This window comes from Akebia trifoliata, chromosome 14, assembly GCF_017979445.1.
Source record: "Akebia trifoliata isolate Shusen 1 chromosome 14, ASM1797944v1, whole genome shotgun sequence".
NCBI lineage: Eukaryota > Viridiplantae > Streptophyta > Magnoliopsida > Ranunculales > Lardizabalaceae > Akebia > Akebia trifoliata.
In genome coordinates this window covers 32,424,690-32,496,778 of record NC_141388.1, presented here as the reverse complement: position 1 = coordinate 32,496,778, position 72,089 = coordinate 32,424,690, and the positions used below count along the sequence as shown (strand labels likewise).

General features: G+C 33.8%; 5 protein-coding genes across 7 annotated transcripts; all 5 read left to right on the top strand.

Moving 5' to 3' along the window:
• Window positions 1–8,395: 8,395 nt before the first annotated feature.
• LOC147386811 (uncharacterized) lies at window positions 8,396–8,989 on the top strand. Its single transcript, XM_086424622.1, has one exon. It carries the CDS (start codon window positions 8,396–8,398, stop codon window positions 8,987–8,989), a length of 594 nt encoding a protein of 197 aa, XP_086280748.1.
• A 3,962-nt stretch (window positions 8,990–12,951) lies between these two features.
• LOC147386810 (uncharacterized) lies at window positions 12,952–14,814 on the top strand. Its single transcript, XM_086424621.1, has 3 exons — window positions 12,952–13,393; window positions 13,694–14,112; window positions 14,614–14,814. Exons 1-3 carry the CDS (start codon window positions 12,952–12,954, stop codon window positions 14,812–14,814), a joined length of 1,062 nt encoding a protein of 353 aa, XP_086280747.1.
• Window positions 14,815–33,268: 18,454 nt separating this feature from the next.
• LOC147386809 (uncharacterized) lies at window positions 33,269–42,433 on the top strand. Of its 2 annotated transcripts, XR_015172110.1 has the most exons (12): window positions 33,269–33,682; window positions 36,958–38,613; window positions 38,698–39,332; window positions 39,427–39,711; window positions 39,793–40,534; window positions 40,636–40,692; window positions 40,768–40,937; window positions 41,036–41,332; window positions 41,407–41,496; window positions 41,595–41,669; window positions 41,761–42,048; window positions 42,148–42,433. XR_015172110.1 is itself a non-coding variant. In XM_086423806.1 (11 exons), exons 9-11 carry the CDS (start codon window positions 41,610–41,612, stop codon window positions 42,424–42,426), a joined length of 627 nt encoding a protein of 208 aa, XP_086279932.1. In that variant the 5' UTR covers window positions 36,436–38,613; window positions 38,698–39,332; window positions 39,427–39,711; window positions 39,793–40,534; window positions 40,636–40,692; window positions 40,768–40,937; window positions 41,036–41,332; window positions 41,407–41,496; window positions 41,595–41,609; the 3' UTR covers window positions 42,427–42,433. The 2 variants fall into 2 exon arrangements, 1 of the variants encoding a protein (XP_086279932.1); XM_086423806.1 differs by lacking the exon at window positions 33,269–33,682 and having other exon boundaries at window positions 36,436–38,613.
• A 2,031-nt stretch (window positions 42,434–44,464) lies between these two features.
• On the top strand, window positions 44,465–45,058 carry LOC147386808 (uncharacterized). Its single transcript, XM_086424620.1, has one exon. The coding sequence runs from the start codon at window positions 44,465–44,467 to the stop codon at window positions 45,056–45,058; it is 594 nt and encodes a 197-aa protein (XP_086280746.1).
• An 8,909-nt stretch (window positions 45,059–53,967) lies between these two features.
• On the top strand, window positions 53,968–67,416 carry LOC147386807 (zinc finger protein 3-like). Of its 2 annotated transcripts, none has more exons than XM_086424338.1 (2): window positions 53,968–54,195; window positions 66,535–67,416. In XM_086424338.1, exons 1-2 carry the CDS (start codon window positions 54,090–54,092, stop codon window positions 67,101–67,103), a joined length of 675 nt encoding a protein of 224 aa, XP_086280464.1. In that variant the 5' UTR covers window positions 53,968–54,089; the 3' UTR covers window positions 67,104–67,416. The 2 variants fall into 2 exon arrangements, with proteins under 2 accessions (XP_086280464.1, XP_086280463.1); XM_086424337.1 differs by having other exon boundaries at window positions 65,106–67,416.
• Window positions 67,417–72,089: the final 4,673 nt, after the last annotated feature.

The window sequence follows — 72,089 nt, the reverse complement described above, 5'->3', positions numbered from 1 at the left end:
ATTGGTTAGCATTGCCAAAAATCTGTATAAACAAGCACAAATCTTAGTAATTGAATAAGAATAGAAAGCATTTCAATGTGTAAATTTTAACTAAAACCTAAAATTTATACAACCTGATAGTATTCGTAAGATTTTGATAATTATAATAGGAAACTTGAGGTTTGGTGCCTCACCTAAACGCCGAGGTTGAACTTGCCAAGAAAGGCACCAACTTAGGAAGTCTAACTTTTTATCGATAAGCTAGGGTGAGAACGGGGACCCACCCTAATATTAATCTTGATTATCTTACATTATTGTTGTTGAAATTAAGTGGAGGAAAAAGGAGAAAAATAGAAGAGCGAAAATATTTCTTTGAGGCAAATAGTAATCTACATTGTCTTATAGACAACAAATGCCCCCACTCTGGTTGAAATCGAAGATGCAAATAGGTTGCTGGCGAATGTGTCTTCAAGATACAATAGAGCCTAATTTTGCCAAAAACTATATATTTCTTTAAAGTTTGTAATAACCTTGAGAAAATCTGCCCCACAAAATCTCGGACACACGAATGCCTCTTTATGTTAAAAACAGACAAAAGTATAATTAAGAAGAAAATTAGAAAGAGAGAGAGAGTGAGATTAATTTTGTTGACAAAATTGATTTCTATATTCAGAGAACAATCTCAATGGTCACATCCATTTGAAAATGGACAAAGGAACTCAATAGATACAAAACCCATTAAAAGGTATCCTTTGGAGGACACTCTTTACACCAAAAGGCAATGGCACCTTTTAGAACCACTCAGCACCTATTTGGATCTGAGAACCTGTTAGGCACCCTATGAGTCCATTCGTCACCCTTTGGACCGGCTTGGAGCTTTTCCAAAGTTGGACGGCCCCTCTCTCTCTTTTAATTTTCGCTTTCTTTCATTTATATTACGTTACTATATATGTATATTATATAAAATAAAAAAATATTTTAATTTTTTCATATAAATAAAGAGCCATTAGGAGCTCTCAAGGTGAGAGTCTTTAGATTGAAAAAAGAGGTGAGAAGATGATCTTATTTATAGGTTTCAAAAATCTCTCCAAAAATATTATAAAGCAATATGGTATTTACAAAATAGTTGAAAATATAGCGAAAACCATTTTTTCACAAACATCAATCCATGTGAAAAGATGTCAACCAATAGGATTAATGTAGATTCTTGTATATGGTGGATAATGATGATAGACCTACAATGAACATCATATTTGAAGGTATGAAGATGGCAAGGGTTTTACATACTTAGAAAGCAAAAGAAAAATCAAAAGTAAAAACAAAAGTAAAAGTAAAAGTTAAAGTAAAAAAGTGAAAGTAAGAGTTAAGTAGTTAGTTTGTAAGTTGTGGTGTAAAAGTTTTAGTCCCACATTGAATAGAAACAACTAAAAAGTATAACTTGTTTATAGAAGCTCTCACATAGTATAGTAAGTGTGAGAAAGATATGGGTCAAACCCACGCGCATGTGAGGGTTTATAGGTTCTAAAAGTGATTTGTACCCATTGATTTGAAAAACCTTAGTGCGTGCAATGCACGAGTATAGGGGGTGCAAATCTTTAGATTTAAATTACTCGTGGGTATGCGTGAAAGGTCCACTTTCGCTAAAACTTTTTTGAACCGAGTTGAACTCAATGAGTTACAACTGATGGCTTCTAAGTGACTAATAGAGTTAACTCAGGACTGTTCTAAGATACATAAATGGTGTCTCAACTCTACAGCCATGTGTGTCTGTTCAAACAGTCATAACTCAAACTCTACAGATACATGTCTATTCAAAAAGTCACAACTCTTTTCAATAGCCTTGGTGACTGTCCAGAGAGACATTTCTAATTCTATAAATTCTCATGTGTTGCTTCTTTTGCATTCATTCACCTTTTGAGTTATTACTTGCATAATATCCTTCGATTTTCAAAAGATTTTTTTCGTGTGTCCTTGAGAGTATAATTCACAATACAAGTTCATTTGTATGTGTACACTTGGAGTGTTGTCTTGTACACTTGTGGAGCATTGTATCCTGGGAGATAGATCTCCAGAGACTATTGGTGCATCATAGGGGTGAAATCTGTCTTAAGGTTATTGTGTCCAATACAACCCTTGATCATTTCAACATTAAGATAATATATTTTACGATATTTAGAATATACTTTGTTATTTTATTTCACAATCTTTTCTGTTTATTGTCTGTAATCTAACATCACAAGTTTTTAACAAAGAGGAATAAAAAAAGATGCATTTGGTAAGGTGGGGCCAACATCTCGTTCATGTTCCATATTTGGAGAGGCACTGGTGCTCTTGTTGAATTATTTCCGAATGTTGTAGATAAGACCACCTATGATTCCACAAGTTAAAAACATTCCAAATCAAATACAAGGGTTTCTATCAACTAAACATAAAAAGAAGAGGATTTTTCTTGTTCCATACAAGCTCCGATAATTTGAGCTTCCGATACTAGCTTGATGTGAGTCAATCATCAATATTTTGTGAAAATAAATGGTTAGTGGTCAACTAACTTACTCTCTTGCATGATAGGAAACTTTTGTGGAGTCGTGACCCACAATATATGGTACCGAGCATATGGAAGTGGAAAGCTTGTGAAATTTCTTTACTATTATTATGATAGAAGGTGGAGTAGGAGTGGTTGGATACCAAAAGTTGTGCAGCTATAAATCCAGAAAATTGCAACCAAAAACTAAAGTCACATTACTAATTTTGAAAACTACAAATATCCCTCTTTACTATCTAATCAACAAAAAAATACTTTAAAAAATATTTTAAATTACAAATAAGCCCATTTGATACATGTGGGTTTACACATGCCGCCTTCTAGTAGTAATTTATAACGAAAGTTTTTCTTGATGAAAAAAGGGAAAATTATAAAAAAAGAAATATATATATATATTATCTTATAACTATTAAAAAAAAATTTCAACAAATTATCAAATAAGTAATAAACCGGCGGTCCAAACATTGATTTTCAAAAACTGACGGTTGGACTGCCCTAAATAAATATATATTATATATAATAATAGAGAAGGTGGAGTAGGAGTGGTTGGATACCAAAAAGTTGTGCAGCGCTATAAATCCAGAAAATGCAACCGAAAATAAAGTCACATTACTAATTTTGAAAATTACAAATATCCCTCTTTACTATCTAATCAACAAAAAAATACTTTAAAAAATATTTTAAATTACAAATAAGCCCATTTGATACATGTGGGTTTACACATGCCACCTTCTAGCAGTAATTTATAACGAAAGGTTTTCTTGATGAAAAAAGGAAAAATTAAAAAAAAAAGAAATATATATATATTATATATATATATATATTATCTTATAACTATTAAAAAAAATTTCAACAAATTATCAAATAGTAATAAACCGGAGGTCCAAACATCGATTTTCAAAAACTGATGGTTGGACCGCCCTAAATAAATATATATTATATATAATAATATAATAAAAAAAATATACACGTATATATTAAATTATATGTTATTATATATAAAATTATAATAAGTAATATAATGTTTTACTAGAATATATTGTTTTAAAAAGAAAATGTATTATAAATAATTTTTAAATAGAATTTTTTATATTTTAATCGGTTATGTCCACTGGCACAACGAAGACTAAAACGTAATGGTCATGCATCTTCAACCTCATTATTTAGTCTATTAAACTTAGGTCAATTATGACGACATTGAGTTAATGGCGACAATATTGCATTCTCTTTGGGAAGGATTCTGCACTTCATAAGGAACTAGAATTTCCTCCATAGAAAGTTTCATAAGTGAATCAATATTTTTCAACTGAAAATTCATCAGGAGAAAATCATAATAATCTCATCTTCTAACACCACATGGAGATATTGCATGTTTATAAGGAAGGGGTATGTTGTCATTTTTTCAAAAGTACAATATCTATGGTCCATTTGAACAACATGTGTTCTTGATTTTTTATGGTCATGAAATATTTCAAACCTCATATCATTAATCATTAAAATATTACAACCACTTGCTCTTTCAACTCTTTTTAAATTTTTTTCTATTTTTCGAACTAGTCATGTATTCCATTTTGAACAATAAATCCTACGTTTATTGTGTAACTCAATAATCTTACATTTAATTCCCTCTATAAAATCAGTTATTGTTTTTAATGGCAAATTTGCAATCCATGCATTAAAACATTCATTTAAGTTTGAAGTTATTACCCTGAATCATGGAATATGAGTGTAAGCTACCGTCTAATTAATTAAAGCATGAGTTGGATCCTCATTATTTATTATACATTGATATTGTTTTTTTTTTTTTTCATTTTTTTTAAAAATTGTTTCTAGGTGTCTATTACAATCAAGTTCATCCTATTTTTTAGCTACTCATTTTAGCACTGGACAAAATTATTTTCTGTGAAATACGAAATTTCTTTATTAACTTACCTTGAAAATGTTGAACACAGAAAAATAAGAAATATTTTTTTCTATAGCAATTATTAAACCTTTTTGTTTATCCAAAATAAAAGATATTTTATTAAAATCAAACGATCCATGTGATCTTTCAAAATAATTTAGAAATCATTTTCAAGTATGTTTAGTTTCTGGTGCAATCAATACATATGCCAATCTAAAGAAACCACCACTGGATCGTATCAAACGTTATAAGCATAATACCTAGATATTTATCATTTAAAATGTATCATTTTATCCTATCACAGGTAAGCAATCATTTTTAAATCCATCTATATATGATTTAAAAAAAATGAAAACCCTTTGAAAATTTCCTTCATGACTAGTTTTAGAAAATAAAAACTATCAGCATTTGTTTCTAAAATGGTTTGACAATAATGATCAAGATTCCTATATCCTTCAACTTCACAACCATGTATTTTGCAGTTAGTTTTTCTTTCGGTTTCCAAGCTTTAACATATGAAATTCTTAGATTATGTACATCCAAAATATCATTTATTATAGTACAAGGTGTATGAACTTGATTATTTCTTAATCTATTAATAATTTTATCATTTATCAAATTACTAGTTGATGGGGATGTGATCAAGAGTCCATCCTACCATTGCATGGTGCACCGCATTTAAGATAGAAATAGTAATGATCTTCCTACCATGCCATATTCAATTTTCATAATCACAATTTACTATTAGTTTTTCTTTATTATTTAATGCATAATTTACAGAATTTTTTTTTTTAATGCTAAGTTAAGAATATGAAATCAAATTCTTTTGACATTTTTGTAAATCTTACCTACATAAATCTCATGCATATCTTCTCATCGTCTAATAATGAACTTCATATATCAGCTATTAGCTCATCGTTATCACTATCGGTGTTATTTTCTTGTAAAATAGAATTATTTCAACATAATTAGGTATAGTCGAATTGTCGGCATTCTCACATATTTGATTTGAGGAGTTAGGCTCACCTCGTGAATTTACGTGAAAATCGACTTTGCCATTTAAACATATCTCGAATTATATGAATGTTTGGCATGGACTACATAAAGAAATATACTTAGGCAATTTTAATTCACTTCTAATATGTACTCCCAAGTAGATTGATTATAAATATCAATTAAAATTGATTGAGAACCTATTGTTACAAGTGACCTTAATATAAAGTTTTTCTAATCTCGCAATTCGAAGCAATCATTGTACGTACCTGCGACAATGTAATCTCTGAAGTTACCAACAAAATTGGAGTACTATCACCAATGTACGTCAGGTCTTCACAATAACCTTCATACTAGTCTACAATCACTCTTTGAGGAGCCATCTCAGAAATTAAACTTTTCTTACAAATTTTTTGAAAAGAATGTACCAATCATTAAGAAATTAGAGAGAAAGAAACCAGGGAGACTAATCAGTTGAATTGGTTGTAAGATTTGTGATAAATAGGGAATGAATGTGTTATTTATAATGGGATAGTTAATGACCATTGGGAGTGGAGTGGAAAATATGACCGTTAGCATAACTCGGTGAAAAAGTTTTAAACTTGACTGTTATAGCAAACATCAACGATTGGACTGTCGATTTTCAATGGCTGGCCACTTGAAAATCGACAGTTGGTCAACTGATTTTCGAGCAGGCATTTTGTCCACTTGAAAATGGGCCATCGGACCACCAGTTTATTACTTTTTTGATAATTTTTCAAGAATTATTAATTTTTAATAATTATAAAATAATATATTACTTTTTAAATAATTTTCCCTATAAAAATTTGATATTCTTTGACAAGAATTACCTCCAATGGCTGCCACATTTTTGGTTGGGTGCGACTGTGACCCACCAAACCTTCATTTAATCACATTACGTTTGACAAATAAAATTCTAGATTGAAAGTAATGAATGGGTCTTGGGCTCATGAAGCCATTGCTAACAATATAGATAAGAAAATAATAATTTATTTTTTTCCCGGGATTTTGCATGTCATCAGCTCGAAAATGTAAGGAGGTATCTCAAACATTCACCAAAAGGTGAGGGGAGGGGGGGAGGGTTATCTCTAAATTACCCACGCTCTTATACTAGAGTATCCTAAGACCCGCATTATGATGGATTTTTGTTAGTGGAAAAACTACTTTAACCCTATCACCTTATGACCGTTGGAAACAATAACTTATTTACCTAAAGAGACTGTTCAAGGGACAAAATTTTTGGCAAAGTGTTTTAGAAATATGGACTAGAAGTTTCAGAAAAGACGGATTTTTGGTGATGAGGATGATCTCTATGAGGAGGAGATCATCATCACCAAATATCAGCCCACTTTGAAACTTCGAAACCTAGTTTACAAGTTGAAGAATAGTGGACCATCCATTTTTTTTCTAAACCACTTTTGATGGGGTTAGAAGTTTTTGAATGGACTGATTGTTTGTGAGGATGATCTCCTTACCATAAAGATCATCCCCACAAAAAATAACTAACCCATATTTTTGAAAAACGTCAAAAGTTCTGTCCCTTGAATGGTCCTTTTTACCAAAAATCATACATTTAACAATTTTGTAAATAATTTGTTGTGTGTTGTCCCGGTACAAAGTGCATTTTGTTGCATGGTTTTGTAATTTATCATTTCTTTAAACTCGCAAGTCCACGAATTATTGAAGTCGACTAATATCAATAATTTTCAAGTCGGGTGTTTTAGTTTTGAAATATAACTTCGAATAATAGCTTAAGGATGACTTGAGTGATCCATAAGAAGACTAAGTGTTTCCCAATTTGAAATCTTTTAAAAATAAATTTATGGCTAATACCATGAAATCAATAGAATCATTTACACGCACATCAATAGATCTACCAAATATATATTCATTAGTTGATGAGCCAATTAAAGTCCATAATAGAACATTTCAGTGTGCATCCAATTCTCTTGGCATGCTCCCCCAATTCCTATTATGGAATTTTATGTGTCATATATCTTTTTGCAGAAACGTGTTACTTCATGAAGTCTCTTCACATCGTTTTGATGCAAAGTTCACACATAACACTAGGACTCCACAAACTCTCACTTTTTATGTTAACATTTGATAGTATAAGATGGATGTTTTTGATGGTGATAGATAAAAAAGGGTAAATTAGAAATACTCCCTAGTGTAAATATTTGAGATAGCCCCTATTGTTGTTAAACTGATGATATAACACTTGCCTTACAAACTAATAAAAATTAACTGAAATGCCCTCAACTTCAACATCTAGTAAAAAAAACCTAGTTTTCTCTCACAACGCCCTTCGTAGTCAAACTCTTCAACTACTCTAGTAAGTTTTTTTTTTTTAAATTTTTTTTAAAACTTATTAGACCTATAGCTAGTCTATAACCCATTCTATTCAATCTCATCTTCAACAATATCATGCCAAAAAATTTTGATTTTTCTTCTCCAAAACTCATCATCTTCAACTTCCTAGAAGTGATCTTGTACTTGAGGTTGAAGTCACCACTGAAAATTTATTTAACCCAAGAACTCGAACATAAAGGTTTTTGAGCTAAATACCAAGGCTTATTTTTTCTTCAAAGAGTTGAAAATGATGGCATTTAGGCTATTTTATTAGCCTCTCAAAGAATACCAGGGTCAAGGGTAAGCCATCAGTTTGAAAACACACGGGGCATCATCAATACTCACAGAAACGTGAAGGGTATTCTCTAAATTCACAAAAATAAAAACCCATGTGGAAAAAAAGGCAAGCTGAAGGTCGGCCACCTCCAGCACTTATGTATACAGCTTTCCTATATATTCTAGTATCGTTCTTGTATAGTTGGTCCTTATCGAAGAGTAAATGATAAGGCCATACTGATTTCATTCCATACTTGGAATATATAGAATTGATATCTCGTCAATAAATAATAATCTTCCTGTCTTCCAAACTCACAATTCAATCAACAATGTCTGCCATTGAAGCACAAGGGTCTGCAACAGTAATAGAACCAAAGGTCTTTTATTGCAAGTATTGTCTGAAGAAATTCTACAGCTCGCAAGCACTGGCTGGGCACCAAAATGCCCATAGACACGAGCGAAACTTAGCAAGAAGAGCACAAGAAGTGGATACAATGGCTCTTGGGCAAGCTTATTACAGCTACCCACACATATATTCTAGTATGGGTAGTCTTCCTCTTCATGGATCGTTTAATGGACCTCTTGGAGTTCAGATGCACTCGACGATTCATAAGCCGCATTATCCATGGTCCCTAGCCAGGGCTCAATATGGTCATGGTGTGCGGCCGATACCAAGCATTACTAACCCACAACCTATTATAGATTATCATACGGGAAATAGGGTTTTGCATGGGGCACAAGTGCTTCAGTTCAACAATGGTCGTCCTATGGTTCGTGCAGTAGGGGCTATGCTGGGTGCTACAGTTACTAATGATGTGGCAAGTACGGTCGATGCTGGTATTGGTGATCATCTTTCGAGAGGTAGTCGTTTGGAAACTCGTGACCAGGAGGAAGAGGAATTGGATTTGACATTGAAGCTCTGATTGTGTTGTTTTTTGTTTTTTGTTTTTGCATGGTTATGATTAATGTTAATAGTTTTATCTAGGGTTTCTTTTATTTATGTTTTAGTTGTAGAACTTCAATAATAAGTGTATTTGATTGCTGGGAAATGTCAGTGAGAAAGTTTTTTATTGTATATGGAAAAATGGATTCCAACAATCAAATCTTCTCACCCAAAGGGAGGAATAAAAATAATTTCTTGTGATATTTGGGCAAATCACATTTTATTGGGAAATTGATTTTCCCTTCGATTTGTCCAGCTATCAAACAGACTCATAGTTTGTTTTTTCCTTAGGTCTGTGTATACCTAATGATAAAATCTATTTTGTGCTTCAATTATGTAAGGATAAAGGAATTAAACAAGTCTTTCATGTTTCTCTAATTCAAAATAAAAACGAATTTTGCTATTATTTGTTAATTCATCACCTATCTAATCTAATCGCTGTTTTATGCAAACTCGTTTTCGAGTAATCTGCTTGATTGAGATTGAGAAAGTCACAAGTATTTTATGATAAAATGATCGGAAACACCCCATTTGATTATCATCCATTACAAGAAAATTGCTAATTAAGAATGAGAGTTTAAAACGATATTAAGTTGTTTCTAAATAATAACGGTCTAAGCCGTTTCAGTAGCCAAACCATTTTAAAAAATATTTTTCATTAGAAAACCCACTCAGGAATTGGTGTAGTATTCACATTCAAAGAGGAACAAAGCTAAAGCTCCAAGTGGTCTGACATTTCTCCCTTCTTCGCTTCGATCTTCAAAAAACCCTTATATCTAGAACTAATCAACCTCCGCCTCTCTCTACTAAGTTGAGTCATTAGGGCATATTCAAGCAAGATATGGAAGGAGATCAGCCTTGGAAATCTCTCTATTTCATCATCGATCTCTCAATCAAGTACACGAACCCTAAAATCTGTTGAAAGAGTTCGAAGCTTGTTGGATTCATTTAGTTCTCTCACCTTACTCACATATTTTAGATCGATTTCACTCCAAATCACAGGTTAGATTTTAGAACAATTTTCACTGTTCCTTGATTCTTCTTAACGAAATTTTAGTTTTTTTTTTTACTTTGGTTGGAGAAATAATATAATTATATAAGTTAGTTTGGAGGATCTCTATGTCTTATTTGATAATCTTTGTTAAATTTGATTTCAGTTTGATTTGTTAGTGTTTCTTCTGTTTAAATTTTCGATTTGATTAAAAAATGTTTGAGCTTACTTGTTTCTGAAGTCTAAACTAAGGATTTTGGCCTCTTAGGTTTGTTTGTGTAATATAAGAACAATTGATCGAATTGCATCATGGTTTAATCTAATAAATCCCTAAACAATGGTCTGGATCTTCAGAGTACTTTTTTTGTTTTTTTTCTTGGTTGCTAATATAAGTTTACTTTAAAATTTCAATTTCTTGTTGTTTTTAATGCAATCCCACATTAAAATGAATCTAATGAAACTAAAATTGATGAAAACGAAGAATTTTACAAATAATTACAAAAATGCCCAAAATGCCCCTTGATGTTCAACTTATAAACTTTGATTCCTAAGGAAATGTAATTGTGGATGAATTTCTGACAACATTCATGCCTATAAAAAAAAATTTAGAAACCTCACGCTTAGGAAAATTGAGGATTTTTACATAAAATGACAGAATCGAAAATTAAATTAAGCTAAGCAATGAAATTAAAATCTTAACTTAACCGATGAATCAAATTAAAATTAAAGTTCAATTAACCAATCAAATTAATATTAAAATTCAGTCAACCAAACAACTAAAATTAAATTCAATAAACCAATCCGATCAAATAAAAATTAAAATTCAATCGATCAATTCAAATAGAAATAAAAATTCAATCAACTAATCAAAACAAAAATTAAAATTAAAATCAACTAACCAAATTAAAATTATAACTGGCCAAGAAACAAGTAAAAAAAACTTCAAAAAGAATAGTGACATGCTGAATATGATGAAGTCAGTGAGGAAAAATGCACCTAAGACTTCAATAAGAAGACATAAAAATTCAACAAGAAACAACCCTAAAGATACTGTTTAACATGCTCTCTATATCTGAGAAAGTCATGAATGAGAAGAATGAAATGCTCACAAATCTTCAACAATTGAAAAATCTTCTTACTATGGCAAAATCCACTATAGACAGTCAAAACTTAAAATTATCGAACCTTCGTGATGCAAACAAAGTTCTTAGGTTTGACGTCAATGAGTTACAAAAATAAAATGCTAGACTTGAGCGTAACTACACTCAAGGAAGTTTGGAGTTAAAAAAACTTCTAGGAGTTCAAAATTCCTATGGGGATAAATGAGGTTTGGGCTATGATAGGTATATTTCTACATCACCTTTATCTCCTACTGTGTTTGTTCATGGATAATCATTTAACATTAAGAAGAATTCCAAGAAAGTCATCACATGCAACTTCTGTGGTGGAACGAGTCACATGAAATTTGAATGTATTGAATTTAAGACCATCTACCACACAACTTCACAGGCCCCTATTAGTAAATCTTTATTATTTGAAAAGAAGAAGCATGATGAAAGGAAGTCTCCGCTGCAAAATAAAGCTGAAAACACTAAGAAAGAGGAGTCTCCCAAGTGGAAGGAGCGAAGAATTCATCACCTCCTTACCTTCTATCATTAGTTTAAATCAATCGACGTTCATTAGAGGGAGGAATATTTCTGATAATATTTTGTTAGCCTATGAGATTTTTCGCAATTCACACCTCCCTTTTAGTTCTTTTTTTCTCTGTCAAAGTAGATTTAAAAAAAAGCTTATGATAGAGTTAGATGGGATTTTACTCTGAATATTCTCAATCAATTGGGGTATGACTGTAAATAGATCTCTTGGATTCAGGAATGTATAACTACTCTAGATTTTCAATTGTCCTTAATGGTTCTTCGTTTGGGTATTTTCCTAGTAAATGTGGGCTAAGACAAAGTGACCCTATTTCACCTTATCTTTTTACTATTGTTATGGAAGCCTTCTCTTGCATCCTTTAAGATAGAATTGAGCAAAATCTTATTTTATTCCTACTAGAAATAATCTTCCACAGATTTCTCACCTTATGTTTGCAGATGACATTGTTCTTTTTTCCAAGGATAGTGTTCATTCGGCGACCAACATAAAGCCCTACTTGACGATTTTTTCAATATTTCTGGCCTTCAAACTAATGTTGAGAAGAGTAATCTATTTTTTAGTGCTTCATATAATAACAAAGATCTTATTCTTCAAACTTTGTTATTTAGGGAAGGTAATTTACCTATTTGTTATTTAGGTCTCCCATTGTTTTCATCTCGTTTGACCATGTCTATATGTTACCCATTGATTGAGAAAATTTAGAAGCGTATTGAGGGTTGGAAATCAAAATTCTTATCTTTTGCTGGTAGACTTGAGCTAATCAAATCGGTTCTCTCTTCTTTTCAAATCTACTGGTCATCATATTTCTCTTTACCTAAAGGGGTCATTAACAAAATTGAGTCTTTGTTGAACAATTTCCTTTGGAGTGGGTCTTTTCATTCTGTTAGATGGTCCAAAGTTTGTTGACCTTTTAAAGAAGGTGGACTTGGAATTAGAAGGATTAAAGATTGGAATACTATTGGTCTAATGAAACTTTTCTAGAAAATAATTAATAACAATAGTCTTTGGAGTACTTGGATGAGAAGGAGATATGTCTCGCAAGGTAATATTTGGAGATGTAACCCTCCGAATGATTCTTCTTGGGCATGGAAAGGTATTTTGAAGGTTCGAGAAATTTCAAAAAATCACATTCGGTTCTTAGTGGGAGATGGTCGAAGACATCTTTTTGGAATGATCCTTGGCTAGAAGGAGGTGCGTTAGTCGATCAATTAGGAAGAAGGTTTGCTTTTCGAATGAATAGTAATTTGAATGCTTTAGTTTCTAATTTTGCCAGAAATGAATGTTGGAAAGGTCTGATGAGAGATGATATCAAACCAACAGAAATCGCAGAGTTAGTTGAAGCTCACCATCCTCTGTGGCAGAACGAGAATGATAGGATAATTTGGAAGGTAAATGCAAAGGGGGAATTCACTTTGAAATTAGCATGGAATTCAATTAGAATACATGATTCAGAGGTGAGGTGGCACAAGGTCGTATGGAATAAGTGGAGAATACAACGGCACTCTTGTACAACATGGCTTGCGATGCAACGTAGTCTGTTAACTGTCAAAAATTTAAGAAGGAGAGGTTTATTGTTGGTATCTAGATGTATTCTGTGTGGTATGGATGTAGAGGATAATGAGCACATTTATTTCAAGTGTAGTTATAGTAGTGATTGCTGGAAGAGGGTGCTGCTTTGGGCAGCAATAGAGAGAGAAACCGTGGGATGCATAAAAGATGAAATTGGAGCCATTGAAGGTAAATCGATCTTTCCAATTCTCAGTCTTATGCTTTGTTCTACATTTTCTCATATATGGCGAGAGAGAAACCGACGTATCTTTGACGAAAAAGAGCTGAATGGGCGGCAACTATGTCACTTAATTATGGCATATGTGTGCACTAGAATTGAAGGTAGTACGACTTCAAATACTGAAATGCTGAGGCTGATAAATTTATGGGGTTGTCATGGAACGCTGAAAGTGAAGGAAAGGCTAGTTATTTGATGGCTTCCGCCTCCAATGGGTATGATCAAATTGAATACGGATGGCTTAATGTCAGGAACAGGGGCTGGTATCGGTTTTACTGCAAGAAATAATGAGGGAGAGATGATCACGGTTGGTATGGGTAGATCGAATCAAACATATATTATCGTTATAAAATTGGAAGCAATCCTTAAAGGTTTAAAACATCTTAGAATGCAGGGGCACACAGATATTATCATGAATTCAGATTCGCTATTGGCTGTAACTTGTATTAAGGAGGAATGGAATACGCCTTGGAAATTGATTAGCATATCTAGAGATATTAGAAGAGAAATGCAGTGGTTCAAGTCAGCTACGATAGAATTTATTTGGCGAGAGACAAACACAACAGCTGATTGGTTAGCTAAAACAGGAGTTTTGTATGAGAATTTTTGTGTTTTAGATGTTTTAAGTGTTCCTAGGGACCTTTACCATATCCTCCGTGAGGATATAAATGTTTGCTATTTTCGGCATTAGTAGTTTTCAATAAATCAGGGTGGGGCCCTTTATAGCCTCAGCTTACCGATCAAAAAAAAAAAAAAAAGAATTCATCACCTCCCAAACAGAATAACAATATTGGGAAACTCTTCAAACAGATTGCTTGCCTAAACCTAAAACCTAAATAACTCTTCAAACAGATTGCATGTCCGAAAGATGCTATCCTCTTTACTAGTTTGGGTTATGGCAGAATTTGTGTAGAGTTTGAACCAAACTATACCTTCTGAGATTAGATCAAGTTAACAAGACATGATGGAAGTGTTATCAATCAGAAGATTTCCTATGAATGGAAACCAAAGCCATGTGAAAGATGCTCTATTTTCAATCATAGAAATGAGCAATGCCCCAAAGGTAGAACAAATGAAGAAAAGGAGAAAACAATCTATATGCCAAAACAAAAAACTCCAACTGATTTACAAAGATCTCATAACGATTACTTTAGTTAATCATTCATCTAAGTTGAATGTTACTGCAACAGCTATTGGAGAAGATGAACATTTGGCTAGTGATGTGGAAGATGAACATCGCTCAGATGATATGGAAGATGAACGTCGATTTGGAGCTAACATGGCAGTTGATGTGGCTTCTGGTGTGGGATTCAAATCTTTGACTGATCCAGCTGTCGATTTGAGAATGTCAAACACTATAAAAAAAAGTTAGAAAATTTTCAAAGGAAGCCGAACATTTATTGATCAGGGTCCAGAAAGGGTTTCTAGAGCCCTAATTACATAGACTTTGTCAATAAATTATACACAAAACCCTCTAGTTTGATATATTTTTTTCTTATTAGTAAGCCGAGGCTATGAAGGGCCCCACTCTTTTATTTAAACTGCTAGATCCGAAAATAACAAGAATTAATATCCTCCAAGAGGATAGATAATAAATCTACAGGGGAATTAGATGAATTGAAAAAACAAGGAACTACATTCATCACTCCTCTTCTCACTAACCAATCCGCCGTTTTATTTGCTTCTCGCCACTCAAATTCCAGTAAAACTGAATTAAATCTTCTTATAGCACACTTAATTTCTCTGACAAGGCTAATATGTTTCCATGGAGTGCTCCATTCTTCCTTTATTCCCTTGGTAGCCATCAACGAAGCTGAATTAATAATAATGTTCATATACCCCAGCCCCCAAAGGTGCTGCACTCCCTTTAGAATTGCTTCCATTTCGATTGCAATTATGTCTGTATAATATGAACGACCCATCCCAGCTGTAATTAATTCTCCCGTAGAATTTCTAGCAATAAATGCAAATCCTACCCCTGTCTCTGTCAAGGACCCATTAGTATTCAACTTTACTACCCCCATTGGAGGGCAAGTCCATCGAAAAACAAAGATCTCTTTTGTTTTCAACGAGCCATTACAGCCCCATTTATGTATTAAATTCACACATTCAGCCTTATCAGTCTTCATCCCTTCAATTCTGCCAGTTGCTACCCATTCATCTCTTTTTCATCAAAAATTCTATGGTTACGTTCACGCCAGATATGATAGATTGTCGAACACAACATTAAGCTAAAAATGGCTCCTACCGACTGATTTCCAATGAATTCAGCTTCCTCTTCAATTCTTCCCATGTTTTCTCTCTCAATAGCAGCCCAACTCAGAACGTGTTTCCAGTAGTCCCTGCTATACTTGCAGCTGAAAAATAAATGGTCATTGTCCTCTGCCTCTTTCCAACATAGCACGCACCGAGAAACCAACAAAAGACCCATTTTCCTAAGGTTTTCCACTATAAGAAGGCTACGATTCATTACTTTCCATGTTATAAAAGAATGGTGCGGAATTCTCATCTTATTCCACAGAACTTTATACCATGTCACAGCTGTATCATGCCTTCGAATTAAATTCCAAGCTAATTTCAAAGAAAATTTTTCATTCGCATTTTCCTTCCAAACAATCCTATCTTCTTCATTCGGCCAAGGAGGATGTGTAGACACCCCATTTTTGCATCTGTCTAATTCGACAATTCGTCACTTGGTTACCGTGAATTCCTAATGATAACCGCAAAGAACTCGAAAGCTTGTGAGTACTGTCCCTGATTTCTTCTATTTCCAATCTTTTCATCTCCCCTACTCGTTACGACTCGACATAGAAATTTACGCATGCTTAGGATCGCTACACCTTACTCTCGACTTAGCAAGCACGTACGCTTTAGGTTCGATAATTTAGAGACCTCGCTACATTAGGAAAATGCAACTTTGAAACATAGAAATAATCTCGTTGGGACTGAAAGAAACCTCACGCCAATTCGTCAAAATCTACAAAAATCGATAAAATGACAAAAATACCCTTTATAAATTTTGAACCTCCGAAAGACCTCGAAAGCACCTCCATTGCACTAAGAACATGATTTCTGGTCTAACGGGACCCAAACCGATGAAAACAGAGAAAATTAGGAAAAATCATAAAAATGTCCGAAATGCCCCTCAACCTCCAAATTCAACTTAGAGATCCCAATCCTTAGGAAAATGTAATAAAAATCGAAATCCGGTTAAAAATCCAATTTAAATAAAAATAAAACCCAATTAAAAAAAAAAGAATCAAACAATTAAAATTAAAATTTAAAATAAAAATTAAACAATTAAAATTAAAATTAAACAATCAAAATTAAAATTAAATAATTAAAATTAAAAACCAAACAGTGAAAATAAAATTGAAATCTAATCATCAAAGTTAAAATTAAAAATCGAACCCCATCAAAAATTTTAAAAATCGATCAACCAATAGAACCAAATTTAAAATCGAATCCAATCAAAATCAATCGATCAAACGAAACCTAATCAATTAACCCAATGAAAATTAAATTGACCAATCAAACAATCGGGAAAAATTAAATCAACCAAAATAAAAATCCCATCGACAAAATCAAAATGAATCAATCAAATAAAAAATAATAACAAAATTTTTTTTCCAATCAAACATTAAAAATCTAATTGATTATAGGAGAACCACCATACTACGAGTATCGTAGAATCCCCACCTACATTATCCTAAAAAGAAATGAGCCAAAGAAGGGAAAAATGTGTAAAAAAAAAAAAAAAAAAGAGAAGAAATTAGAAAGTTGGTTTTTGTATAAAAAAGAAGGACGTCTCCTTCCTTTGGAAAAAAAAAGAAACGTCCTCCTTTGGTCTCTCTCTCTCTCTCGGCTCTCTCTAACGTCCTTGGACAGACGTCTTCATCTCTCTGATCTCCCTCTTCTCTCCCTTACGTCCTCTTGGACAGCAACAAAGAAAGGAAGAAGGAAGGAACAGTGAGGAAGAAGAAGAAAGAAAGAGTTTCTCCTTCCTCTCTCTCTATGCACTCTCTGCCCTCTCTCTTCTACAGCCCTTCTCTCTCTTTGTTGAGCCAAGACCCTCCCTCAGCCCTTGTCTCTTCTTTTTTTTGGCTGAACCTACAACACAGCCTGCTGCTGTGAGACCTGCAACATCCTCTTACTGCCTAACTTTCAGTACAGCCACCTTCCTTTCCCATTCGTCTCTACTAGGTCCCCCCTTGCTGTCCAGCCCTTTCTTCTTCTTCATTACCACTCACAGTCCCTTCTCCAACATGTAGCTGCTATTTTTTTTTCTACAGACTGGTAACACCCACGACAGCAACGTTGCCCTCATCTTATACATCTTATAGCCACTAGACAGCAACCTTCTTTTCAAAATGTGGCCATTGCAGCCATCTCTCTGATCTCCTTCTCTCCCTCTCTGCCTTGTCTTTCACTTATCTCTCCTATTCGTCTCTCTCTGCCCTCTCGCTGTCTCTCCGTTAACTCCATTAAACCTGCTGCAACAAACTCTTCTCCACGTCCTCAACACAGCCACTCCAACAACCCCATTGCATTCACGTCACAGGCAGACATCTCCTTCAGCCATTACCTTCATCGCACGGAGCACCATCACCTCTCTGTTTAGAACTTTCAAGTTGCTGCTGTAGTGTCAGTGCATCTTAGAATATCCATCTCTCTGTCCTTGTCTCTTGGCAATAAATATTCACAGCCTTTGGGTCCTCCCTGAAGGAATCAACTCGTCGTCTTTCTCTATTAGGTAAGTTTATTTTGGTTCATTTTTATTTTTATTCTTGTTTTTTTTTTCTATGGCATAATTTATTGCATATTGATAGGATTAGAAAAACATTTTTAGGCTTTTTTTTTTTTTTTTCATGTTCTTATTTGTTTGCGTTTCAATAGGGTTAGGAGAATGTTTTTATTTTTTTTATGTTTCTATTTGTTTTTTGCATATTGATAAGGTTGGTAGAATATTATTTTATGCCTTTGTTTTATATGTTTTTTTTTTCTTGTTTTACATATTTGTTTTACGTGGGTGTCATTTTCTATTTTTTCCTTTTTTTTACTCATTGATAGGATCAGGAGATGTTTTTAGTTCATGTAATTTTTTCTATGTTTTTTAGATCGATAGGTCGAGGAGAATGTTTGTTTGCGTAGGCTTTATTTTTCTATTTTGTTCTTTTTGCATGTTGATAGGTTAGGAAAATATTTTTATTTCTCCATCTTGTTTATTTTTGTTTGTTATTTTATTTTATTATTTTTGCAAGTTAGAAGGATTAAAGGATTTTTTTTTATCATGATCATTACGCTCAATTTGGATTTACATGATTTATGATAATGTTTGAGCTCTCCCTATTATTTTGGGATTTTTTCATATGATCAGTATACCCTTTGACTTGATAGATATGCATGTTATTGAATGGTAGTGATTTTGACAAAATCGAAAATCATGTGTGCATGCTCGTTTGGTTATTTTAAGGATTCGATAAATATGAAATTTTTCTTGAGGATTTTTCTTTCTAATTTGAAAATTTCATGCAATGATCTTTGTCAATTTCCAATTTGGTGATTCTTGGCAAATCCATAAGCTTCTAATTTGGGACTTCATTATTCATATAATTCTTCCTTTTGGAAATTATTTGTGGACTATTGGAAAATTAATACTTGGAAACTTTCTAATATGGGATTGCGTAGTTTCTATTCTGGGAGAATATATGTTCATAGATTTCTATTTTAGAAATTTCATATTTTAGTAATTTCCCAATCTATAAGATCCTGCACTTTCATATTTAAAAGGTTCATGCTCATGGAAATTTGAGAGTCTCAAATTTAGAAACTTACATTTTTGAAATTTTCTATTTTGGAAAATGTATCTTTTGAAATTTCTAATTTGGGAATTCAACAAGTATTTTTTTTGAATTTAATTTGGGAAACTTCAGATTCCAATTTGGAGATTTTAAGTTCTAATTTGACAGTTTTTATTTTGGACAGTTTGGGAAATACTTGTAGGTGGAATTTCTTAATTGATTTTAGATCATGGAGTTAATCAAGCTTTTCCAAACCCTTCCATATTTTATGGAATTCAAAGAATGATCATGTAATAATTGGGACAATTTTAGCTATAGGATTTGTTTGGCAAACCCAACATAAATTGATGATGATGATTGGACTGTGACCTTGACTGTAGTCTTTGTATGTTGACCATATGATGATTTTGTATCATAGTAGAGACCGATCATGTTGATCAGGCGGGTTCGGTGCCTAACACCTTCCGAAACCCGTAATCTGACCCCTTATCCATCTCTCTGATCCGTGGATCGACCCATATCCATTTGGAGTTAATTTTGGTTCCTAGACCTAAACTAGGTGGCGACTCTCATTTCTCAAAAGTCCCCCATTAATAAATCAGACCCCTATCGCACTATTTAGTGAAAAAGGGTCGATGCGATTTCAGTAGCGATTCTGTTGGGGATTTTAGGGTCAAACTCGACCCGATCCAAGACTATCCTTAGGTTGACCTCTTGCTCAAGTCAACCCGGTTGACTCAAAGAGACTCCTAGATTTGATTACATTTTGTCTTTTCTTTCATTGATTTGTGATTGGATGTAATCAATTGTTGTATTCATTGTGATGGGATTGATGATTGAATGTATGTGGTTTGTATGGATGGAAGCTCGCAAAAATGCCCCGGGCGCACTTTGTCCCTTTTGCACACACTCACGAGCATGCATATATATGTTTGCATCATGACATGTCCTTATAAACCCCCGTAGTCGGATCCAAGCTAGCCTGGTTCTTCGGGAAATAGGGGATGACAGTGAACGCTACAACTTCAGTACAATACCTTCGGGTATATCAACTAGAGCATCACGTACTGCTTGACCAAGTAAAACTGGGATAGTATATCGGTGTTTCGGACTAAAGTGACCTAAGCTTTGTCCTAACCTAGCCTCAATCATATAGTGAGCTTAGAACCTTGAACTTAAGTGCGGTCCCACTAGGCCATGACTCGAATCGACTAAGAGTGCTCCCAGGTTGCTTTATTTAATTTAGCCAAAAGGTAAGAGGGTGGACCGGTCCACATCGCTCAAATTGAACCCGCAATACCAGTCCAACCCAATAAATGTAATTGATGAGACATACCGATCAATGTCAACTTAAACTAGTTAACCCAATTGGTAAATGGATCTTATGGATCAACATATAGACCGGTTGGACTAATTGGCTTAAAAATAGTGGATGAAATGATTCAAGTAAAATATTCAGATCCATTTGGTTGAATTAGCCCAAATTCAAATGGGTACACAGTCCTAATCATTTTTTGTTGGCCAATTTAATTCAATGGATTGAATGTTTTATAATTAACAAGATCGAGATTAATAAGAAGTCATATTAAGGGATGTATCGATTAGTACAATCTGAATCTTACTTTTTGAAGGTCGTGCAGTCCTTAATTATGATTCGAATTTTTCTAAGATTCTTGATCAATCAACAAATCATCTTCATGTAATCCTTTGCTCGGAATGTTTCATCGGTTAGAGACTTTGAAACTAACGGGTTAATTTAATAAACGCTATCAAGAGGGACTTTTGTTCTAATTGTTAAAACCTACTCTCAGGTCTTCAAGGAATAATCTACCTTTGATGGGGTTTCAGGATATCATTGCTCCCAAGCTTAAGCGTCTACCACCTAGTTGGAGTCGAGAGTCGGGTCGGTTAGAGCGAACATCACCACCAAGTGAACCATAAAAAATGACCTCTGAATCTAAACTTGCAGAAATTTGTAAGATCTTGACCGTCTTTGCAATGGATATAAACAACATCAAAAATAAGGTAGAAGTGCTAGAACATATATCTGAATCGACAAGAAATCCCCCTGATGATCAAAGGGGCAACTTAAATGGACTTATCTTATTAAGGTCGTGGGCCCTAACGTCCAGTCTAATTATTTTTAGAATTATTTGGACTGTCTATATGAACTAATTATCTTGCAAGGTAAGAATTCGGTGATGAAATCCAAATCTTAGTTTTAAAGTGCCATCCCCATAGGGTGTCTGGATTACTAATGTGAGATCAAATGGTGTAGAGTTAAGTCATACAAAAGCAATACAAGAACCCGCTTGAAATGGATTCGTAGGTGGACAAGTCTAACCTCCCATTCAAGATGGGGGATGAGTTAGTTGAGTGAAATTAGGCCACTCACTCTGAACTCATTGTTTGAACCCGAGGGTTCAAGACAGTTTCATCCCACTGTCATCCTTCTCTAAATCTATTACAGTTTGAGCCCTCCTAAAAAATGAAAAATTTAATTACAAGCTGCCAAATACAGTTTGATCTAAAAAATTTATAAATCAATTGTTCATTTAAATTGTCTAACTAAAAAATAAAATTTTGTTCTTCCAATCTTTTGACAGATCTTTCAAAGTTTCTTTTCTTTTGTAACTTTGCTTCAAATTTTCAGAACCGCAAAACTTTTACAATTTCTCTGATTGATGTGGCAAGATTCATGTTCGTATATCCGTCACCGAAATCTGAAAACTTGCAAACAAAAATTAGAAACCTAAAAAGTAGTCTAGAATTTCAGAAAAATAGGATAAAAACATAAATGGGATCATTGTGAGATGTTTCCTCAAATATGGACTTTTGATTCCATAAAAATGCAGCGGCAACGGTAATCCTACCAGTGGTGTTGTCTTTTTAGGGAGAAAAAGCTCTAAACGTTTTAAAGATTTTTCTGAAAAGTTGATTGTAATTATGGTCTCACAGAGATCAGAAAAAAAAAAAAAAAAATTAAACAAAAACAAATTGTTACAAAAATTAAGAAAAAGAAATACTCTCGAAATCCGAAATTTGTGACACGTTCTCCGGTAGCAGTGCCATTTTGATGAAGGTCTATTTGTGTCGCCTTTAGATTTATTAAAAAAAATTATATTAACTTACTTAGCCAGGGCAAGGAAGGGTCGAACCCAAGGGAAGGTGTGTGAGTTAATGAAATCAAGAAAATATTTATCTTATTTTTGAAATCAAATAGTGGATTAAAAGCAATTGGTAAATCTTTTTGTGAGATTAAAAAATAACGTAAAAATGAAAGACTGAAAAAGAAAATCATTAAAGTATTAGCGATGATGATTTCACCGTTAAGAAGTGATATTATAATTAAAACACCAAATTAATTCTTGATTTTTTTCTCGATCCAATTAACAATCAAATGCACATGAATAAAAAAATATTACTTTTAGAATCTGTGGTTATTTGAATCTTTAAGGAATATTTTATCAAGTAAATAAACTATAATAATCATACCCATGTTATGCATAATCCATCTTGAATGTATCTAAGTGGATTATCACTGTTAGGGTTAATTTATCACTAAGTTTTATTCCTTGGTGAAATAATAAATAATTAAAACAAAGTGCTGTAAATAGATGCAATGATGACAAAATCATCTTACTATTCGATTTCATCATCCTCTCTAATTGAGGGATTAGCTACGAGTCATCATAGATTTATAAAATATAAAAATTAAAAGTGGGTAAGTAAAAATAATAGGAACTTGAATTTATGATCTACCTTGAATCTTTAATCAATTTGTACAAGGCCTTTCTCTGATTGCAGAAAAATAAAATTATAGAAAATAAAACTAATCTTAACCTAAAATTCTCTCCCAAAAGAAGTACATTGGTCCCTTTTAAATATAAGAAAATTTGAGTCCGAAAGCCCTAACCCAGATTACATAGCTTCTACCAAGAAGACCAAGTCAGCACCGTTCTAGCGTGAAATTCCACGAGAATCCAGTGCCGCTTCCTTATTGGGGCTTCTGATTTCTAAATTTGGGCTGGAGCTCTTTAAAACAGCTTTTGCTCATTAAATCGGTGCTAAGCACCTTTCAAATATATTGATCAGGATGTTGCAATCTTCCTTTGAGTGTTTTGAAGAAAATTTATCACTTATTGAACAATTTTCTTTGGAGTGGCCCTACAATGAAGCATTAATATTAGCAAAAGAAGAGCAGTTCGAGACCTAATATGTTCGGAGAAATTGATTTTTTAGTTTTAAACGAGACCAAAGCCGAAAAATTTAGAGCTGCGGGTTTTCGTAGAAGCATACAGAAGAGTTGGAATTTTATAGATAATTATAATTCATACGAGTCAGGAAGAATTTGGGCAGGATGGAACCAGATGAAGATTAGAGTGAAAAAAATTTCTGAATCAGGCCAATAAATTCACTATGTAGTGAATCGGTTAAGCGACAATTCGAATTTTTTTATCACTTGTATTTATGCTGCAAATTTTCGCTCTGATGGAGTGGAGTTATGGAATTTGTTAATATCATTGGAAGCAAATATTGAAGCTCCTTGGGTAACAATTGGTGATTTCAACACGGTGCGTTTTAGAAACGAAAAAATTGGGGGAAATCTTGCGCCTCGTCGGAATTTAGAAGAATTTAATGAATGCATTAATTCTTGTAGACTGCAAGATATGACCACGACTGATCACTTCTTGTCTTGGAGCAATAAGGCGACGAATGATAGGCGTATTCTGTGTAGATTGGATAGAGCCTTACTGAACATCCATTGGATTCAAAAATGGGCAAATGTGCGGTTAAATTATCTCCACCCAGGGATTTCCGATCATTCTTCGATGAGTTTTAGTTTGGAGGACATTGTTAGAAATCGAAAGACTAACTTCAAATTGTTTACCTCGTGGATTCATCAAGAGGGTTTTCGTGATTTGGTAGAAAATGCTTGGAATACTTATATAGCCGGTAATCCATCTTTTGTGTTAGCTTCCAAGCTTCGTCTGGTAAAGTTGGCCATTAGGAGTTGGAATCACCATTGTTATGGTAATATTACTAGTAGGAAAAGTGTGGTAGAAACCAAGCTCAAAAATATCCAGCAGCAAATCCAAGTTGAGCCTCTTAATACCACTCTTGCTCATCAGGAGAGGGTAGCGGTGTGTGAGTTGACAAAAGAGATTGAGACGAAAGAGGCTATGGTTAGGCAAAAATCTCGAGTATAATGGTTGAAAGATGGGGATGCAAACACCAAGTTCTTCTATGCTTCTTTAGCTTCTAATATTGCGAGAAATGGGATTTTTGAACTCCTTGATGACTCAGGAGCTACTATCAGAGGTGAAGATTGTATTGGGGACTATGCTATTGATTATTTTCAGAAGGTATTTTCCCATTCTTCTAATGCCCATGGCCCTTATATTCCTTTTAAAAATAGACTATTTTTAGACCAATCTAACAGTTTATCTGCTTCTATTTCTAGAGAGGAAATTAAGTCTGTTGTCTTACAATCCCCTCTAAATAAAGCCCCTGGTCCTGATGGATTTTGTGCTGAATTTTTTACTTCCTTTTAGGATATAGTAGAAGAGGACTTTGTTCGAGCTAGTATGAATTTTTTAACACATGGTAAGCTCCTTAGGGAATTCTTATTGTCCTTATTCCCAAAGACAAAGATGCCAATCGTCTGGATAGGTTTAGGCCTATTTAACTGTGTAACTTTGTTTACAAAGTGATTACTAAAATCATGGCTAATCGTATGTCGAACCTCTTACCATCCATTATTAGCTTGAATCAATCGGCTTTCATTAGAGGGAGACATATTTTTGATAATATTTTGCTAGCCCATGAATTGTTTCGAAATTCCCATCTTAATTCTAGTATTCCCTTTTTTCCAGTCAAAGTTGACTTAAAAAAAACTTATGATAAAGTTAGATGGGATTTTGTGTTGAGTATTCTTGATCAATTGGGGTGTAACCAAACTTGGATTACTTGGATTAGGGAATGCAGTTCTACTCCTAGATTTTCAATTGTTCTGAATGGAGTGTCGTGTGGCTATTTTCCTAGTAAGTGTGGTTTGAGACAAGGGGACCCTATTTCCCCTTACCTATTCACCATAGTTATGGAGGTGTTTTCTTGTCTTCTTGAAGAGAAAATTAGGAATAATCTTATTTCTATTCCTAATAGGATAAATCTTCCCCAAATTTCACATCTTATGTTTGCTGATGATATAGTCCTATTCTCTAAAGATAGTGTTCATTCTGCATTGAATATTAAAGTCCTCCTTGATGAGTTTTTCGATATTTCAGGTCTTCAAACCAATGTTGAGAAGAGTAATTTATTCTTTAGTAGTTCTTGTTTTAATAAAAATCTTATTCTTCAAGTCTTGTCATTCAAAGAAGGAAACCTTCCAATTCGGTACTTAGGTCTTCCTTTGTTCTCTTCTCGATTGACGATGTCCATGTGCTATCCTCTGATTGAGAAAATTCAAAAATGTATTGAAGGTTGGAAATCTAAATTTTTATCATTTGTAGGAAGGATTGAGATCATCAAATCAGTCCTATCTTCTTTTCGAATTTATTGGTCATCTTGTTTCTCTCTTCCCATAGGGGTCATAAACAAAATTGAATCTTTGTTGATTAATTTCCTTTGGAGTGGTTCCTCTTCTAGAAAAATTCATTCAGTTAGTTGGTCTAAAGTGTGTCGACCTTTTAAAGAAGGAGGTCTTGGTATTAGAAGGATGAAAGATTGGAATACAATTGGTCTCATGAAATTATTTTGGAAAATAATCAATAACAATAGTTTGTGGAGTAATTGGATGTGCATGAGATATGTTAGACATGGTACCATTTGGAGATATATTCCTCCGAATGATGCATCTTGGGCTTGGAGGGGTATTTTGAAGGTTCGAGACTTTACTAGAAATCATATTTGTTTTTTAGTAGGTGATGGATCTAATATTTCCTTTTGGAATAGAAGGTGGTCCATTGATTGACCAATTTGGGAGAAGATCTGCCTTACATATCAATAGTAATCTCGAAGCAAAGGTATCTGATTTTGCTGGGAATGATGGATGGGTAGGTCTTATCAGAGATGATATGAGGCTAGCGGAAATTGCAGATCAAGTTGAAGCTCATCATCCCCCGTGGCCGCATGAAGAAGATAGAATTGTGTGGAAAAAGAATGTGAATGGGAAGTTTACTTTGAAATCAGCATGGAATACGATTAGAAGACATGATATGGAGGTTACATGGTACAAAATTATATGGAACAAGATGAAAATTCCGCGGCATTCGGTTATAGCTTGGATTGCAATGAACTGAAATCTACCTACAATAGAAAATCTGAGAAAGTGAGGTCTATTACTGATTTCTAGATGTGTTTTATGCCGAATTGATGCAGAGGAAAATGAACATTTATTCTTCAAATGCAAAAATAGTGGAGAGTGCTGGAAAAAGGTGCTGGAGTGGGCTGCAATTGATAAAGAAACAATGGGAATACTTGAAGAGGAAGTTCCAGATATTAGTAATCATCTGTGTTATAATATTATTAGCTTAATGTTGTGCTCCACAATTTATCATATTTGGTGAGAGCATAATCGCCAAATTTTCGATGACAAAGAGTAAAATGTGCAGCAGTTAAGCTGGATAATTATGGCTGATGTGTGTGGTAAGTGTGAAGGGATGAGGATGTCTAATACTGAAAGTATGAGATTAATTCATAGGTGGGGTTGTAATCGAACGTTCAAAATAAAGGAAACCTCTGTTATTTGCTGGATTTCTCCACCAATGGGAGTAATAAAATTGAACACAGATGGGTCGTTAGCAGATATAGGGGCTGGTATTGGATTTATTGCTAGAAATCACATGGGTGAGCTGTTGGCTGCTGGGATGGGTCGTTCAAACTATACAGATATTATTGCTGTTGAAATGGAAGCAATTCTAATAGGATTGCAGCATCTTGGAACGAAGGGGTACTCAGATATAATCGTAAATTCGGATTCGTTAGTGGCTATCAACGGTATTAATGAAGAATGGAATACGCATTGGAGAGTGCTCAACCTAGTCAAAGAAATCAAAAATATTATGAAGGGGTTTAATTCAGTTAAGCTAGAGTTTGAGTGACGAGAAGCAAATAAAACTGTTGATTGGTTAGCTAGAAAAGGAGATGTACATGAAAACCCTATTTTTTACAATTCTTCTAATACTCCTTTGGAGCTGTACAACATCCTCTTGGAGGATTTGAATCTTTGTTATTTTCGTAATTAGTAACTTTTAATATAAGGGTGGGGCCCTCTATAGCCTTAGCTTACCGATAAAAAAAAAAGAAAAAAAAAACACCTATTTGGATCTGAGAACCCGTTAGGCATCCTGTGAGCCCATTCGTCGCCCTTTGGACCGGTTTGGAGCTTTTCCAAAGTTGGGCAGCCCCTCTCTCTCTTTTAATTCTATTTCTTTTATTCATATTACATTACTATATATGTATATTATATAAAATAAAAAAATATTTTAATTTTTTCATTTAACTAAAGAGCCATTAGGAGCTCTTAAGGAGAGAGTCTTTACAGTGAAAAAAGAGGTGAGAAGATGATCTCATTTATAGGTTTCAAAAATCTCTCCAAAATTATTATAAAGCAATATGGTATTTACAAAATATTTGAAAACATAGCCAAAGCCATCTTTTCACAAACATCAATCCATGTGAAAAGAAGTCAACCAATAGGATTAATGTAGATTCTTGCATATGGTGGATAGTGATAATAATCTGCAATGAACATCATATTTGAAGGTATGAAGATGGCAAGGGTTTTACATACTTAAAAAGCAAAAGAAAAATCAAAAGTAAAAGCAAAAGTAAAAGTAAAAGTAAAAATGTGAAAATAAGAGTTAAGTGGTTTGTTTATAAGTTGTGGTGTAAAATTTTTAGTCCCACATAGAATAGAAACAACTAAAAAGTATAACTCGTATATAGAAGCTCTCACATAGTGTAGTAAGTGTGAGAAAGATATGGGCCAAGCCCACGAGCATGTGAGGGCTCATAGGTTCTAAAAAGGATTTGGACCCATTGATTTGAAAAACCTTAGTGCATGCAATGCGCGCGCATAGGGGGTGCAAATCTTCAGATTTAAATTACTTGTGGGTATGCGTGAAAGGTCCACTTTTGCTAAAACTTTTTTGGACCGAGTTGAACTCAATGAGTTACAACTCATGGCTGTTCTAAGTGACTAATAGAGTCACCTCATGACTGTTCTAAGAGACACAAATGGTGTCTCAACTCTACAGGCATGTGTGTCTGTTCAAACAGTTACAACTCAAACTCTACAGAAACATGTCTATTCAAGAAGTCACAACTCTTTTCAATAGTCTTGGTGACTGTTCAGAGAGACATTTCTAATTTTATAAATTCTCATATGTTCCTTCATTTGCATTCATTCAATTTTTGAGTTCTTACGTGTGTAGTGTCCTTCTGTTTTCAAGAGATATTTTTCGTGTGTCCTTGAGAGTATAATTCACAATACAATTCATTTGTATGTGTACACTTGGAGTGTTGTCTTGTACACATGTAGAGTATTGTATCCTGGGAGATAGACGTCCAGAGACTGTTGGCACATCACAGGGATGAAATCTGTCTTAAGGTTATTGTGTCCAACACAACCCTCGATCATTTCAACATTAAGATAATATATTTTACGGTATTTAGAATATACTTGGTTAATTTCTTTCACAATCTTTTTTGTTTATTGTTTGTAATCTAAAATCACAAGTTTTTAACAAAGAGGAATAAAAAAAGATGCATCTAGTTTGGTGGGGCCAACATCTCGTTCATGTTTCATAATTGGAAAGGCACTGGTGCTCTTGTTGAATTATTTCCGAATGTTGTAGATAAGGCCACCTATGATTCCACAAGTTAAAAACATTCCAAATCAAATACAAGGGTTTCTATCAACTAAACATAAAAAGAAGAGGATTTTTCTTGTTCCATACAAGCTCCAATGATTTGAGCTTCGACTACTAGCTTGATGTGCATCAATCATCAATATTTTGCGAAAATGAACGTGTTACACATCTCCCTCTTTTCCCCTAAGGATTTGGCACAATGGTTCGTGGTGTACTAACTTACTCTCTTGCATGATAGGAAACTTCTGTGGAGTCGTGACCCACAATATATGGTACCGAGTGTATGGAAGTGGAAAACTTGTGAAATTTCTTTACTATTATTATGAGAGAAGGTGGAGTAGGCATGGTTGGACACCAAAAGTTGTGCAGCTATAAATCCAAAAAATTTCAACTGAAAACTAAAATCACATTACCTAATTTTGAAAATTACAAAATATCCCTCTTTATTGTCTAATCAACAAAAAAAAAAAATTACTTTAAACAATATTTTAAATTACAAATAAGCCCATTTGATACATGTGGGTTTACATATGCTTCTAGTAGTAATTTATACTGAAAGTTTTTCCTGATGAAAAAAGGGAAAATTAAACAAAAAAGAAATATATATATATATATATATTATCTTATAACTATTAAAAAAATATTTGACAAATTATCAAATAAGTAATAAACTGGTGGTCCAAACATCGTTTTCCAAAAACTGATGGTTGGACCGCCGGTTTTCCTAAATAAATATATATTATATATGATAATATAATTAAAAAAATATACACGTATATATTAAATTATATGTTATTCTATATAATTATATAGTAATATAATAAATATAAATTTACGATAAAGTGATATTATATATAAAATTATAATAAGTAATATAATGTTTTAACTAGAATATATTGTTTTAAAAAGAAAGTAAGAATAATAAATAATTTTTAAATAGAATTTTTTATATTTTAATCGGTTATGTCCACTGGCACCATGACGACTAAAACGTAATGGTCATGCATCTTCAACCTCATTATTTCGTCTATTAAACTTAGGTTAATTATGACGATGTTGAGTTAATGGCGACAATATTGCAATGTCTTCGTGAAGGATTCTACACTTCATGAGGAACTAGAATTTCCTCCATAGAAAGTTGCATAAGTGAATCGATATTTTTCAATTGAAAATTCATCAAGAGAAAAATCATAATAATCTCATTTTCTAACACCACATGGAGATATTGCATGTTTATAAGGAAGGAGGGTATGTTGTCATTTTTCACAAGTACAATATCTATGATCCATTTGAACAACATGTGTTATTGAGTTTTTATGGTCATGAAATATTTCAAACCTCATATCATTAATCATTAAAATATTACAACCACTTGCTCTTTCAACTCTTTTTGCTTTTTTTTTTTTCTATTTTTGGAACTAGTCGTATATTCCATTTTGAACACTAAATCCTACGTTCATGTGTAACTCAATAACCGTACATCTAATTCCCTCTATAAAATCAGTTATTGGTTTTAATAGCAAATTTGCAATCCATCTATTAAAATATTCATTTAAGTTTGAAGTTATTATCCTGAATCATGGAATATGAGTGTAAGCTACCGTCCAATTAACTAAAGCATGACTTGGATCCTCATTATTTATTATCTATTGATATATATTTTTTTTAATTCTTTCCAGGTGTCTATTACAATCAAGTTCATTATATTTTTTAGCTACTCATTTTAGCACTATACAAAATAATTTTCTACGAAATTTCTTTTTTAACTTACCTTGAAAATGTTGAACTCAAAAAAATACGAAAATATTTTTCTATAGCAATTATAAAACATTTTTGTCTATCCAAAATAAAAGATATTTTATTAAAATCAAATGATCCATGTGATCTTTGAACATAATTCAGAAATCATATTCAAGTATGCTTAGTTTCTGGTGCAATCAATACATATGCCAATCTAAAGAAAGCACCATTGGGATCCTATCCAACGTTATAAGCATAATACCTAGATATTTATCATTTAAAATGTATCATTTTATCCTGTCACAGGTAAGCAATCATTTTAAATCCATCTATATATGATTTAAAAAAATTAAAACCCTTTGAAAATTTCCTTCATGACTAGTTTTGGAAAACAAAAACCTATCAGCATTTGTTTCTAAAATGGTTTGACAATAATGATCAAGATTCCTATATCCTTCAACTTCACAACTATGTATTTTACAGTTAGTTTTTCATTAGGTTTCCAAGCAATATTAGAAGTTATGAGATATGCAAGAGCGAGGGGATTGAGTCGTATTCTTATTTCCTCTGATTTGTTATACTCTATTAAATGCATAAAGAATGAAATCGTTTCGTCATGGAAATATGAGGAAATGCTGCTGGAAATTGCAGAATAGAGCAAAAATTTTGTGAGTTGTTCGTTTGAATTTTTGTGGAGAGAAACAAATCGAGTAGCGGATTATTTAGCGAAATTGGGTACTTATTCAGATGGTTTTTTCGTTATTAAAGATATATGTAATGTTTCTCAAGAACTTTTGACAATTGTTGAGGAAGACTGAATCTATACCTACACTAATTAGTGGTGTTTCAGGGTGGAGTCCCTTTAACCCCAGCTTATCAATCAAAAAAAAAAAAACAAAAATCATTTACTATAGTATAAGGTGTATAAAATTGATTATTTCTTAATCTATTAATAATTTTGTCATTTATCAAATTACTAGTTGATGGGGATGTGATCAAGAGTCCATCCTACCATTACATGGTGCACCGCATTTAAGATAGAAATAGTAATGATCTTCCTACCATGCCATATTCAATTTTCATAATCACAATTTACTATTAGTTTTTCTTTATTATTTAATGTATAATTTACAGAATTTTTTTTTTTTACTGCTAAGAATATGAAATCAAATTTTTTTTTTTACATTTTTGTAAATCTTACCCACATAAATCTCGTGCATATCTTCTCATCGTCTAATAATGAACTTCATCGTTATCACTATCGGTGTTATTTTCTTGTACAATAGAATTATTATCAACATAATTAGGTATAGTCGAATTGTAGGCATTCTCACATATTTGATTTGAGGAGTTAGGCTCACCTCGTGAATTTACGTGAAAATCGATGGTGCCATTTAAACATATCTCGAATTATATGAATTTTTGGCATGGACTACATAAAGAAATATACTTAGGCAGTTTCAATTCACTTCTAATATGTACTCCCAAGTAGATTGATTATAAATATCAATTAAAATTGACTGAGAACCTATTGTTACAACTGACCTTAATATAAAAGTCTTTCTAATCTCGCAATTCGAAGCAATCATCGTACGTAGCTGCGACAATGTAATCTCTGACGTTACCAATAAAATTGGAGTATTATCACCAATGTACGTCAGGTCTTCACAATAACCTTCATACTAGCCTACAATCACTCTTCGAGCAGCCATCTCAGAAATTAAACTTTTCTTACAAATTTTTTGAAAAGAATGTACCAATAATTAAGAAATTAGAGAGTAAGAAACCAGGGTGACTAATCAGTTGAATTGGTTGTAAGATTTGTGATTAATAGGGAATGAATGTGTTATTTATAATGGGATTGTTAATGACCATTGGGAGTGGAGTGGAAAATAAGACCGTTAGCATAACATGGAGAAAAAGTCATAAACTTGACTGTTATAGCAAAAATCAACAATTGGACTGTCGATTTTCAATGGCTGCCACATTTTTGGTTGGGTGCGACTGTGACCCACCAAACCTTCATTTAATCACATTGCGTTTGACAAATAAAATTCTAGATTGAAAGTAATGAATGGGTCTTGGGCTCATGAAGCCATTGCTAACAATAAAGATAAGATAATAAAAATTTAATTTTTTCTTGGGATTTTGTATGTCATCAGCTCGAAAATGGAAGGAAGTATCTCAAACATTCACCAAAAGGTGGGGGGGAGGGGGTGGGGGGCACTACGTCATATAGCGGATTTGGCGACGCCCCATTTGCGCTAAAAACGACTGCTAAAGGCAGTCGTTAATTGCGACAGTTGTTAACCGTCGTTTAAGCGTCGTTTCAATGAAATAAGTAAAATTTGGGGTGCCAATAGCCACTCTAATAAATTTTTTTGTTTTTTTTTTTTGTTTGCAGATCGTCTCTCCCGCTCGGTTCTCTCTCTCTCTGCTCTTATCTCACTCTCACTCTCACTCTCGCTCTCTCTGTCGATTCCGTCGCTCTTCTCACACACTCTCTCTCTCTGTCTGTTACTCTCTCTCTCTCTCTCTCTCTCTCTCTCTCTCTCTGTCTCTCTCTCTCTCGAATCTATCTCTTTCTTACTCGACGCTAGACCGATTTCAATAAGTTTGAAGTCGTCTTCTTCTAAGTTTCGATCTAGAAGGTAAATCGATAGGAGTTTGATCGAAAGACCTGCGCTCGATCTCTCACTACAGAATCTGTGATTTTGATCAAAGGTTTTAGTGATTTAGGGCAGAATCGATCGGAGTTTGATCGAAGGTTTTAGCGATTTGTTTGATCTCCCTCCATTTGCTTGGTTTGTGATCGAATCTTCAGGTATGTTAAAGTTTTTTATTGAATCTCTGATTTTCCTTAATTAATTTAGGGTTTCAAATGTTTTCTTCAATGTTAAAGCATGTTTTAGGGTTTGGTTATAGAGTTTTATATCATGATCTAGCTGTTATATCTCTTTAATTTCAGTTTTGAACATGAGTTCTTGCCTTTCTTACCCTTCTTTAAGCTCAATTTTAGATCTGATTATCTTTCATATTCATCAATTTGAGTTCTGTTTGGGAATCGAAACTTTATTTTAGATCAATTTGTGGTGTTTGTGTGTTGGAGACATGTCATCTTTAATTTCTTATTGTGTGTTATTGAGTATAAGTACTAGTACTTGTACTGTGTTCTTTCTTGATGTTTCAGTCGATAAATCGAGTACTTTCAATTGGACATATTTCTGTTTATGCTTCTCTTTTAGTGTGTTTTGGGAATTTGTCAAAAAAAATTAAATTCACTGATTGAATTCCAGCTTAATAAAAACTTGGATCCATTGATTGAATTCCAGTGATTTTTAATGGATCAGTCATGAGTTCTTCTCACAATCAACATTCTCTGTCATCTCGATAATTATCTGGCTTGACGATATCTACTCTGCTTCCTCAGTCCAAATATCTTTCTTACAAGCTAGGAAACCATTGATTAGAATAAAAAATCAGATTCATGTTTAGCAAAAACTGAAAAATAAAAAAATAAAATAAAAGCAACAACAACAACAACAGCAGCAATGTAAAGAGTAAGGTTCCATGACATAAGGATACATGCTACTACATAGACTAGATGAAAAAGTGTGAAATCAAAGGTTCTCCCCCGTCGAAAACCAACTTATTAGATAGTGTGATTGAATTTTGCCATCCAATTTGTTTTGGTAAAAAGTAAACTTGACAGACCAAAACAAATTTGACGGCAAAACCCTTAGAAAAATACTTTCACAATGAGAAGGAATTATTAACATTGTCAATACTACATCGAGGGAAAAAAACTTATCTCAAAGGCTTAGTCAATAATGTCACTAATACACTAGTCCTTAGAAGATGTAGTCATCTTTATATGATAATTATCTACTTCGTTCGGAAGTAGTGGAAATATAAAATAATCTATATTACACTAGTATGCATTTCTTACCTTACACAGTTTCCAACCATGTAGATGTGAGTTTGCAACATGGAAACTAACGATTCGTTGATCTAATCCACACATTGGTATCATCTACAGTGATCCAAGTATGATACACATGAAATGGCATAAACAATGAACCAAGCCTACCCAAAGACTTTGTTGGACTAATCTTCCTAATCAACCAACAACATCTCCAAGGTCTTAGGCATTTTCTAATACCAAAAAAATTGTAGAAGAGAAGAGGGGGAAGCATTACTACTACTATAAGTAGAAAGGGAAAGGAGGCTCTCAGTCACTCCAATGCTAAAACTGATTGAAGCATGAAGCATATATAGGCAAGTAGGGGATGTTTAGCATTCAATACTTCAATGCAAAAATATGAGTGGAATTAATGTGTGTAAATCTTCACAATTCATTTTGATTGGTTGACGATGAATTGTTTTGTATAAACAGTGGGTTGTTCCCCTTGTTTTAGCATTCAATACCACATTATATATATCTAACAAGGATTTTTTTGGGGTGATTTACATAGAATAAAATCTGTTGTAAATCTTCACAATTGATTTTTGATTGGTTGGAGTTGAGTTGTTTAGTCTAAACAGTGGGCCGTTCCCCTTGTTTTAGCATTTAATACCACATTATCTAACGTAATTTGTTTGGGCTGCTTAGTGTAAATAGTGGTTTGCCCTTGTGTAAGTTTAGGTAATGTCTTTAATACAAGAATATGAGTAAAATCAGTGTATATCTTCAAGATACAATTTGATTGGTTTAATATGAGTTGTTCAAATTTAATTTATTAATGGTGGGTCTTTGCCCCTGGTATAAGGACTTTTCTAGGATGTAAGTACGTTGGACGCGAATGTCTAATTAATAGCTAATTGTTCCCTAGGGAAACTGATCACTAAGAAGCCTATACTAATCCCAAGGAATCTCATATTTCTCTTCCCATCCCAGCCATTTGTTGGACATTGGGTGTCCAATTAACGTAATTGGACCCCAAAAAAATCCTTGTTTTAATTGTTGAGCATGCATCTCTAGGTCATTAAAAAAAAATAATGTTCTTAAATCTTGAGTACGTCTATGTACAGGAAAATATTAGTGCATTTAGGTTAACTCATGAGAGCCTTCTTCTTTTTGAATAATGCTGAAGTGACCTCATTCCACAACACGACTCCGTTTTCTTTCAACTTAACCATCTATTGATGCCCGGCATTAATCCTATTTTATCATTCAATTTTAACTTGCCACATCTTTCATGTTTTCTTTCAACTTATGCTTCGTAATTTTCATACATCCATAAGATCCATAAGTATCATTCTTAGGATTACTCATGAATCTATAATGTAAGTTTCCTTAAAAATCGACTGTTCTTGCATGTGCCATGTTAATGAGTTTTTTAGTTAGTTTGTCAAACTAACCCAAAACAGTGCTGATTTTTTATTTTTATTTTTTACTTACTTAAAAGTAGACTTGTGTTTGATCTAAACACAATAATAACACACCCATGTATTTGTTATAATATACAGAATCATTTCTTCTATTTTTATAATTTAAATATCTTATTTGGGTAAGACAACCACAAACATTCACTCCCATATATTATGGTGTCAGCTCTTTGTGAGACCATAATGTCTTGGTTCTCTTTAAACCATGTGTTTATATTATGTGTTTGGATACCCTATCTGATGGACCCATCTAAGCTAAATATACTGTCACATGTGACTTTCTATTGTGTCTTAAAAAGCCAAAACTTCTTCTAAGTCTTGCACAAACGACTCTAAATCCCACTTACAAACATAAACAAATCAAATCCTTTTTAACTCTTCTTTTATTCTTCAAACACACTTTATATTGGTCTGTCATGTATGAATAAAGGAGGAAAGATTGCATCAGTTTGACAAGATCAGATTTTTTTTCCTTAAAAAATATCGACTATGTCAATTATGGGTAATCAACAGGAGATGGATATCAACTTCCATTTCATTAAGTTTGGGTAATATATTATCATACAATAACTCACTTTATGTGGGTTGTTTTCTTTAGAATAGTATTTGATATTTTTAATTGTTGACGTTTATTTTACTTTATTTTACCTTTATTTTAGTTTTTTATTCATTTTTTCACAATAATAAATTTATTTTTATTTCCATTCGTAGAAAATGTCTTCCTCGTCTACGCCCCCAAGTAAAGAATGGATGACGGCACCAAGACTATCTGTTGAATACTTAGAAGGAGTTAATTCGTTTTTTAGATTCATAAGAGATAATACCCATAAATTGGGGAGTGATGATTGGTATTGTTGTCCTTGTGTTAAATGTCGTAATCTTTTAGGAGGAAAGAAAACACTTAAGGATATTCATACACATTTAATATGTGATGGTATAGATACTTCCTACACGACATGGATCTATCACGGAGAAATTCCCATAAGTGATGTCAATATTGATATTGGTCCGTCTACTAGTAATCGTAATGAAGATGCATTCCCAAGAATGGTTGAAGTTAATGACGAAGAAGATGTTCAAGTTAATGACGAAGAAGATGTTCAAGTTCATGATGATTCACCAGAGGATATTCAATATAAGAAATTGATAGAGGATTCGATGCAACCTTTATATCCGTCTTGTCGAATTGAGAATACAAAATTATCCGTGACAGTTGAATTGTTGAGCATGAAGGCTAGACATCAATGGTCTAATAAGAGTTTCTCAGAGTTGTTACAATTAATTAAAAAGATTTTACCCGATGAGAACACTTTGCCAGATAATACTTTCACTGCTAAGAAGATGGTCAAATCTTTGCGTATGAAGTGCGAGATTATCCATGCATGTCGTAACGATTGCATACTATACTGGAGAGAACATGAAAATAAGGATAGTTGTCCTACGTGTGGTGAAAGTAGATGGAAACCGATAAACGATTTGAAATCGAGAAGCTCACGTTTACCGTGGAAAAAATTAAGATATTTTCCATTAACACCAAGACTTCAAAGAATGTACAATATACCGTGGATTGCAGAGAATATGACATGGCATGAAGATGTGGGTTCAGTACCGAATGAATTAAGTATGCGTCATCCAAGAGATTCTTCCTGTTGACAACAAGTAAATCGTAAGTGGGACACATTTGCTGCTGAAGCACGTAATGTTCGATTAGGACTTACAACAGATGGATTCAATCCTTTTGGGAACAATAACAATTCTTATAGTTGTTGGCCTGTTATGATTGTCCCGTACAATCTTCCTCCATCCCTATGCATGCGAAAGGAGTTTACAATGTTAACATTATTGATTCCTGGAAAAAAAGGTCCTGGGTACGATATTGATGTTTACTTACAGCCATTGATTGCAGAATTGAATGAATTGTGGTCTAGTGGAACAACAATATATGACTCTCATAAAAAGAATAATTTTACAATGAAAGCAATTTTGTTGTGGGCAATACATGATTTTCCTGCGTATGGTCATTTGTCGGGTTGTAGGACTGCAGGAAAGTATGGTTGTCCTGTTTGTAGCGAAGGGACAGAGGCATTGTGGCTAAAACATGGAAAAAAGTTTGCTTATATGGGACATAGAAGATTTCTAACAAATCCAAGACATATTTTCAGGAGTCAAAAATCACAATTTAATGGAAATGAAGAACATAGAAAACATCCTCGACGTTTGAGTGGTTTTGAGGTATTAAAAAATATGGAAAATATCCAAACAAAATTTGGAAAAGTACCAGGCAATAAGCGAAAAAGGTCTGTAGATGAAAATGAATCATCTGCATGGTCTAAGAGATCGATCTTTTTTGATTTACCATATTGGAAGGTATGTTATAACTTTTTTAAAATATTAATGATTTATACTATATAATGATGGTTGTAACTAACATATAGTATTTCATTCCTATAGGATCTACCTATTCGTCATAATTTGGATGTAATGCACGTGGAGAAAAATGTAACAGAAAATCTCTTTGCAACAATTATGAACACGAAGGATAAGACTAAGGATGGTCTTCAAGCTCGTCAAGATCTTAAGGATATGAGGATAAGAAAAAAATTGTGGCCAGTAGAAAAGAATGGCAAGTTGACATACCCGGAAGCTTCTTACGTACTATCTCGACGGGAAAAAGAGTTAATTTGTATGACTTTGTATAATTTGAAGGTTCCTATGGGGTATAGTGCAAACTGGAAACATAACGTGAGCTTAGAGGATAACGAGTTAAAAAATTTGAAGTCTCATGATTATCACATTCTCATGCAACAGTTATTACCAGTGTTGCTGATGCATGCATTCAAGACACATAAAGCTTTGCGCGTTGCTATTCGACAGTTATCGGTATTCTTTAATGTCTTGTGTTCGAAGGAGATCATCCGTGAAGAACTTTCGAATATGAAAGAACGCATTGTGGAAACATTATGTGTGTTCGAAAAGTATTTTCCGCCGTCATTTTTTGTTTCTATGACACATCTTGTTGTGCATTTGGCAGAGGAAGCCCAAGTTTGTGGACCTGTTAGATATCGATGGATGTATCCCTTTGAAAGGTATGTAAAAAGTTTTATATTCTGTATATATTTCTATATTTGTATTAATAAGTTTAACGCCAAGTTCTAATATTCGATGATATATGTATATCAGGATGATGAAAACGTACAAACGATACGTACTAAATCATACATATCCAGAGGGGTCTATTACTGAGTGTTTCCTCATGGACGAGGCAATGATGTATGCCATGAATTACATGCCGAATGATAGAAAATGATACCAAAAACAAGTATGTGAGAAAGTAATGGATGTTGGTAGTGAAGGACCTTATCCTATTGATAGAAAAGGGAAGGTTTGCATTCTTGAAAATGTTCAATACCAACAAGCACGTAAATGGGTACTTCGCCAATCGCCTGAAAATGCTGAGTGGGAAAGGTATATACAATTTGATTTTTTTATAAACTTGAACATTATGTTAAAGATTATATAACACATTCACGTTACTTTTGTGCATAGGAAGTATGCTACTTATATTCAGAGCCACACATTCGACAATCAAATTCGGAGAGGAAATTTACGACAAGAAAAGGTAATGGATTACATTCCTTGGCTCAGACAACAATTACAAAATGAACCAAATTGTCCTCTAAAAAGACTTGTTGATGGGCCGAAGTTTGAAGCCATTTCATATAGTGCATATTCAGTAAATGGATATATTTTTTGTACAGCAGATTCAGAAATGAATAAAACAACACAGAACAGCGGGGTCTCTATGAAAGTCATAACTAGTTTTAGGTCAAGTGTCAGGGATACGAATTTGGTGAATGAAGAAGTCACTTACTATGGCATTGTGAAACAGATTCTAGATCTTGATTATCATGACTTTAGAGTTACAGTATTCTATTGTGACTGGGTACGTATAGAAGACGCAAATGGTTATGCAGTTGATCCAGAAACAAATTTGATTTATGTTAATTTTAAAAGATTGATGAAAAATACAAGAGAAACTGATGAGCCATTTATTCTTGCTTCTCAAGCAACTCAAATATTCTATTGCAAAGATCATAGTAGACCTATGGATGATTGGCATGTTGTCTTGGAAGTTCCGAAGAGATTGAATCGAGACATGGACTCTTATGAAGACCCTTTTGTATTTGAGGCAAGAATGAATGAAGATGTTTTAACAACAACATTACGAGATGATATCATAGAAGATGATAACATAGAAAATGATGATTGACAACGCTTGTAATCAATGGTTAGATATTTTGTTTATTTTTAACAAATCAATTTTATATGCATGTTAATCTTAATTATAAATGTATATAGTTTCTTATAATTGTTGTATTTATTTGACAGGTATTATGTCAAGCGATAGATCATCTGCATCTACTTCTCATGGGTTTACTTCTCAGAGTATGTTATTAATTGTTGTGTTTTGTATTTCTTATTAGATGTTTGATTTTGTAACTTATCAACTATTTGTAACAGGTGCACGTATTCCTGTGAAATTTAGTATAGATGGACAACCTATTGGGAAAAACTCAAACAAATTATCTACATCTATAGGGTGTGCTGTGAAGACTTATGTATCGCCGATTTATGTCAAATGGAGCAATGTGCCTAATGATTTTAAAACTCAAATGTGGGAAGTTATAAAGGTGGGTTCTTTTGCCTATTTGTTCTACATATTTGTTATTTTGTTTATTTGTTATGCATATTTTAACCGTTAATTTAAAATAATTTATCTTCCTTGCAGAATACATATGCTGTTTCAGATGAGAATAGAGAATGGGTCCTTAAAAAGGCCAATCTCTTATGGAAAGATTGGAAAAGTTACCTTCGTTGTGAGGTATATGATAAATATAATACGGATGCAGAAAGAAAAATTCATATACCTCCATACGTGAAGAAAGAAGATTGGGAAATTTTTGTTGACGAGTGTTCGAGACCCGAGGTGCAAACATTGAGGCATAATGGGAAAAAAGCTAGGAAAGCACAAAAGACTACACACACTTCAGGCCGATAGGGACAAGCAAGGATTGCCGAAGAGTTGGTAAGTTTATACTATAAGTATAAATTAGTAAACATATTAATTGTTTTTAATGTATTTACTTATCTTATTTACAGAGAGAAAAAAATCCTAATGGGGAGATCACAAGGACAGATGTCTTTCTTGCGACCCATACTAAGAAGGATGGGCTTGATAAACAACAACTTGTAAGAATAATTAATTACTTTATTCATTTGATATTAATTGCACCAAGAAATTATTAAATTAAATATAATTTTTTATTTATTATTCAATTAATTTGTAGGAAGCGATTGACAGGATGATTGATACTGATCCCTCTAGTGTACATAGGGATTTGGACCATGATCCAGTTGCAACAGTATGTACATTATTTAAACTCTTAATTAGTCTATATAATGTCTCTTGAAAGTATTAACATTACTTATTTATTATTATTGTTTTTTGAATAGATTTATGGTCGTGATAATCGAGGTCTTGTGCGAGGCATGGGTCTCGGTGTTTCCAAAACCTCCATGCATTATACGACTCCATTAAAAAAAGCCTTAAAAGATCAACAAGCATCACATCAAACATTCGAGGCTAACTTGGAGGCTAAGTTTAATGCTAAGTTTGAAGAGTTGACAGAACGATTACAAGAGGAGTCTAGAGCACGCAAGTTATTAGAAGAGAAATTGCTTTTTTATGCCCAAACTGGAACATTGATGCAACCTTCCTTTAATATTGGAAGTTCTTCTAAAGTATAAATATTAATTTAATTAAATAGTAGATTTCATTCATATTAAATGTTTGAATTTATAAAATATTTATATTGCATCTATTGTTTTGCAATTTTATAGGCAAGACACGATACAACACAACAGGATGCACAATCAGATCGATCAACTGCGCAAACAGCTAGAGGCCGTTGTAAGCTGCTCCGTATACGAAAGCCGTGTGATCCTATTGCCGTAGGGAGAGTGACATGTGTGTCTACTACTGATCCAGATTGTTACAATGTCATTATTGATGATATCCTTGTTGGGAGTGTGGAATTACAAAGTGGGGAAGGAACTTTTGAAGATTTGACAATCGGAGATGTCACTGAATGGCCCAAATTCAGGACACAATTTTATTGATGAAGAAATGGAAGTTCTTCGGAGGGTTTTCTCTAAATTACCCACGCTCTTATACTAGAGTATCCTAAGACCTGTATTACGATGGATTTTTGTTAGTGGAAAAACTACTTTAACCCTACCACCTTATGACCGTTGGAAAAAATAACTTATTTACCAAAAGAGACTGTTCAAGGGACAAAATTTTTGGCAAAGTGTTTTAGAAATATGGATTAGAAGTTTCAGAATAGACTGTTTTTCAGTGACGAGGATGATCTCTATGATGACGAGATCATCATCACCAAATATCAGCCCACACTGAAACTTCTAAACCTAGTTTACAAGTTGAAGAATAGCGGACCATCCATTTTTTTCTAAACCACTTTTGATGGGGTTAGAAGTTTTTGAATGGACTGATTGTTTGTGAGGATGATCTCCTTACCATAAAGATCATCCTTACAAAAAATAACTAACCCATATTTCTGAAAAACATCAAAAGTTTTGTCCTTCGAATGGTCCCTTTTACCAAAAATCATGCATTTAACAATTTTGTAAATAATTTGTTGTGTGTTGTCCCGGTACAAAGTGCATTTCATTGTGTGGTTTTGTAATTTATCCATTCTTTAAACTCGCGAGTCCACGAATTATTGAAGTCGACAAATATTGATAATTTTCAAGTTCGGTGTTTTAGTTTTGAAATATAACTTCGAATAGTAGCTTAAGGATGACTTGAGTGATCCATAAGAAGAACAAGTGTTTCCCAATTTGAAATCATTTAAAAATAAATTTATGACTAATACCATGAAATCAATAGAATCTTTTACACGCACATCAAGAGATCTACCAAATATATATTCATTCGTTGATGAGCCAATTAAAGTCCATAATAGAACATTTCAGTGTACATCCAATTCGCTTGGCATGCTCCTCCAATTCCTATTATGGAATTTTAAGTGTCATATATTTTTTTTAGCAGAAACGTGTTGCTTCATGAAGTCTCCTCACATCGTTTTGATGCAAAGTTCACACATAAAACTAGGACTCCACTTTTTGAAGTACGGGTAGAAAATATATACAACGTAATATATGTCATATGTTTGAAGAATAATAAAGGAGCAAATCTCCTCAAGGAAAAAATCTTTATCCACACTCCACAAACTCTCACCTTTTATGGTAACATTTGATAGTATAAGATGGATGTTTTTGACGGTGATACAAAAAAAAGGGTAAATTAGAAATACTCCCTAGTGTAAATATTTGAGATAGCCCCTATTGTTCTTAAACTGATGATATAACACTTGACCTTAGTCTGCCTTACAAACTAATAAAAATTAACTGAAATGCCCTCAACTTCAACATCTAGTAAAAAAACCTAGTTTTCTCTCTCAACGCCCTTCGTAGTCAAACTCTTCAACTACACTAGTATAGATTTTTTATATATTTATTTATTTTTTAAACTTATTAGACCTATAGCTAGTCTATAACTCATTCTATTCAATCTCATCTTCAACAATATCATGCCAAAAACTTTTGATTTTTCTTCTCCAAAACTCATCATCTTCAACTTCCTAGAAGTGATCTTGTACTTGAGGTTGAAATCACCACTTAAACAATATTTAACCCAAGAACTCGAATATGAAGGGTTTTTGAGCTAAATACCAAGGCTTCTTTGTTCTTCAAAAAGTTGAAAATGATGGCATTTAGGCCATTTTATTAGCCTCTCAAAGAATACCAGGGTCAAGGGTAAGCCATCAGTTTGAAAACACACGGGGCATCTTCAATACTCCCAGAAAGGTGAAAGGTAATCTTTAAATTCACAAAAATAAAAAACCTTGTGGAAAAAAGGCAAGCTGAGGTTGGCCACCTCCAGCACTTATGTACACAGCTTTCCCTATCTATTCTAGTATCGTTCTTGTATAGTTGGTCCTTATCGAAGAGTAAATGACAGGGCCATATAATAATTACGCAACAGAATTTCATTCCATACTTGGAATATATAGAATTGATATCTCGTCAATAAATAATAATCTTCCTGTCTTCCAAACTCACAATTCAATCAACAATGTCTGCCATTGAAGCACAAGGGTCTGCAACAGTTATAGAACCAAAGGTCTTTTATTGCAAGTATTGTCTGAAGAAATTCTACAGCTCGCAAGCGCTGGCTGGGCACCAAAATGCCCATAGACACGAACGAAACTTAGCAAGAAGAGCACAAGAAGTGGATACAATGGCTCTTGGGCAAGCTTATTATAGCTACCCACACATATATTCTAGTATGGGTAGTCTTCCTCTTCATGGATCGTTTAATGGACCTCTTGGAGTTCAGATGCACTCGACGATTCATAAGCCGCATTATCCATGGTCCCTAGCCAGGGCTCAATATGGTCATGGTGTGCGGCCGATACAAAGCATTACTAACCCACAACCTATTATAGATTATCATACGGGAAATAGGGTTTTGCATGGGGCACAAGTGCTTCAGTTCAACGATGGTCGTCCTATGGTTCGTGCAGTAGGGGCTATGCTGGGTGCTACAGTTACTAATGATGTGGCAAGTACTGTCGATGCTGGTATTGGTGATCATCTTTCGAGAGGTAGTCGTTTGGAAACTCGTGACCAGGAGGAAGAGGAATTGGATTTGACATTGAAGCTCTGATTGTGTTTTTTTTTTTTTTTTTTGCATGGTTATGATTAATGTTAATAGTGTTGTCTAGGGTTTCTTTTATTTATGTTTTAGTTGTAGAACTTCAATAAGAAGTGTATTTGATTGCTGGGAAATATCAGTGAGAAAATCATTTACTAGTTTTTTTATTGTATATGGAAAAATGGATTCCAACAATCAAATCTTCTCACGCAAAAGGAGGAATAAAAATAATTTCTTGTGATATTTGGGCAAATCACATTTTATCGGGAAATTGATTTTCCCTTAGATTTGTCCAGCTATCAAACAGACTCATAGTTTGTTTTTCCTTAGGTTTGTGTAAACCTAATGATAAAAGTTTGTTTGGAAATCTATTTTGTGCTTCAATGAAGGATAAAGGAATTAAACAAGTCTTTCATGTTTCTCTAAATCAAAATAAAAATGAATTTTAGTATTATTTGTTAATTCGTCACTTATCTAATCTTATCTCTGTTTTATGCAAACTCGTCTTCAAGTAATCTGCTTGTTTGAGATTGAGAAACTCACATGTATTTTATGATAAAATGATCGGAAACACCCGATTGGATTATAATCCACTACAAGAAAATTGCTAATTAAGAGCGAGAGTTTAAAACGATATTAAGTTGTTTCTAAATAATAACAGTTCTAAGCCGTTTCAGTAGCCAAACTGTTTTAAAAAATATTTTTCATTAGAAAACCCACTCAGGAATTGGAGTAGCATTCACATGCAAAGAGGAACAAAGCTAAAGCTCCAAGTGGTTTGACATTTCTTCGATCTTCAAAAAACCCTTATATCCAGAACTAATCGACCTTCGCCTCTCTCTACTGAGTCGAGTCATTAGGGCATATTCAAGCAAGATATGGAAGGAGATCAGCCGTGGAAATCTCTCTATTTCATCGTCTATCTCTCAATCAAGCAAAAATACCGTAGCTCATGATCATTGATCTCTCAATCAAGTACACAAACCCTAAAATCTGTTGAAAGAGTTCAAAGCTTGTTGGACTCATTTAGTTCTCTCACCTTACTCAAATATTTTGGATCGATTTCACTCCAAATCATAGGTAAGATTTCAGAATAATTTTGACTGTTCTTTAATTCTTCTTAATGAAATTTTAGCTTTTTTTTACTTTGGTTGGAGAAATAGTAGATTATATAGGTTAGTTTGGAGGATCTTTATGTTTTATTTGATAATCTTTGTTAAATTTGATTTTTATTTTGATTTGTTAGTGTTTCTTCTGTATAAATTTTCGATTTGATTAAAAAATGTTTGAGCTTACTTGTTTCTGAAGTCTGAACCAAGGATTTTGGCCTCTTAGTTTTGTTTGTGTAATATAAGAACGATGGATCGAATTGCATTATGGTTTAATCTAATAAATTCTTAAACAATGGTCTGGATCTTCAAAGTACTTTTTTTTGTTTTTTTCTTGGCTACTAATATAAGTTTACTTTCAAATTTCAATTTCTTGTTTGTTTTTAATGAAATCCCACATTAAAATGAATCTAATAAAACTAAAACTGATAAAAACGGAGAATTTGACAAAGAATTACAAAAATGACCAAAATGCCCCTTGATGTTCAACTTAAAAACCTTGATTCCTAAGGAAACATAATGAGGATGAATTTCCGACAACATTCACGTACATAAAAAAAAAATTATAGACCTCACGCTTAGGAAAATTGAGGAATTTTACATAAAATGACAGAATCAAAAATTAAATTAAGCTAACCAATGAAATTAAAATCTTAACTTAACCAGTGAATCAAATTAAAATTAAAGTTCAATGAACTAATCAAATTAAAATTAAAATTCCATCAACCAAACAACTTAAAATTAAATTTAATCAACCAATTCGATCAAATAAAAATTAAAATTCAATCGATCAATACAAATAGAAATAAAAATTCAATCGACTAACTAATTAAAATTAAAACAGGCCAAGAAACATCGTAAAAAAAAACTTCAAAAAGAGCATTGGCATGATGAATAAGATCAAGTTAGTGAAGAAAAATGTGCCCTAGGGCTTCAATTAGAAGAAATAAAATTCAACTCAAAACAACTCTAAAGAGATAGTTTAGCATGCTCTCTATATCTGAGAAAACCAAGAATGAGAAGAATGAAATGCTCACAAATCTTCAACAATTGAAAAGTCTTCTTACTATGGCGAACTCCACTATAGATTGTCAAAATTTAGAATTATTGAATCTTTGTGATGCAAACAAAGTTCTTAAGTTTAACATCAATGAGTTGCAAAAACAAAAGGCTAGACTTGAGCGTAACTACACTCAAGGAAGTTTGGAGTTAATAAAAAAACTTCTGGAGTTCAAAACTCCTATGAGGATAAATGAGATTTGGGCTATGATAGGTATACTTCTATATCACCTCTATCTCTTACTGTATTTGTTCATGGAGAATCATCTAACACTATGAAAAATTCCAAGAAAGTCATCACATGCAACTTTTGTGGTGGAACAAGTCACATGAAATTTAAATGCATCGAATTTAAGACCATCTACCACACAACCTCACAGGACCCTATTAGTAAATCTTTATTAGTTGAAAAGAAGAAGCATGATGAAAGGAAGACTCTGCTGCAAAATAAAGCTAAAAACATTAAGAAAGAGGAATCTTCCAAGTAGAAGGGATTGAAGAATTCATCACCTCCTATGTAGAATAATAATATTGGAGAACTCTTCAAACAGATTGCTTGCCTAAACCTATAAGCTAAAGAACTTGCTGAGTCAAGTCGAGGCAATCAAGATCCAAGAAGGAATCCAAAGAAAAAATCACCTTCAAGATCACCCAAGAATAGTACGTCCCCTAAGAGGAACTCACTTGTCCAGGAGAAAGTAAAGCCGAAAAGGAAAATTCTTTCCCCTCCTAAACGTAATCCTCAACCCTCCAAGACAGCTCTACAATGGAAAGTCAAAAAGGGGAATAACAAGTGCCACGTGATCCATACAATTCTCAAGACTGGTAATTTTGCTCGATTGTATCTTGAAAGTGACTGCTCCTAACATATGACGGGTGACCAAAATCAATTTAGTCACATGGTTGACTTTGATGAAGGGTCTGTCACCTGTGGTATTAGTGATCCAGGATTGCCCATGATGGACAAAGTGCTGTGTGTTGATGGTTTGAAACATAACCTTCTTAGCATATCCCAAATATGCGACAAAGACCATCGGGTAAGTTTCAATCATAAAGACTACAAGATCTCAACCCCCAATGGTAAAGTTATTATGAGAGGTCTTCGTACTTTTGATAAATGTTATGTTATAGAAAATACAGGAGAAATCACCTCTTCCTATGTGAGCAATGTGGCTCAAGTTGATGAAATCCAACAATAGAATCAATGACTCGATCATGTTCATTACAAGAACTTGTTTTGCCTTACTTCAAGAGACTTAGTCAGAGGATTACCCAAGTTGGGTAAACAAGCAAGAGATGTTTGTATGGAGTGCCAAATTGATAAATAAATTCGAAGTGTCGACGAAAAGACAACCACTCTTGCCACCTCAAAACCCCTAGGTCTTTGACACATGGACCTTGTGGGTCCCACTAAAGTTAGAAGTCTAGGAGGTATGAGACATTTCTTGGTGATTGTTGAATGATTACTCTAGATTCACCTGGGTCATGTTTTTGAGAAAAAAATATGGCACTTTTGATGAGTTCAAAAAGATCATTAAGCGAATTTAAACAAAAAAAGGATCTATCGTAAGTAGGATTAGAAGTAATCATAGTGGGGAGTATGAGGATGGTCGGTTCACACATTTCCATGACGAAAGTGGAATGCGACATGAATCTCAGCTCCTAAGACCCCTCAGCAAAATGGAGACGTTGAGAGGAAGAATCGCGTTCAACTTGTAAATTTACATGAAAATTGAATGTCCCATTTCAACATATCTCAAGTTATATGAATTTTCACCATGGACTACATAAATACATATACTTTGGCAATTTTAATTCACTTCTAATATATACTCCCAAGTACATTCATTTTAAATATCAATTAAAATTGATTGAGAACCAATTGTTACAATTGACCTTATTATAAAAGTTATTTTAATCTCGCAAATCGAAGCAATAATCGTACGTAGCTCCGACTATGTACTCTCTTACATTACCAATAAAATCTGAGTATTACCATTAATGTACGTCAGATCTTCACAATAACCTTCATACTGGTATACAATCATTCTTCGAGTAGCCATATCATAAATTTAAACTTTTCTTGCAAAAAAATTTGAATAAAATATACTAATAACTAAGAGAAATTAGAGAGTAAGAAAGTGGGGAAACTAATCAATAGAATGTGTTATTTATAATGGGATTGTTAATGACCATTCGGAGTGGAGGGAAAAATATGACCATTAGAGTATAACTTGGAGAAAAACTTTTAACCTTGGCCGTTATAGCAAAAATCAGCAGTTGGACTACCGATTTTCAATGGTCGACCACTTGAAAATGGGCAATCGGACTGTTAGTTTATTACTTTTTTGATAATTTCTCAAAAATTATTAATTTTTTAATAAGTAGAAAATAATATATCATTTTTAATAATTTTTCCAATAAACTTAGGCATTCTTTAAATAAATGCCCTCCAATGGTTGCTACGCTTTTGGTTTGACCAAACCTTCATTGGTATTGGGCTCATGAAGCCATTGCTTACAATAAATATAAGATAATAATAATTTAATTTTTCCGGCATTTTACAAGTCACCAATTGCAAAATGTAGGGAGGTATCTCAAACATTCACCAAAAGGTGGGGTGGGGTGGGGTGGGGGGGGGGGGGGGGGGGGGGGGGGGTACCTCTAAATTACCAGCCCTCTTATACTAGAGTATCCCAAAACCCTTATTACGATGGATTTATGTTAGTGGAAAAACTATTTTAACCCTATCACCTTTTGACCGTTGGAAAAATAACTTATTTACCAAAAGAGACCGTTCAAGGGAAAATTTTTTGACAAAGTGTTTTAGAAATATTGGTTAGAAGTTTTAGAATAGGCTGATTTTTGTGATGAAGATGATCTCTATGGTAAGGAGATCATCATCACCAAATATCACCCATTTTGAAACTTCCAAACCTAGTTTACAAGTTGAAGAATCGTGGAGCCTCAATTTTTTTTTTCTAAACCACTTTTAATGGTGTTAGAAATTTTTGAATGGACTGATTGCTTGTGAGGATGATCTCCTTACCATAAAGATCATCCCCACAAAAAACTAACCCATTCTGAAACTTCTAACCCATATTTCTGAAAAACGTCAAAATTTGTGTCCCTTGAACGATCCATTTTACCAAAAATCATACATTTAACAATTTTGTAAATAATTTGTTGTGTGATGTCATGGTAATAAGAGCATTTCATTGCATGGTTTTGTAATTTATCATTTCTTTAAACTCGCAAGTCTACAAATTATTGAATTCTACTAATATCGATAATTTTCAAGTCGGGGGTTTTAGTTTTGAAATATAACTTCTAATAATAACTTAAGGATGACTTGAGTGATCCATAAGAAGAACATATGTTTCTTAATTTGAAATCTTTTAAAAATAAATTTGTGACTAATAAGATGAAATAAATAGTGTCGACCATAAATTTTATAGATCTACCCCGACATTTGTAAAATAAGATCGCAAATGATTTTATTTATTTTCATGAGAACGAGAGTACAAATCTCAGTATTTTCCTCTGATTAATAGTCAAGTACAAAAAGATGACATATGGAGATTTTCTTCTTTCTGGGCTTCGTGTTTTTTCGACTGAGAAAGTTGTTTGGACGGTGGCTTTGTTTGTGCTTGATCTTTTGTAGAGGTTCATGTAGCTTTTCTTATCTCTAGACTTCGTACTTTATCGGTTCAGAAGGATTTGTTGGTTTCTAAAGAATGGCTTTTGAGTTTGATCTTCTATAGAGGTTAATGTAGATTTTATTCTCTCCGGGCTCTACACTTTATTGATTGAGAAGGATTTCTCGACTTCTGAAGAAGGGCTTTTGGATTGATCTTCTCTTTAATCAGAGTTTAAGTCTCTTAAAAAGCTTTATTTTATCTCTAGAGGAGGTCTTAAGAATTTTTTCTTCTCTAGAGGGAGAGCTTCTATCTTTTGAGAAAAAGTGATCATCCCCCCCTTCAAATGAGGGAAACTCTTGTATTTATAGACTTAAAAATAATTTATCTTTCCAATTACACCCCAACTTAAAGAGATTTAATTAGTTTGTTTAAAGGCTAAACTTGTCCAAATTTAATTTCGAGGATTCTATAGATTGTTATTAGGTCAAACTCATTCATTTGAGTGTAAGGCCCAATATTTAATATGTGGATCACTTGAATTTGTTGGATCATGGATTTTATCTACAAAAGTCCAAAATCAAGAAATTTGTAGGAGGCACGTTCCCAGTTAATGGACTCAATTTGGATGCGAGGTCCATTTACAACTTTAGGAACTTCATTTTTATTTATAAAATTTGCAAAGGCCTCCTAAAATTTTTGGTGCTTACAAATGCCCCCTCAAATATATGTTGTCTCAAGCGTAGCTGAGGATAATGTATCATTGACCATTCTGATAAGAACATGATGTTTTGGTAAGGAAAAAACTTCATACTTTTAATCGAAGTTGAACATTGAGATGAATTTCTTTTATCTTTTTGACTTGGAATTTTGATAGATTTTCTTGACAAATTACAATAAATTTGTCGATAATAATTTTTCAGATCTACTTCGAGATTTGTGCAATAAGATTCCAAATGGTTGTATTTATTTTGATAAAAATAATAGAACAAATCTTAGTAATTTTTTTTAATTAACAATCAAGTACAAAAAAATTGACATAAGGAGCTTTTCTTCTCTCTAGGCTTCATGTTTTATCTGCTGAGAAAATTGTTTTGACGGTGGTTTTGTTTGTGCTTGATCTTTTATAGAGGCTTCTTTAAATTTTCTTTTTTTGGGGCTTTGCATTTTAGTGGCTGAGGGGGATTTCTTAGCTTCTAAAGAAGGTTTGAGTTTGATCTTTTGTTGAGGTCTGTGAAGATTTTCTTCTGTCCGTGCTTCATGCTTTGTCGGTTGAGAAGGATTTGTTTGCTTCTCAAGAAGACTTTTGACCTTGATGTTCTATAGAGGTTTGTGTCAATTTTCTTCTTTCCAGACTAAGAGCTATATCGACTGAGAAGGATTTCTTAACTTCTGAAGAAGGGCTTTTGAACTTGATCTTTTATAGAGATTTATGTAAATTTTCTTCTCTTTAAGCTTCACTCGTTATCGGTTTACAAGGATTTGTTGGTTTCTAAATTATGACTTTTGAGCTTGATCTTCTATAGAGGTTTATGTAGATGTTCTTCTTTCCGAACTTTCTACTTTATTGGCTGAGAAGGATTTCTTGACATCTAAAGAAGGGTTTTTCGGCTTGATCTTTTCTTTATTCAGAGTCTAAGTCTTTTGAAGAACTTTACTTTGTCTTTATAGAAGAACTTGAGAGCTTCTTCTTTTGTAGAAAGAGAGCTTTTATCTTCTAAGAAAAAGTGATCCTCCTTGTAGACATCCCATTTTTGCATTTGCCTAATTCGACAATTCGTCACCTAGTTGTTGTGAATTCCTAATGATGAGCATAAAGAATTTGAAGGCTTATAAGTACTGTCTCCAATATTTTCATTTCTAGTCCTTCCATCTCCCTTACTCGCTACTGCTCAACATAGGAATTTATACACACCTAGGATCACTACACCTTACACCCGATTTAACAAATACGTACGCTTAGGTTCGCTACACAGTTTAATAACTTAGAGACTTTACTATGCTAGGAAAATGTAACCTTAAAACTTAGAAATAATCATGTTGGGATTGGGGGAAACCTCACGCCAAAATTTGTAAAATATGCAAAAATCAACAAAATGACGAAAATACCCCTCATGAATTTTGGACCTCCAAAAAATCTTGAAAGTACCTCTATTGTATTCAGAATGTGATTTAGCGTCTAACAGGACCCAAATCAACAAAAACAGATAAATTTATGAAAAATCACAAAAATGACCGAAATGCCTCTCAATGTCCAACTTTGACCTAGAGACCCTGATTCTTAGGAAAGCATAAAAGAAAAATGAAATAATGGAAAAATCAAACTCCAATTAAAAATGAAACAATTAAAATTAAAAATCAAACTCAAATTAAAAATGAAACAATTAAAATTCAAGATTAAAAATGAATCAACCGATTAAAATTTCATCAAAATTAAACTAAAAATCCAAATTAAAAATTAATTGACCAATTAAAATCAAATTGAAATTCAAAATCAAATTAAAATTTTAAATCAAAATTTATGAACCAATAAAATAAAAATTAAAAATTCAATCAACTAATCAAACAAAAATTAACCAACCAATCAAAGATTAAATTAAATTGACTAATTGATGGAGGAGATGGAGGAGTATTGAGATGTGAGTCGCACGGGATCCCTACCCTTATTCTCCTAAAAGGAAATCAAAGCAAAAACATGTAAAAAGAAAAAAATGAAAAAAATAATAATAATTTTCAAAAGAGAACTCAAAATAGAAACTCAATTTCTATAAAAGACGCTCTTCTCCAATGAATTAGAAAAGCTACTATCTCTGCTGAATTTTCTTCCATCCCTGCAACACAGCTCCCCCTCTCTACCTCACATCTCCCCACGTCCCTGCAACATAGCCCCTTGCTATTTTCATCTCCCTCACATGCTGCACCTCTTCTTCTTCACCATGACAACACCATTAGAACATCTCCCCAACGTCCCTTCTGCACCTTATCTCCCTCATGTCCTTGTTGCACCATTAGAACACATCCCCAACGCCCCCACTATACTTTTCTTTGTCCTCTTCTCCTATCTCTACCCCAGCACGTTTCTTCTCCTCTCTCTGCCCAACACAACGCCCCTCTCTCTGCCCAGTCTCTTCAAGTCACTGCCACAACCATCTTTCTTTGTCCAATCACTTCAACTCACTGCTACAGTCATCTCTCTCTGTCGGGTCTCTTCAACTCACTACTACAACACCTATAAGAATGCCCTTCACTCTACCCTCCTCTCTCACGTCTCTACAGAAACGAATATTCACAAGTCTTTGGGTAGTACCTAAAGGAATCAACTCACTGCTATCTTATCTTATAGGTAAGTTTATTTTATTTTGGTTCTCTTCTTTCTCTCATTATTTTTCATGGGAATTTCGTTGTTTTTTTTTTTCTATTTTCACGTGTTCCTATAGTTAAATCTACCCCTACATTGACATCTCACGTTAATTTTTGACATCATGATCATCATAGAGTTTATTATGAAAAAGATTTTTTTTCGTATTTGCGACTATGTAATGTTTTATCGTATTTCAAACAACTCACCATATGGGAGATGCATCTTTTTTATTTATTTATTATTATTATTATTTTTTTTTATATTTATAGGATTTGGAGAATTTTGTTATGCATTTCTTTTATTTATTTATTTTTATTTTTGCATGTTAATAGGATTAGGAGATTTTTTTTGTTAAAATGTTACGATCAGTGTGCTCGAATTGGATTTGTATGACTTATGACTCAATATATATATATATATATATATTTGTTTTTTTATTGCAATGACATCACCATCTCATGCTTCTTTTGATTTATGTGGTGAGTTTGTGATGACCTAACTTTTGAGATTAGGAATGATTGTCCCATATGATTTTTATGATAAATTTGTGATAAGTTGTAGATTATTCCATGTGATGATACATTCCTTAACAAATACGTATGTTGTTGAATGATTACTTATGAATGGAAGCCTAAACCTTGTAAAGTGTGTGAAACGTTTGCTCATGGTAATGATCAATGCCCGAAAGTAAAGAAAAGGATCCCTGCAAGATTGATCTCAGTTTGGGCTGCAAAGCAGGTGGATGAACCTGATGGTGGTCTGGAGGAGAATGGAGTGGATGAAAGAACGACACAGGTTCTGGAGGAGGGAGAATGTGCAGATAGTGAGATAGCAGGTGCAAGCAGTGAGATAGCAGGTGCAGGTAGGGCGGAGATCAATGGGGAAGAAGAAGCTGACGTGGAAAATTCTGAAAACGAAAAAATAGGAAAGTTAAATTCAAATTCAAAATCTGGGTCGTTTGTTGAGGGAGAATCGGATGTAGTAGTTAAGGATACGGCATACGTGCCTGAATTTACTCCAACGAAAGATGGGTGGATTGTTGCTAACAGACGTGGTGGGTCAAACTCAAACTCCAGAAAATCTGGATCGGTTAGTCCATTTGGAGTGAACCAGGCTGAGGAGAATCCAAATATTGACTCCAATCTCGAGGTAATTTTAAATGTGCAACCAATGAAGATTACTAATGCTTTCCAAGTACTGCGGGATAAAGAAGAAAATCAACATGCTGATCAGATTCTGTCGGCAGATGATAGCACTAATGGCTTGACAGATTTACAGAAGGATGATTATGAGGTTGGTAGTAGAAACAATATCTTATCTGGGAAAAAACAGAGCATGAAGAATACAAGGAAGAAGCAAGTGGTTGAAGTTGTCAATAGATCTACACGGTCAAGGTCCATCCCTATCGAGGGAAATCCAATTAAATTGTTATAATGTCTATTGGAATGTGGAATGTTAGAGGGCTAAATTATGCTCGGAAGAGGAAGGCCATTAGTGACTTCATTAGAGATGAGAAAATTGAGTTGATGGGTCTATGTGAAACTAAAGTTCAGGAGGTAGATGCTTTGAAATTTCAGAAACGGTTGAGCAGATCATGGAAGTTCATTGATAATTATGCTTCCCACTATTATGGTAGACTTTGGGTGGGATGGAATCCATTGTGCTTCTTTGTTCAAAAATTATTTGAATCAAATCAAGTCATTCATTGCAGAGTAACTCGCTTGAGGGATGGTTTTGTGAGCTATATGGCGTTTGTTTATGCTGGGAATTTTGAGAGTGATAGAAGAGTGTTGTGGACTGATCTTAGTCTGCTTTATACTCAGGAGCCATGGATTATTTTGGGTGACTTCAACACAATTAGATTTCAAGAAGAAAAGGTGGGGGGTAGACCTGCTTCGGGCCGAGCATTGCAAGAATTTAATAATTTTATAAATTTGGTTGGTCTACAAGATTTGAGGACCAATGATGATTGGTTCTCATGGACAAATAAATCGGTTGGTGAGAGACGAATTTTATGCAGATTGGATAGGGCATTAATCAATTTGTCATGGTTGGTTAAATTTCCCCAGATGAGATTGAGCTATTTGCCTTGTGGTGTTTCAGATCACTCCCCATTAAAATTGGTGTTTCCAAATAATTCTAAGGGGGGTCCCAAAGTATTTAAATTTTTTGCGTTGTGGATTGGAAAACCAGGGTTGAAAGAAATGATTTTTGATTCTTGGAATCAAGATATAAGGGGAACTCCTATGTTTAAACTCACCAGGAAGCTTCGGATGGTTAAATATGCAATAAGAGAATGGAATAAAAATTATTTTGGTAATATTCATGGTCGAAAAGAGAGGGCAAAGGAGAAATTGTACCAAGTACAACAAATGATTCAGAAACAACCAATGGAGAGTTCATTGCAAAACCGGGAGGTGGAAGCTTTGAGGGCTTATAATGAGGAACTAGATATTGAAGAACAATTGTTCAGGCAAAAGTCAAGGGTTCAGTGGCTTAGAGAGGGGGACAGAAATACCAAATTTTTTTATTCTTCAGTGGCGACAAACATTGCACGAAATGGAATAATGGAGTTGGAAACAAATCAAGGAATTCTGCTTAAAGATGAAGATCAAATTGGAGCTTGGGCAACACAATATTATTCTTCAATGTTCAGTAATACGAACAATTCTGTAAGTTTTACGGTGCCTTTTAATTCTAAATTTTCTGAGGATCACGTGCATATTTTATCAAGACCTATTAGTAAGGAGGAGATAAAATCTGTTATTTTTGATTCCCCGATAAATAAATCACCAGGTCCGGACGGTTTTGGAGTTGAGTTCTTTATCAATTTTTGGGATGTTGTTGGTGAAGATGTATGTGAGGCGGTGATGGATTTTTTCAAGAAAGGGAAGTTGCTAAAGGAGATCAATGCAACGTTAATTTGTTTGATCCCTAAGGAAGAGAATGCCAATCGCCTTGAAAAATTTAGACCCATTGCCCTTTGCAATTTCATTTATAAAATCATTTCCAAATTGTTAGCTAATAGATTAGCAATTTGTCTTCCCCAGATAATTTCTCCTAATCAATCAGCTTTTGTTAAGGGTAGAAAAATCCAGGATAACATTCTCCTTGCTCATGAAATGGTGCACAATTATCATAGGTCTAACTCTCAGCAATCCTTTTGTGCAAAAATAGATATTAGAAAAGCCTATGATTGTGTTAATTGGGAATTTTTGAAATCAATTCTCATTCAATTAGAGTGTCCTATTATTTGGGTTGATCGAGTTATGGAATGTGTTTCCACACCTAGGTTTTCAGTTCTAATCAATGGGTCGTCCCATGGATTTTTTAAAAGTGAAAGAGGATTGCGACAAGGAGACCCTCTCTCTCCTTATTTGTTTACAATAGTTATGGAAGCATTTTCTTGCATTCTAACTCAAAAAATTTTCTTCACATCAATTGAGTATTCCTAATATTTCAGGTGTTCCCGGAGTGTCACATTTGGTATTTGCAGATGATATTCTTATTTTTGCAAATAATGATGTCTCTTCAGCGTCATCTATTCGAGATACCCTGAATCTCTTCTACAATGTTTCAGGTCTTCAAGTAAATGATACAAAGAGTCAAGTCTTTTTCAGTGCATCATGTAAAAATCAAAATCATATTCTGATGATTCTTGGTTTTTTGAAGGGGAATTTTCCTATTAAATATTTGGGTCTTCCTTTATTCTCTTCAAGATTAACTCATTCTCTTTGTCAACCTTTGATTGATAAAGTTTCAAAAAGGGTGGAGGGGTGGAAATCAAAATTGTTATCTTATGCGGGGAGATTAGAGCTCATTAAATCGGTCTTATCTAGTTTCCAATTATATTGGTCGGCGTCTTTCAATATTCCGATAAGTGTCTTAAAAAAAATTGAAAATATCCTTAATAATTTCTTGTGGAGTGGTTCTTCTCTTGGTCGTTCTATTCATCCTATTAGTTGGGGAAAAATTTGTAAATCCTTTGATAAGGGAGGCATTGGCATTCGACGACTTAGGGATATCAATAAAATTGGCAGGGCTAAATTATTTTGGCGTTTGTTGGAAAATAATTCTCTTTGGGCGGAATGGATGAGAGCAAGATATGTGGGTGAGGCTGATGTTTGGGGATGCCAACCTCCAAATAGTGCTTCTTGGGCATGGAGAGGTATTTTGAAGGAAAGAGAATTTGTGAGGAAGCATGTTCGATTCTTGATTGGGGATGGTGAAGGCACTAAAATATGGAGAGACCCTTGGCTACAGGAAGGGAGTATTATTTCTAGATTTGGAAACCGAATTATTAATCAATTCGATAGTCATAAGAATGCAATGATTCGAGATTTCATTGTGGAGAATAGATGGGTGTTTCCTAGACCATATAATGATCGTATGGAAGAAATTATGAATATTATTTCAGCTATACGAGTTCCTAAGATGTTGTTAAAAGATAGAGTAATCTGGAGACTTACATCAAATGGTCTATTTACTACGAAATCAGCTTATGATGTGTTAGAAGAAGGTCAGGAATCAGTGGGATGGAGGAAGATCATTTGGAGTAAGAAGGGCATTCCAAGGTTTTCCTTTATTGCTTGGTTAGCGATTCAAAGGAAATTATTGACTGTGGAAAATATTAACAAAAGGGGATTTAAATGGATTTCAAGGTGTGTCTTGTGTTGTAATAATCAAGAGATGAATGATCATATTTTCTTTGAATGTCCTTACACCAAATGGATTTGGAATAAATGTTTGCAAAAGTTTGGAATTACAAGAGTTGGAATGGGTACAATTGAAGAGGAAATGCAGGTACTCAAAAGCGTCCAATTCCAGGAAAAACAGATTTCTCAGATGTTGTATGTAATGTTCTGTGCAGTTATTTATCTTTGTTGGAAAGAGAGAAATCAACGGCTATTTGCTGAAATATATGTTCCAAAGGAAGTGATTCTAAAAAAAGTAGAAGAGGTAGTGAGGCATCGGTTTGATGGGATGATCGTTGTGAACATTAATACAGAGGTGACGTTGCAAGTGTTGAAGAACTGGTCATGTGGATTTTCATTGATTCCAAGATTAATTCAAAATCTAACGTGGATACCTCCAGTGACTAATGTGCTGAAAATTAATACAGATGGGTCGTTATCAATACAAGGTGCTGGTTTTGGCTTCATTGGAAGAGATACAGAGGGGGTAATCCAATTCATTGGCTGGAGTAATAGTGAGGAAGAGGATATCATCCAGATCGAACTTCAAGCAATATTGGAAGCGATGCAGTTTGCACGAATGAGGGAGTTCAAACGGGTTCTGATCTCATCAGATTCGATGTATTCTATCAAGTGCATAAAGGGAGAGTTTAGTCCGTCATGGAAGTATGTAGAGACGCTAATGGAAATCACAAATCAAGGCCGAGAGTTTGACGAATGTGATTTTGAATTCCAATGGAGAGAAGCAAACAGGGCAGCGGATTATCTAGCTAAATTGGGGGTTGTTTCGAATGGTTTTTTTATAATTCAGGATAGTTCCAATATTCCTCAAGATCTTATAAGAATTGTAGAAGAAGATTCATCTTGTATCTACACTCGTTAGAAGTGTTTCTTTTTAGGGAGGGGTCCCTTAAAACCCAGCTTATCAATAAAAAAAAAAAAAATTGTTGTGAAAAAATTCAAAGTTATGTATGCATGCCCATTTGATTAATTTAAGAATTGGATGGATGTAGATTTTTTCTTCAAATTTGGAAATTTTATATGCATTGATATTTGTCAATCTCCAATTTGATAAGCATGATAACGTAAACTTTTTTATTGTTATTTTGTAAATTTTCAACTTGGTGATTTGTTGTAAATTCATGATTTTCTAATTTGGGATTCCATATTCATAAAATTCTTCTTTTGAAAAGTTATATTTGTAAATTGTTGGAATTTCTTACTCAAATTTTCCTTTTCGAAAAATTTGTGAGCCAAAGTTTTGTTTCGAAAAATTCATATTTGAAACTTTCTAATATGGAAATTGCATAATTTTCTATTTTGGTAAAACATATATTTATAAATTTCTAACTTAGAAATTTTATATTTTAGTAATTTCCTAATATAAAAGATTTTACATTTTCATATTTAAAAATTTCATGTTCATGGAAATTTTGGATATTCTAATTCGAAATTTTATATTTTTTTTCCAGAACTTTCTATTTTGGAGAATTGATTTTTATAAACTTCTAACATAGGAATTCATCATAGATTCTTCAAATTCTAATTTAGGAAATTTCAAATTTCTTACTTAGAAACTTTATAAGTTGCCAACCTAGTAGTTTTGTATTTATAATTTTCCTATTTGGAGGATTTTCATGAGTTTCTATTTCGAATGATTTGTAAATATTACAATGTGAATTCTAAAATATGGGATTAGATTCAGGCTTTTTCATAAGTTTTTCCTTTTTTTGCACGAAATTCGAGAAAATATGTAATAACTGAAGAATTTTAACCATAAGATTCGTTTGGCAAATTTGATATCGATTGATGATGATTGGACCCTAGCTTGACTTGTAGTCTTTATATGTTGACCATAGGATGGTTTTGGATTTTAGTAAAAATCGATTATCTTGATTAAACGGGTTCGGTGGCTAACACCTTCTGAAACTCATAATCTGACTCTTTATTTATTTCTCTTATCCGTGAACCAATTCAGATTTATTTGGAGTTATTTGTGATTCCTAGACCTAAACTACATGGGGATTCCCATTTTTCAAAAAATCTCCATTTTACCAATCGTACTGCTTTAAACTATTTTTTCAAAAGAGTCGAGGTGATTTCACTGGCAACTCCATTGGAGATTTTATGAGTAAACTTGACCTGATCCAAGACTATCCTTAGGCTGACTATTCACTTGAGTCAACTGAGTTGACTCAAAGAGACTCTTAGATTAGGCTAGATCTTGTCATTTCTATGATTGGTATGTGATTGAATGTAATCGATTGTTTATTTCTTTTGATTGGTTTGATGATTGAATGTACGAAAATGCTCCTAGCATACTTTGTCCCTTCGTACACTCTCAATATCATGCATATTCATATTTGCATTATGACATGTCTTTATAAACCCCATAGTTGGATCCAAGCTAACCTGATCTTTCAAGACATAGGGGACGCTCGTGAACGTTACAACTTCAGTACAGTACCTTCGGGTATATCAAATTAGAGCACCACGTACTGCTTGACCAGGTAAAACTAGGATAGTATATCAGTATTTCAACCTGAAGTAACCTAAGCTTTATCCTAACCTAATCTCAATCATATAATGAGCTTAGAATTTAGGTGCCGTCCCATTAGGCCACGACTCGAATCTACCATGAGTGCTCCTAGGTTGCCCTTCTTTAATTGGGTGGACCAATCCACACTGCTCAAATTGAGTCGCAACATTAGTCTAACCCAATAAATGTAATTGACAAGTTGTGTTGGCCAATTGTTTTCCAACCCATTAGACCAATTGGTAAGTCGATCTTTTAGATCAATATACAAGTCAATCGAGTTAATTGGTTTAATAAAATGTCTATGAGGTGATATATTATTTTTAAATCCATTGGGTAGAACTAGTCCGATCTTTCAGGAGTAAAGAATTCGATCTCGATCACCCATCATATTTAATGAGGATCTCTTATGAATTCTACTGATGGTACGCTTGATCTTGATCACCCATCATATTTAATGAAGGTCTCTTATGAATTCTACTGATGGTACGCTCGATCTCAAGATTAAATGGTTTTAATGTGTTACTCTTAGATCGTCTACAAAGCATGCAATTCACATGGTATTTCAAACAATCACGAAAGAAAAGACTGGACTAAGATAGGTTGCGTAACTCTAGACAGTTCCTAATTGGTTAGAAATTTCACAATTAGCTTTTCAACTCGGTTCTATAAAATCAAATTTAGATCATTCGAATGCCAGATCGAAAGTGACGCCCAATGCATAAGCAAAGGCACTCTTAAATCACTTTCATTTCTCAAATAAATTGAGTCTATCCCCTTAAAATGGCAAGATCTTACTAGATGTCAAATATGATCAAGAAGCTCAATCGGCACAACTTGAAGAGAATTACTCCTATTGAGCTCGTGGGACCTATAGTCAAGTCTAATTGATTTTAATTAGTTTGATGGGATGACTAGTGAATTGATTCTCCTAATTTGAGCAAGGAATTGGTAATGACCTCAACTCTTTATCTTATGGTGCCATCCCTAGAAGAGGGGTACTCTTTACTAAACCTAATTAACTAATCCAAGTTTGTGCAAAGTAAAAAACTAACAAACAAAGACAAGGAGTAACCCACTAGAAATGAGAGGCATGGGTGTTTCGAATTTACCTCTCGTGCTAGACGAAGTTAAAATGAGTTTAGTCGACTTAGGCCACCAACTCCAATTTTGGTATGCGAACCTAAGGAACTGTGATAGTATCGTCCAACCATCGTCCTTCCCTAGTCTATTACAATCCAAACATTCTTGGATAATTAATAAAATAATGAAAATTTTACAACGTTCCTAATATAAATAGATTTAAAACAGAAAAGAAACCTAATAAAATTAAAGAAAAATTCAGTAAGATGGAATGAATCTTGGATTTAATGGATATAACTTGATCTTCTTGTCCAAAAAATCTCCAACCTATAAAAGAAATAGAATGTTAAAAATTGAACAAAATAGAAATGAAAAAACAAAAATTGAACGTACCACTACAATCTAGAAGTAAAAACAAGAGTTCTGTCAAAATCTGAAAACTCAACTCTCCAGACTCAATGTGGCGTAATAAATAGTGCATTACGTCACATTGAAATCTTGGAATTTGTGCTTGAAATTTTCACACAGATCTTAGTTTGTTTCCCTGATTGCAACGAACACAAATTTTTTTGATTTTCTAAAAAAATTTTGGATCGATAGAAAACATAAACAAAAATGAGAAAAAAAGAAAAATTAACTTCAACCAACTTAGAACAATTACACCTTTCCCCCGGCAATAATGCCAAAATTCTGATCACTAGATTACATAAATTAATTATTTATACTCTCCTTAGCTTGTAGCAAGTAAGGGACCGAACCCAAGAGAAATGGGGATGTTATCAAGTTAGCAAGAAATAAAGTTAATCTAATGTTATAGTTCAAACCTATTTTTGTATTTTTGTGAAACAAGATGGAGAGTAATATGTTGTTGGAAATTATAGCAATAGAAGACAAATTACACTAGGTAAACAAAGATAAAACATCCATTAATGATTAGAATAACCTAGGATTAGCACATAAAACATTATTTGAGTTTATCCTTTTTTGCCTTCAACCACAAGAGCTTGGTGTGAGCTCCTTGAGTTGAAAGATATGGCATGAAGTATATGAGAAAACATTGTAGTTAGGACTCCTTCACTTACTATTATGTGAAGTCCCTACTCGAATGATTCAAATATAGTTGTCATCACTCTTGCGTATAATTTCACTTTTGAAGCAAATAGGAGAAGTTCTAGGACAATCCAACCGAGGTGGACTACGCCACATTGAGAATCCACTACATCATAGTGTTTTGGAAAGCTTTGGATCTCATCTTTTGACTGGATCTTTGTTCTGACCTCCTGATTGCAGTGCACTCCTGATATTATAATTAAAACACCAAATTAATTCTTGATTTTTTCTCGATCCAATTTACAATCAAATGCACATGGATAAAAAATATTACTTTTAGAATCTATGATTATTTGAATCTTTAAGGAATATTTTATCGAGTAAATAAACTCTAATAATCATACCCATGTTATGCATAATCCATATTGAATGTATCTAAGTGGATTATCATTGTTAGGGCTAATTTATCACTAAGTTTTATTCCTTGGTGAAACAATTAAACATTAAAACTAAGTGTTGTAAATAGATGCAATAATAACAAATTCATCTTACTATTCGATTTCATCATCCTCTCTAATTGAGGGATTAGCTACGAGTCATCGCAAATTAATAAAATATAAAAATTAAAGTAGGTAAGTAAAAATAATAGGAACTTGAATTTATGATATACCTTGAATCTTTAATCAATTTGTACAAAGCCTTTCTCTGATTATAGAAAAATAAAATTATAGAAAATAAAACCTAATCTTAACCAAAAATTCTCTCCCAAAAGAAGTACATTGAAACAAAGGTAAGAAAATTAGGGTTTCTATTTTCTCCAAAAACCCTAACCCAGATTACATAGCTTCTACCATGAGGACCAAGTCAGCATCGTTCGAGCGTGAAATTCCACGAGAATCCATTGCCGCTTCCTTATTTTTTATTTTTATTTTTTATTTATTGATAAACTGGGGTTAAGGGGACCCCTCCCTAAAAAAGAAACACTTCTAGCGAGTATAGATACGAGATGAATCTTCTTCTACAATTTTTAGAAGATCTTGAGGAATACTGGAATTATCCTGAATTATAAAAAAACCATCCGAAACAACCCCCAATTTAGCTAGAAAATCAGCTGCCCTGTTTGCTTCTCTCCATTGGAATTCAAAATCACATTTGTCAAAATCACAGTCCCACTTCCTTATTGGGGCTTCTGATTTCTAAATTTGGGCTGCAGCTCCTTAAATCAGCTTTTGCTCATTAAATCGGTGCTAAGCTCCTTTCAAATATATTGATCAGGATGTTGCAATCTTCCTCTAAGTGTTTTTAAGAAAATTTATCACTATTGAACAATTTTCTTTGGAGTGGCCCTACAATGAACCATCACTATTATCCAATTAATTGGGTCAAACCGTGTACCCCTATTGATTTTGGCGGCTTAGGCATTCGAAGAGTAAAGTATTTAAATAAAATAGGGTTGATGGACCTTTTTTGGGAATTGCTGGAAATTAATTCTCTTTGGGTGAATTGGATGATAATTTGCTATTGTTCAGGTGGTATTAGGTATACTCAACTTTTTCAAACTGCGCATGTGCATGGAGAGGAATTATCAAGGCTAGAGACGAAGCAATGAAAAATATCAGAATCTTTCTGGGTAAAGGCTATAACACTCTTATGTGGAAAGACCCGTGGCTTCATTGATAATGATGAATGGAACCTAAAACCTCCATATAATGACAGAATGCAAGATGTATTTCAGCCTGTTAAAACTCATCCAATTCCAAAACGTTTGCATGAGGATAAACCTATTTGGACGGCTGGCTTGGATGGTAAATTCAGCTCCAAATGACATTTAATGTCACACTATTCAGACAGCTTAGCCACAATCCAACACTGCGGTTTTGTTATAGTCAGATTTGCTAACATAAGAAGTTCTATTAGATAGATGGTGCCTTTCAGGACTTCCCTTCCCTCATATAACATACCCCTTCAACTTTTGGTAACTATATGAGATACTTATTGTTTCATAACTGGTGATATAGACTTTGTCTTTTGGATTCAATTCGTGAAAAATGGAAAATTCGATGGGACAAGGCCCATGAATTTTAGAAACAGAATTTCGACGGCCTGGGGCCGTTGAAAATTTTTATGTTCACTAGAATCCATGGCTTAGGGAGGTCGAATTTCTTTCATCATCTATTAATTCGACGTATTCCGTCCATCAAATAAAAAATCGACAATGAAAATTTTGACGCCTTGTTCTCTCGAATTTTATGAAATTTGACGGCCTTGAACCATCGAATATGGGTCTTTTTCACCTTGTGTTTACTATAATAGAATAATAGAAAATTATCTAATTACCCTTATCTTCAACATATAGCCAACCTTGATTTTTCTTCCCAAAACCTTTCTTCAATTCTACAAAATCTTCATCCCATTGTGCAATTTCTGTACCTATTCGACCTCGTCTATAATCCATTATATTCTACCTTGTGGTCAACATATTGTCTAAAACCCATTATTATACTTCTAAAAAACCCATCATCTGCAACTACCGCTGAGCCCTACAACTGAAAGTTTAATGATTTTTGGGGGAAAAAATGTATTTTTTTTTTTTTTCTTTTAGAAAAAGCTTGAAAATGGTGGGAATTTAGGTCACCTTATTAGTCTCTTAAAGAAGACCAGGGTCAAGACTAAGTCATCAGTGTTAAAACACAAGGGGTATAATCAAGGATGTCTAAATTCATGTGAAAAAAAGGAAAGTTCAAGTACCAGCTGCAGCAGTTAATGTACATAGCTTTCATTTATATTCTTATATCCTTCTTGCATAAATGGTCCTAATCAAATAGTCAAATATGAGGCCATGTAATTACACAGCTGGATTTCCTTCTATACTTGAAAGATACAGAATTGATTTCGCGTCAATAAATAATAAACTTTCTCTCTTTCAAACTCACAATCTAACTTTGGCCATGGAAGCAGAAGCACCGGCAACAGTGATAGAACCTAATGTCTTTAATTGTAAGTTTTGTACGAAGAAATTCTCTAATCCAAAAGCTTTGGGAGGGCATCAAATTGCTCATAAACGCGAGCGAAACTTAGAGAGAAGAGCACAAGAGCAGCGTATAATGGCTCATGGGCAAGCCTACAGATACCCACACACATATTCTAGTATGCACAGTATTCCTCTTCATGGATCGCTTAGTAGACCTCTTGGAGTTCAGGTGCAGTCAACGATACATAAGCCATATTACCCATGGTCTCTAGCTAGGGCTCGCTATGGTCATGGTGGGTGGACGATACCAGGCATTAACCCACAACCTATTATTGACTATCGTGGAGGCAATAGGGGCTTGCATGGGACACAAGTGCTTCGGTTCAATGATGGTGGTGCTATGGCTCGTGTGGCAGGGGTTATGACGGGTGCTACAGTTTCTAATGCTGCGGTGAATATGATAGATGCTGATGTTGGTGATCATCCTTCGGGAGGTAGTCATTTGGAAACTCATCAGAAGGAGGAAGAGGAGCTTGACTTGACGTTGAAGCTTTGATTCTTTTTTTAGGATGGTTATGATGAATGTTAAGATTGTCATCTAGTGTTTTGTTTTATTTATTTGTTAGTTGCAGAACTTTAATAATAAGTGTATTTGATTGTTGGGAAAGACCAGTGGGAATAAATTCAATTTCTCGTGATTTTGGGCAAATCAATTTTTTATGAGGAAATTGATTTTCTTTCAGATTTTTCCCGCTATCAAACAAACCCATAGATTTTTTTTCAAGTTGTTGCTACTTTGCTCCTGTGTTTTGTGTAACCCTAACGATAAGTGTTTGTTTGCAAATTTATTTTGTGCTTCAATGAAATAAGGATAAATTCAGACCGATAGCCCTGTGTAATTTCCTATATAAGAACATTTCAAAAATCCTTTCTAATAGGCTCTCTAAATGCTTATCTAGTATTGTCAGTCCTTTTCAATCGGCTTCAATTAAAGGCAGGAAAATTCAAGATAATATTCTTCTTTCCCATGGAATTCATAATTTTCACACTCCTATAGCAACAATTTTTCTGTGCTAAGATTGACATTATGAAATCTTATGGCTGTGTTAGTTGGTCTTTTCTTAATGGTCTTCTCCTCAAATTTGGTCTTCCTGAGTCTTGGGTGAGGTTAGTCATGGAGTATTTTTCATCGGCTTCTTTTACTATGATTTTAAATGAATCCTCCTTTGGCTATTTCCCTAGTGAACGTGGATTGTGACAAGGAGATCCTCTATGTCCTTATTGGTTTACTCTTGTTATGGAAGCCTTCTCATGTCTCATTGAACATAAAGCTCAATCTCATCTTATTAAGTTTTTGAGTATTTTTGGTGTCCCAAGTATTTATCATTTAATTTTTGTAGATGATGTACATTTTTTCTCTTTGAATGAGTTACAATCAGTAGAATCTTTTGGGGATGTTCTTTCGAACTTTGGGTTGATCTCTGGGTTGTTTGTTAATGAAGGGAAAAGTCAATTAATTTTCAGCAAAACATGTAGCCATACAAAGTCTGTTTTAGATACTTTGGGTTTTAAGGAAGGTGCTTTTCCAATCAGGTATCTTGGATTGCCATTGTTCTCTACTTCTTTAACACATTCAATGTGTCAACCATTAATTGATAAAATTCATAAAAGAGTAGATGGTTGGAAATCCCATTTTATTTCCTTTGCCGATCGGTTAGAGCTTATAAAGTCTGTTCTTTCAAGTTTCTAAATTTATTGGTGGGCTTCTTTTAGCCTTCCTTTTAGTGTACTAAAGAAAATAGAAAAATTGCTCAATAATTTTTTGTGGAGGGGTCCTTCTCTAAAGCGATATATACTTTTTATGAAGTGGTCAAAAGTCTGTACTCCTTTCGATTGTGGAGGTCTTGGTATTTGCCACCTTAGGGAAAGCAACAAAGTGGGAATGATGAAACTTTTTTGGCCTCTCACTGAGAACAAAGGAGTGTGGGCGACTTGGAGGAGGCAGAGATAAGTGGGTAAAATGGATATATGGTCTTGTAATGCTCCTCAGAATGCATCCTAGGCATGGAGAAACATTTTGAAAGCAAGAACAAGTGTGATGGAAAACTTATATATGCTTGTAGGGGATGGTCGAACCATGTGTATGTGGAGATCCATGGATTGAAGGACAGTCATTAATTTCCAGATTTGGATCACGAGTTGTTCATCAATTTGATAGTACAATGGAAGCAACAATCAGCCAATTCTTGGATAATGGAAGGTGGGTGTTAACTATGCCACTAAATGATAGAATGCAATAAGTAATTCATCTAGTTTCAGCACAATCACTTTCTAGAATTCCTATGGAAGATAAATGTACTTGGAGAAGAAGTTCCAATGGAAAGTTCTCATATAAAACTGCATATAGTACTATAAATGAGGATACAGGGAAAGTAGAATGGAAGAGAGTGGTCTGGCATGGTAGAAAAGTGCCATGGTGTTCCTTTATAACATGGCTGACTATTCAGAAAAAACTCACTATAGTTGAACATTTAAACAATCTCTCTTTTCAATGTGAATACAGTAAATGGATATAGCGTAATGTTTTGAAGAGATTTGGGATCATCAAGCAGGGGTTTGGTTCGGTCTTGGATGAAGTACTATTGATCAAGATGCTTTTCAAACAAGGTGATTTTGGATATGATTTATTTAGCATTTTGTGCTCATATCTATCATGTTTGGAGAGAACGAAATAGAAGACTTTTTAAAGGGGTGGACAAGGCCAACAGAGCAATTTTTCAGTTGATTGCGGATGATTTAAAAAAGGTGTTTAATGGTGTGGAGATAGAGATTAATTCCAATACGTGGTCTTTCTTACAAAGATAGGATTGTGTAGGGAAACACATTGCAAAGAAGATGAATTACATCTTTTGGAAATGTCCTGACGAAGATATAGTGAAGATTAACATGGACGGATCACTTTCAGAGGTTGGTGGAGGCTTCGGTTTTGTGGGAAGAAACCATTTGGGCAGTCTTCAATTTGCTGCTTGGACTGGTTGTGATGATGACAATATAATATCCATAGAGCTTCAAGCTATAGAAGAAGCAATGGGGCATGCAAAATTAAAAGGTTTTAATCAGGTACTTTTATCGTCGAACTCATTATATGCCATTAAATCTATTAAGGGTCAAATAGAGGTCTCTTGGAAGTACTTGGAAGAAGTAGAGACAATTAGAAGGTTGGGCAACTCCTGGCCATTGGTAATTTTGAATTTTTTTGGAGAGAGAGTAATAGAGCAGCAGATTTTTTAGCTCGATTAGGAGCCAGAGAGAAATTGTTTTTTGTAATTGAGAATGAAGATGACATACCTCAAGAGTTGAGAAGAATCATTCTAAACGAGTTAACTTGTAATTATATTCATGAATGATTAATAAAAAAGGTGGATTCCCTAAAAAAACTCCGCTTACCGATTTAAAAAAACAAAAATGTATAAAGGAACAAAAAAAAATATTTCATGTTCCTCTAAATCAAAATTAGACGATTTTTACTATAAATTTTTTTGAGAACGGGACCCACCCTAATGTTAATCTCGATTATCTTACATTATTGTTTTTTTTATTTTTTTATTGATAAGTTGGGGTTAAAGGGACCCCACCCTGAAACACTACTAACGAGTGTAGGTACAGATTAAGTCTTCCTCAACAATTGTCAAAACTTCTTGGGGAACATTACATATATCTTCAATAACAAAAAAACCATATGAATAAGTACCCAATTTCGCTAGATAATCCGCTGCTCGATTTGTTTCTCTCCACATAAATTCAAACGAACAACTAACAAAATTTTGGCTCTGTTCTGCAATTTCCAACAATATTTCCTCATATTTCCATGATGAAACGATTTCATTCTTTATGCATTTAATTGAGTATAACGAATCAGAGGAAATTAGAATATGATTCAATTCCTTCGCTCTTGCCTATCTCATAGCTTCTAATATTGCTTGCAACTCAATTTGGATAATGTCATCTACAGAAATATTGCTCCAGCCTACGAAAAGTAATGTACCATCGCTATTTCTGCCAATAAACCCCAAACCTGAGCCTTGCATTGATCGAGCTCCATCATTAATAATTTTTACCACGTCCTCCTCTGGTTTTGACCAAGAAATGAGCGTTAAATCTGAATTAACAATGGAGTAGCAGCAGCTCCAATTGTTTAAAATCTGCCCATATACATGACTAAATCCTTCCTCAATCGATAATCTTACATTATTGTTGTTGAACTTAAGTGGAGGAAAAACAGAGAAAAATAGAAGTGCAGAAAGATTTCTTTGAGGCATATAGTAATCTACATTGTTTTATAGACAACAGATACCCCCACTCTTGTTGAAATCAAAGATGCAAATAGGTTGTTGGCAAATGTGTCTTCAAGATACAGAAGAGCCCAATTTTGCCAAAAACTATATATTTCTTAAAAGTTTGCAATAACCTTGAGAAAATCTGCCCCACAAACTCTCGGACACACGAATGCCTTTTTGTGTAGAAAACATAAAAATGTATAATTAAGAAAAAAGTTAGAAAGAGAGAGAATAAGAAAAAAGTTAGAAAGAGAGAGAATGAGATTAATTTTTCTAATTCATTTTGTTGATAGAATAGATTTCTATATCCAAAGAACAATCTCAATGCCCACATCCATTCGAAAATGGACAAAGAAACTCAATAGATACAAAACCCATTGGAAGGTATCTTTGGGGGACACTCTTTACACCAAAAGGCAATGGCACCTTTTAGAACCACGCAACACCTATTTGGATATGAGAACTCGTTAGGCACCCTGTGAGCCCATTTGTCACCCTTTGGACCAGGTTGCTGCTTTTCCAAAGTTGGATGGCCCCTCTCTCTCTCTCTCTCTTTTAATTTTCTCTTTCTTTCTTTCATATTACGTTACTATATATGTATATTATATAAAATAAAAAACTATTTTATTTTTTTATATAACTAAAGAGCCACTAGGAGCTCTCAAGGAGAGAGTCTTTAGACTGAAAAAAGAGGTGAGAAGATTTTCTTATTTATAGGTTTCAAAAATCTCTCCAAAAATATTATAAAGCAATATGGGATTTACAGAATATTTGAAAACATAACTAAAACAAACTTCGCACAAACATCAATCCATGTGAAAAGATGTGAACCAATAGGATGAATGTAGATTCTTGCATGTGGTGGATAGTGATGATAGATCTGCAATGGACATCATATTTGAAGGTATGAAGATGGCAAGGGTTTTACATACTTAGAAAGCAAAAGAAAAGCAAAAGTTAATGTTAAAGTAAATAAGTGAAAGTAATAGTTAAGTGGTTTGTTTATAAGTTGTGTAAAAGTTTTAGTCCCACATCGAATAGAAACAACTAAAAAGTATAACTCGTATATAGAAGCTCTCACATAATGTAGTAAGTGTGAGAAAGATATGGGTCATGCCCACGTGCATGTGAGGGCTCATGGGTTCTAAAAGGGATTTGGACCAATTGATTTTAAAAACCTAAGTTCATGCAATGCGCGCACATAG

Bases quoted from the DNA above. Each gene is read 5' to 3' on its own strand.
- LOC147386810 (XM_086424621.1), top strand. From the start codon at position 12,952: ATGAGAGATGATATCAAACCAACAGAAATCGCAGAGTTAGTTGAAGCT. The intron at 13,394-13,693 runs GTAAATCGATCT...GCTTAATGTCAG, and splicing joins TGAAATTGGAGCCATTGAAG to GAACAGGGGCTGGTATCGGT. The intron at 14,113-14,613 runs GTTTGCTATTTT...CATTCATCTAAG, and splicing joins TCCTCCGTGAGGATATAAAT to TTGAATGTTACTGCAACAGC.
- LOC147386807 (XM_086424337.1), top strand. From the start codon at position 66,408: ATGAGGCCATGTAATTACACAGCTGGATTTCCTTCTATACTTGAAAGA.
- LOC147386809 (XM_086423806.1), top strand. From the start codon at position 41,610: ATGATTGATACTGATCCCTCTAGTGTACATAGGGATTTGGACCATGAT. The intron at 41,670-41,760 runs GTATGTACATTA...TTTTTTGAATAG, and splicing joins ACCATGATCCAGTTGCAACA to ATTTATGGTCGTGATAATCG. The intron at 42,049-42,147 runs GTATAAATATTA...GCAATTTTATAG, and splicing joins ATATTGGAAGTTCTTCTAAA to GCAAGACACGATACAACACA.
- LOC147386808 (XM_086424620.1), top strand. From the start codon at position 44,465: ATGTCTGCCATTGAAGCACAAGGGTCTGCAACAGTTATAGAACCAAAG.
- LOC147386811 (XM_086424622.1), top strand. From the start codon at position 8,396: ATGTCTGCCATTGAAGCACAAGGGTCTGCAACAGTAATAGAACCAAAG.